This window comes from Fulmarus glacialis, unplaced genomic scaffold (assembly GCF_000690835.1).
Source record: "Fulmarus glacialis isolate BGI_N327 unplaced genomic scaffold, ASM69083v1 scaffold11651, whole genome shotgun sequence".
Taxonomy (NCBI): domain Eukaryota; kingdom Metazoa; phylum Chordata; class Aves; order Procellariiformes; family Procellariidae; genus Fulmarus; species Fulmarus glacialis.
Genome location: NW_009194717.1, coordinates 1 through 67,427, shown reverse-complemented (window position 1 = coordinate 67,427; position 67,427 = coordinate 1). Strand labels below are relative to the sequence as shown.

At 36.1% G+C, this 67,427-nt stretch overlaps 1 protein-coding gene across 1 annotated transcript; it reads right to left on the bottom strand.

Moving 5' to 3' along the window:
• Positions 1–29,357: 29,357 nt before the first annotated feature.
• Positions 29,358–65,039, bottom strand: LOC104084132 (vacuolar protein sorting-associated protein 13B-like; the record flags this gene model as incomplete). Its single annotated transcript, XM_009587861.1, has 7 exons — positions 64,896–65,039; positions 63,439–63,526; positions 57,810–58,001; positions 57,023–57,192; positions 52,363–52,557; positions 50,610–50,734; positions 29,358–29,542 (listed from the first exon to the last, which is right to left on the bottom strand). Coding segments are annotated over exons 1-7 (1,099 nt in total), but the record flags the coding sequence as incomplete, so codon positions are not given.
• Between the last annotated feature and the right edge of the window lie 2,388 nt (positions 65,040–67,427).

The following is a 67,427-nucleotide window of genomic DNA, read 5'->3' as shown; positions in this document are numbered from 1 at the left end:
GGCGGGGGGGGTGGGGGGGAGGCGGGAAATCTAGGCACACCACGATGCAAGTTTCCCTTAGCCCATTCCCATATCCTGAGGAATTGCATTCCAGCACAATTGAATCAAGCCATAGACACTCTGTCTAGAGAGCTCAGGCAAGTGAAGTACTTTCAACGAAAGGTCCTCTCCAGGAAGAAAAATGAACTTATTTGAGCTAACTGATAGGGAAACACAGTTCTTATTCCAATGATGAAGGATGTATCTATACAACTAGATGGCAGGGATGAGTCTATTTTTTTGCCTACGCAAGTCAAACAGTATTCAGAATTTCTTCAAAATCAAGTCATCTACACTTTTGTTTTCTTCTAATTTAAAATTCAAATTCAACAATTTGTCTGCCTTAGCTAGCTGGGATTTTAGGCACAGTTATATTATGTATATCTTAATCAGATTCTGCCAAAGACTGTATCAAACCCTTCTGGAAAAAGTCCAATCAAGAAATCTAGGAGAATAAAGGCATTGCTGAACTTCTACATTTTCTGCTGCAGATAGCATGGCACTTTTTTTATCAAATTAATAAAAGTTAAAGTATATAAGACCCCCACTTGGGAACTACTCAAGAATATTGATGAACAAGAGCACTGCTGAATAAGAGCATTTCATGTCTCCAAAGTTTGTATTCATTCATTGAGGCCTAACACTTAAGACATTCCTGTACAATGTTAAGCCAGCAGACCTTGATAATTATACTTGTGAAGTATATACACCTTGCCTACCACCGGAAAATGACAAGCAATTGCTGAAACAAAAAAAATGGCTTGCAGTTAAGTTAATCCATTGATACAACATATTAAAGAAGAGAATCCATAAACAATTACTGGAAGGATGCAATGGTTTCCTAAATTAAAGTTTGAGTCTCAGCAGTGACTTTTAAATTTTAGAACACACCATCACTAACATATTTAATGTTCTGTAAGAAACAAAAGAAAATACTGTCCCTGTTCAAAGAGCCTATCAACTGAAAAAGGGACAAAACCAAGGTAGGATACAAATGCAGAAGTAGTAAAAAAGATTTTGTGGTACAGAGAAATGGAAGGAAGAACTGCAAAACATTCTGTAATTTTCATCTTTATTCTAATTAAATCTTTTCCTGGTAAACATTACAATTAAAAAGCCATCCTACATCTTAAAATGCTTGAGAAATGCATACTGACTGTATCTCCACAACATTTTAAAAACCTGATAAAACTAAACTGATAAAGAACTTCCTATATTGAAAACTACACTGTTGCCCTAATAGCTGAAGCAACATTATCAAACTATAACCAATTCCAGACCCCTTGGGCATCACACAGACCATGCTTACTTCTCTCTCCATTCCTACCTCCACTTTTTTCCCATTTTTCTTAAAATACAAACTATTTTATAGGGTGACTGTAATATGATACTATGATCATTGCTGATTGCAGTTAGAAACAGACCCTTCTAATCCAGCTGCTCTCCACTTCAACAAATGCCATTTAAAAGCTACTTCATAAAAACATTATTGCTTCATACTTAAAAGACATTAAGTCAAGATTTTGGAAATTCCATTCACTTGATTATATCAGCAAGTGCACTATATGTTAGACTTATCATTAAAGCAAAATCCATGAGAACTGTTTTCCAGACTTTAGTTAATGCTCTTATGACACATTTGGCCAATGAAAAGGGATGAAAAACAGTAGTGCTTTGAAGCAATAGCCAGTAAATGCCGCTGTGGTTTACCAAGAGCGGGATGCACAACATATTAGACCACAGTTAATGAAATTAAACTTTTTAAATGTTTTTTAAATGTGTCCTGTATTACTTGCTTGGAAACTACACAACTGCTTCATCTTTGAGATTTTACTTTTTTCTGTAGTAAACTGTATCTCTTACATCTACTGGTAATTAAATCAGTAAGCAACTACCACTGTTTTGTATTTTATAATACTATTCAAGGCAAAATAACTCAATAAATAAACTGCATGTTCTTTTTTGTTTCCACATAAAAATGAAATTCTAACTTTATGTTCCTTATTCAAAGATCCGGGGAAAAGATTACTGTGAGAAAAACAGGATAAAGTATTTGCATACTACCTACTTGTATAAGATATGCATTGATAAGTAGTTTCCTTCCATAACATGCCCATGAAATGTGGATTTAATGTAATGCTTTCTTTACACAGTCTGACAGAAAAAATTCTCCTGGCAGCTATTTTGGTGCAGTACATTTTTAAAGCTTTAACTCCCGTCTTCATGTACAATTCCTTCAACAAAGGAATGAAGTGGCTTATTTACCAGAATAAAACACTATTTGTCCTCTACTCTTCTGAAGTCTTGAAGAACCAAACAGATAATTAATCTTCAAAACCCATTTACTTCTCTAGCTTTTTAAAATATTTACATACCAATTATGAATCTATGGTTACAGCCTAGCTAAATTAAATCCTTAAAGAGGACTACATGTCCCCATTATATAACAATACATTATATATTCTTCCATTGACATCAGTAAATCTATGAAAACGTAGTATTTTTTTCTCGGAATTTAAGACATAGAGCTCACAGGTGAAAATTAATTTCCTTCTAGCAGTCCAACCAGCTGTTGTCTCAAGCTAAGAACTCAATTCTCCTAAGTCCTTCAAGCTTTCCAAATGAAGTTCTTCACATGCTGTATTTTAACAAGTTAATTTATGACTAAGCCATGTTAACTAATAAACTTTTCCAATTACCACAGTTAGTTAACAGTAAACTGAGGGACGGTCAATAGTTCAGGTCATTTTTATATAGCCTTCACTGTAAGAAGCCACTACTATTCTCCCCCAGGCGCTATCAAGCCACAATTTTGCTAGTCACAGTCATCAACAGAGTGAGAAGATTTATATGTCAGAGTTTAGTCATGAAATTGCATCAAAAACAATCTGTAAGAGAAAAGGCAAATGGCAACAGCCCTTCTAGTACCCCAAATCAGAAGAGCTACTGTCTTCTGTTTCCTACTTAGAAAAATTTTACTAAATATTTGGAAGAACATTGATATAAAAATTAGAACTCTTCTTTGGGGGCAGGGGGGGCGGGGGGGGAAGGGATGGGGAATGAAGATATGGGACCTTCCAATTAACAGAACATATTTCCAGACAAATCACTTTTTCCAGATAAAAACATTAAAAAGTCAACAGAGGAGCTTTCAATGCAACTTCCGATATTGAGACTACAATTTCTGTATATATTAAACCAGAAGTCTCCTAAAGAGAAATAAAATGAGATAATTATAGTGCTTAACAGAAAACCGTCCTTATTAGCAGAAGTGTTGAATAACATGGTCTTTAACACAAGTTACACTGCACACCAAAGTGGCAGTGAAGCTCAGATCACATACCCTCATTTCCATAATCATTTTCACATGTCTAGAATGCATTAAATACAGTACCATCTTAAAAATGAAAAGCAGACATTCCTTTGGAAATTAATTCAATACTTAGCATGTCACACTCAGAAAAGGTCTCCTCCTTTTATAACGCAGAAAAATTGGAACATAATAACTAACTATAAGGATGTTTATTATTTCATTTGCCTTAATTTTGTTCTATAGGCACAAGCATACACTACAGTTGTGGAAAGATGGCATTCATGTCTAGAACACTGTATTCTAACAACGTAAGCCATAAGTCTTTGTCTGAAAATAAACATATACAGAACCTAAAAAAACCCAAACCAATACTGAACTTTCTTTACCATGCATTTCCACATACCTCACGTTAAATACTCCTGCTGACAGATTTTGATCTCAAAGGTCTCCAGTCACTTCCCAGAAAGAAACAAACACACACATCACAGAACATTTCTTCTTACCGGATTCCTTCCTCACAAACAAAAATTTAAGCCTACACTTAATGTATATACATATCTTGAATCCACATATGCTAGCATTGCAGAAGTTAGAGCTAAAGGGTCTATGCAAGAATGCTAATTAGGAATTGCTGTGAATATTGCTTCTCTTTATGCTGACTTTTGAAAAGGATCAAGTTCTTCTCTACAGTCTGTATCTGGGTTATCCATACACAAGTTAATTCTCATGTTAACTTAACTCTGAGGGCAATTGCTTATGGAACAAAACTAAAATTACCATGTCTGTTACAGTGGTATTGTTGCTCATTTGTAATTATTATTTCCAGAGGCAAGCCTGTGGTTCTTCTCACCATGGCAAATTGAACTCAACTATCAAACCTTTCACTGTGAAGAACTTGATTATCTCTTCTGGATAAACAGGATAACTTATTCAGAGAATTAGTAATAGGCAAGTAGAGCTAAGTGACATTCTCTCTGAAGATCACGCTACAAGATATGTTAAATTAAGCTTTAACTTGCATCTTCTCTCAGGACTTTTCATTATGCTACTACAACAAATTCAGAACTTTCACATATGGGAATGGAAATTAATTTTGCAGTGCTAAGAAGCCCCTACTCAGCAAATGGATAATAAACCACGATAATGAAACTTTTCAAATTACGTGCATGCTTTGAAGAACATGTATATAAGCAGGGGAGCAATGCAGAATTCCTCTTTAAGTTCAATTATATGATACAATAAATAAAATATTCTAACATCAGCTTCTCCATTTACATCACAATGCATTAGCTACTTCTTGTAGTGGTTACACAACATATGACAGTGTATTTCCCAAGACTGCAGACAATGTCAATATATACAGGAAAGAGATTTTTTCAAAACACTGACCAGAATGCATAATTAATAATCAGACATATGTTTCAAATGAATTCCCAGAGGAAACAGTTAACTAATAACCTTTTCACAGAGTACACAGAAGCAATGTGTAGACCTGCTATATGAAATGGCAACTGATGTTAAACACACTAACTTTCAATAGGCTTCATCCTATCATGGGAAACTATACATCTGCCAATACGTTCACAGGTGGAAAGATCTGGGTTGTTATCTTGCCAACGCAAAGTATTTCATTGCAACATGAGACAATACACAAAAGACAGACCATACAAACAGCATAAACTACTTACAACAGGAAATCAAGGAAAGAGAAGATGATGTTAACATGACTTGTGAAAGTCAATTTACCCCATAACAGTGACCCAAAAAAAAAAAAAAAAAAAAAAGATTTCTAACACTGCTGGAAAAGCTAAAATAGACATACTACCTTAATACTTAATATTCAAATGCCTTTTAAAGAAGAAAATATGCCCATACGGATATGGACACACATAAATGCAATGTGTAAAATATTAGAAAACAAGACAGAGATCTCATTTCATGTATAAGGAATGCATATTTTTTTATTTCCTCTGCTAAGTATGTCATCACTGTAGGGTAAGGCCAAAAATATCCAGATGTTTTAATAAGAAAGATTAAGAATAATCTTGCTGATGATCAAATTTTGTTTTTCTGAATACAGTTGTTAATGTTAAAAAAGGAGGCTGCTGACAGTTTTAGAAACCTACTCATTTAGAATTACTCCAACAACTTCCTTACAGATAATGCATTTGTTATATTTTTAAAAAAAGGGAACACAGCATTTTTACAATTCATTAAGCTGCTTTTCAGCCACACATAAGCTGACAATTCTCAGTTACATTCCCTAAAGAGATGCAGAAGTCTAAAATATTTCTGCTGCAATTGTATAAACTGAGTAATTTGAAAACCAAAAAAAAGTAATGATAAGTATCTTAGAAGAATGCCACCTAAAGAAATCTCACCTGTGTTGCTGACCAGTTACTTTGCTAGTATAGAAAATACCACACCTAAACAAACACATGACATTCTCAAGGGAAATATAAAGAAACAAAGATGAAAACAAAGGAAAACACTTGCTCTTGCTCCAATTGCACCCAGTAATCACAAAACACATAGACCATTTATGTATTAAGCAACTGAAGGACAGGCCATCCTTCCTTAGGGAATAAAAATCCCAAAGGAAATGCAAGTGGAAATGAAACCAAGGGAAAAAGGTATTTGACTTTACACCCTAAGAATTGCCTACAGCAGCGTATTACAGAGAGGTCCCTGGAGTCTGGCTGAGCTTCAACAGTGGCAGCATTACACCATAAGTATTGGGTCATCAGTGGCATAGTTGGCTGATTAAGAAATGAGGTAATGTATTTACTTATTTTAGTAAGAAACTGCACAAAATACAGCCATACGGCCTGACGTACAGAAAATTTTTGTACATATATCAAATAAAGCAAAACACTGAAATCAATCATTTAATTATAAGGAAACATAAGTGACTGAGAGACTTCAAGGAGATTACACCTTACCTATTTGCATAGAACACAGAGCAAACCAAACTAACCTCACCACCACCCCAAAAAACCCAAATCACAAACAAAATAAATTCATATTTGTTCCAATAATATAATACCACACGAGAAGGACTTTTCTTGTTAACTAAGAATTATCTACAGGCCAGGTGTGGTAGCTCTTACAAAAAACACTGTAACTGGGTTTATACTGTGGATAATATTAATGCTTAGAATAGTTCTGGATACAAATAGTAGTTTTCTTTGCACAGCATACCCATGCAGCTGTACAGAGGCTTGCTTCACAACTCTTTACAGTTGCAGGATCCCTTTGCAAACACAATCTTCATATGCACCTTCCTATAATCAAAAATTTCTATTCTCTTGACTCCTACTTTAAATTTCTCCTCTTACATCTCCAAACTAGATAAGACGATGACCTTTCAATGTTGACTTTTTTTTCTTCCTCTTTAAGGCCAGAGAAAAACAGTTGAATTTTTTATGGCAGTATATCTGCAGAAATCCCACCATACGAGACTGGCTAAATAGTGACAACTTCTGAAATGACCACCAAATAGTAGTAGTATATAAAGGAAACAAAAACTTTGCTTTACAGAAAGTTACTCACCACTTCAAAATTGAGGGACTGAATCCTACCTACACGCTGACTACAGATATCTGCTTTGTAAATTTTCAATGTAGGGATGTTACTAAAAGAAATTTCAGCTGTTTTACCTCTCAAGAGTAATGCACAAAGTATTTTGGCACAATGCTACAAGTATGTTACAGCATAGCAGAATATAGAATTTCACCAACTTTGACATCCTTTTGATTGAGGCAGTATGGACTTCAGCATTAATAGACGAGGCACAAATAATCCTATGCAATTTACGTAAGTCCAGTGTAAACAATAAGGGGGTATTAATAATTATTTTAAATACACAAAGAATGTAAACAATCTTAACCTGCAAGATTGTGCAACTTTCAGAAAGTAAAAGAAAATAAGCTGATGCATTAAAATAAGAGATTGAATTGCTGCAGAACATGATACCAAGACCAGCTTATAAATTAATTCAGCTCTGAGGTGCTCTCCCTTGGGACAATGCCATCATTCCCTCTGTCTTGAGTTGCCTCTAGTGCCCATGTGGGCACATTATAAGCCAGATAAAGGCTAAATTGACTGAAAAATAACCCCTAGAAGGAACAATTTCCAGCTGGATCTACAAACTAAACTAACTGCTCACTTATCTGCCTGATCATCAGAAGGTGTGGGAAAGCTGCTGTCAGGAGTGGAAAGGAGGACCACCCCTTTATACAGTAGTATGATCCTACATCAGCTAGAAATAATAGGAAATCACATCCTTTGTAAGACAGTACAGATGAGGTTTTAAAACCCTCTTATCGTTATGAAAATGCCTGCAATCAAAATCTGGCACCAAAACACTTCAATAGCGAATACAGGTGCCAGAAGTTTCAAAAAGACTATCTATGTCGTTGTACAAGCCAGATCCAATTTTTATGTGTTTATTCATTGAACCCCTAAAGCCTTAGGGGTTTGATTAGACGAAAAAATAGTTTAAAAAAAAAAAAAATAATCTGGCTCAAACACGCTATAACCATGGGGCTGAGGGAAGACAAAGCAAAACTCTGAATCCATGATAAATGATATATGATAATTACAAAGAAAGAACACAAACCACTGCTTTGTTTCTGGGTAATGTACTTCATATCCTTCCTTGCAAAGGCAAATATTATTTGTTTTGAGCTACTGCCTAGAAACCTCAGGCATCAGGGCCCTGTGCTAGATTAGTGATTCTGAAGAGCAGCTATGAATGCCACCACTACATTAATTTAATAAATTTAAGTAATAAAACCCACCATGGATTTGCCATCATAGATCCATAATGTAAGATACTATACACATATTACTAAAGGATGTTTCAAATTTAAAGCACGTAGAGAAATGAGGAGACAGATGTGTGGGCAGGACTGACAAACTTAGGATTTGCAGTTTCCACCTTGCATCCCTGCAAATAAATTAACTAGAAAAATATTACCAATTAGTGTTCAGGAATTTTGGATTTGATTTTTTTTTCCATAAAATGACAAAAATTAATAACGTGTATTTCTTCCACAGGGTCCCTGTAAGTAATTACAGATCACATATGCTCAGAAGAAGCTCAGATGCTTTGGATTCTCAATGGTAGCAACAAAAGAGAAAAGAACAGACTGTCAAACATTAAATGAAGAGGAAGAAAAGACGGAAGTTTAAGGCAACTTAAGACAAGCCCCTACAGAGTGAAGGAAAGCAAACAACAAGACACCAAAGATAAAGAAACTGTATAGAAGTCCCTCTACACAATCAATAAAAAAGAATAAAAAGACAAAACTAAGAGGCTCAGTAATAGGGCTTTGAGTAAAACTGTATAAACCACATTGGAATATGTCCTTCATTTTCTCAGAACAAGTCGAAACATCTAAAACAGTGTTGGTAATGTAAATCATATATATATAGCATGTGTGCAAGAGAGACAGCGAGAGATCGTTTCTTCTTATAACATGATCCAGCAGGCCTATCTTCAGCATCAAGTAACCAAGACAGCCACCTGTCCAAATGGTGAGTTACACAAGACAACAAAAAGTAAAATACTTATCACCTGCTAATAGTTTCCTATTAAAAGCCACACATTCTCAAAAGTCATTACTAACTTTCCTACAATTTCATTAGGCATTAAGAAGGAAATACTCATTAAGAAAGAAATGAGGGAGAGAAGTTCCTTGTACTGGATAATTTGAGTTTGCTGTACGTCATTTTAGACTAACATTTGAATTTTCAGTTCAGTTAAGACAAAAATGTTTCCTTCACAAAAACAGTTTGCATTCAAAATATTGTTGAAGAACATAAGAGTTAAACCAAAGGTCCACTTAGACCAACATCCCACCTGGAACCAATGCTGGATTCCTAAGGAACAGCAAAGCAAAACAATAGGGAAAGTCTGAATGACATTTCCTAGACGATCCTCCAACTATTAAGAACATATGACTCCTAAACCAGAAGGGTTGTCTTTGTTTCAATAGCCTTTCCATTATTTTGTTTTCTTCTCCATATTTATCCCGAGGTTGTTTTGTTTGTTTGTTTAATGTAAACCAACAGCAACCACATTGCCTTGTAACAGGGTATTTTACAGTGTGACTACTTCCCATGTGGAAATGACTCCTTTTGCTTGGCATCCTTTGGAACATGGTATCTACTGGATTTGTCTGATGACACCTAACTCATACTGGAGGAAGCAGTTACTCCTTAAGTCATAAAATTTTTTGAAGCTTCTACGCTTCTCTTGGTAGACTGGTCTAAATGTAACCATTCTCGCTATTGGAAATCTGTCCTTTATTTTTAATATACCAATTTCCATGGGTTTAACGGGGGAGGTTTTATCAAAGAAAAGGCAAAAAAGATGAAGGAATCCTTTGCTACCCAATTTACTATTCATTTGAAAGTACACAGGTGGCACAATCAGGTCATTTTTCAAATCTCAGAGGACAAAGATGCATTCTTTACTTATTTCAATTGAAGGTCTCTTTCTCCAATTCTCATATGAGCTTTACAGCTCATATGCTCCTCTGTGCCCTCTTCTAGTTTTCAATTTTCTTTTTCAGCTACAAAAAACTGGACATAAACATTATCTTCTGCCTTATAAACATTACATATAAAATGTATGTTTACATATTCATATTTTTACTCATTGTTCTGTTACCACACACACAAAATTCTCACTAGCTCCTATTGACATAGCATGACACAAAAAGTCCCTGTTGAGTTGTGGGCTGCTGTGATTCCTGCACATTTTCATTCATATCCATGCTTTTGAAGAGTGAGATCCTCTTTGTATAAATTTGGTCTACATTTCTTGTTCAGATTTACATAATCCTGGATTTTATTTCAGTGGATCCCAATAACCATGTAATTCAAATCATACTGTGCAACTGCCCTATTACTATCTTTTGACATTCTTCCTAAATCATATATTTTGCAATGTATAATGGTAAGGTTTTTTCCAACAGTTCTGTGAAAAGAAATATTTCACCTTTGAAATGATGAAAAGTTCTGGAATAATAAAATAGAAAAGTATATTTAGTGTGTTTTTAAATAAAATATTCATAACATTATACAAATGTCACTAAACCAAACAGATGCACAGGCAGTCTTGATTCAGGTAAATGACATATTAGCATGAACAATCATAAAAAATGCGTAAGGAGTAAGAAGCCTATTTAATGAAAAAACATAGAAATGTTTCCATATGTTTTATGAAGTATTCTTTACCCTTTAAATGAGCACATTCAGATTTAGTCACTGGCTTTGTTTCAGAGAAACCCCATCTGTACACTACATCGCTTACAGGCACATCTCAGTCATGCAATAGCTATGTCACAGCTCATATATCAAATAAAAATCACATTCAAGGCCACACAACCTTATATACCCAAAGTCTTCCATTCTATTTAAAGTAATCCTAAGAGAGCTCTTATTGCACCTCACTGCTGATGTCACATGACTTTTGTTGGGAAACAGAGTCTTACAACTGAAATATCAAACAGTTCTTACCACAGATGAGAATGATCTAAAGGACAACTCTATTGTACTTATATATTCTGGAAGTCTTTTTTTTTTAAAAAAAAAAAACAAAGAAACAGGTGTGGAACTAAAAGTATAAAAATAGTAGCACTGCACAACATTATGTTGTACTGTGAAAAGCAGGATAAACCACAGGCAACTCACAATAGGTTTAAGGAATTCATCTGACACATTTAGATTCCAAGGCTAATAAAGTTGATTGCCCACATCAAGGACAGAAAGTGAAGAAGTGGTTATTTTACCTTCCCGACATCAAAGGTTTTAGTGCCAGAACAATCGCATTTCAAACCCAACAGCAAGGATAACTGATAAGTCAAAAGGCTTCTATCCACATTATACGGCAGTCCATAAACCCATTAACTTTTGTAGGAAGTAAATAGTATGAACAGCCACGTTAGAAATCTTTGAAATTGTATAAACCCAAGCCATCTCCTCCACAGAACACCTTAAGCAAACAGAATGCTGCTGAAACATTTCTCTATTTACTCCCCCCACCACTTATTATCAGGAAGTTTCCTTTGCCAAAGAGAAATTGTGCAAAACAGAAAAAATATTTGAGGTAGTCAGCTAAATACAAATGCCTCACAATGACAACCAGCTATCTTCAGTTAAAAAGAGAGATTCATTCTTGCCAATGTCTAGAATTACAATAAATCTCTGAACTACTAGCAACGCAGATAAAGATGATTATTCAATAGCTGTTGCTTGATAACTTCCTAAGAAAGTAAAGAATGTTTCCAGTAGCATACGAAATAGCTGAGTCACTATAAAACAGAATGTGTCTGTTGCTTTGGGTTTTTTTTTTAATTTTAAAGATTACACTGATGAATGACATGGCAATCATCAGGAAATTATATCACATTATTTAACTTCAAACAGTCAGTTTCATGGGGTTTACCCTAACTGCATTTAATAACTTGTATTTAAAACAATTAGTAAAGCAAAAGAAAGACAAGCCAACTTCTATAACACGTCACAGTCAGCAAGCTTCGTAAACTTTTCTTATGATTTGGTATTGTAAGTCTGGATTCTCATAATACTGATGAAACATTTCATTTTTCAATCACCACTCACTACAGATAAACAGGTTATTATGCAACAGAATGAACAGAAGCCTCATATAAAGAAAACATATACACAACACGATACAAATTAAATATAAACCGATAGCAAAATACACAACTTCAGCTAGCACCAAAAGCTAACAAGGGTCAACTGCATTAAATAGACGAGAGGACAGTTCAGAAATCAGCTGGCTCCAGTTAGAGATCTGGGGGAAATAACATTTCAAACAGAAAATAATTTGCGAAGCATCAAGTAACACAGAATGAAAAGGAAAAGAAGGAAGCCTTGTGATCATCCAGCTCAGTTCTTTTAAAATACAGGCCACAGGTTTCCCCTCCTCTAGATCATTAATCTAGAAAAAAAGAAACCCTGCAGTCTTAGTAAGTTGTTGCAATCATTAACTATTGTCAACATAAAAAAGCATCTTCTAACTGGAACTTGTTACACCTCAATTTGCTAGACAGAAAAGTTTCATTTTGAATACATGATGCAGTTGCCTCAAATACCAGTAGATTCGCCTCTTACAAAGCAATTCTTCCAGGCTTGCAAGTAATTTCTGTTACGATTTTCATCTCCCACTCCAAAGTCCACATGAGACTTAAGAAGACCAGTGGTTTTTTGAATGCCAAAGTAATAACTTGAATAGCATTCGGAAGTCAAGCTGTTCTTTGAGGCTTCTCAAAGAAGGACAAGACAACGTACAGCGCTAATCTGATGTAGGACAACCATAGAGCCGTTTCTCAGCATTATGCTCTTTTTGTTTATATGCTTAAAATCAGTGAAAGCAAAGACAAAAAATGCAAATCAAAGAATGAAAAGGTACTCCCCAACTGAATACAAAGACTTAGCCAAAAGGGTATATAAGTATTTAATATAGGTAAAAGAAAAAGTGAATTACAGAAATTATAAATATTTTAATGCTTTTGTTTAAATAATAATTCAATAGCTTACAAAAAGAAGAAAGCATCCTGACACTATGGCCAGCAAGTTTCTGAGTTCCACCTAGTAAGTTGTGTCCAAACAGGGAAGCACCCATAAGAGTACTTTGGCTCTGAACTGTGATTTTAAGTGCAACTGCACTAAGAAGTAATTTTCTAATTGACGAAGACGAAAAAGCTCTGTACTACCTCAGTGAAACAGAACATGACTCCTAAGTATAGAAGAAAATTGAAGTGAGTTTTAAAGAAATGAAGGGGATATCTTTTCCCTTTAGGTTATGAGATGCTAGAAAGACCTATACTGACTACAACTTATTAAGCAACGTAGTATTAAAGTTTCAAAACAGCAATAAAGCAAAACCAGATTTGGTTAAAAAAATTTACACTGTAGTTCATGGCCTATTTTACCTATTGTATCTGCTCATTATTTTTCACTACCTTTTTGGACAGCAATTGCAAGTCATACTGCAGGATAGAAAAAGAGGGAAGTGAGCTTTTAGAGAAGAGTTGCTTAAAAGACTATTCCTCAAATTTCAGAAAGGTTAACGAACGAATTGCAACTCTGACCTTTTTGATACAATATCTTAAACTACCACACGAAGAAATCTGACACAATCACCATTCCATCATGGTTTCAAAGAGCACCTATCTCTGCTTGAGAAGAGCCAGTATTCATTCCCACATGTAAGTCACCAGCGACCGCAACTTCATCTCTTACCCTTGCTTCTACCACCGTAATCAAATTCAAGATTTTTAGCTCCAAGAGGAATAGCAGTCTACTAACAGCTGTAGTCCTGCTCATTGATGCAGAGAACATTCACGTATTAGGGCTCTCCTCCTTTATTATTCTCTGCATTTCATGCTCCTGGACCATAACATCAGTGTGGGCTGGGGCCAGCTCTGTCCTGGCTGTGACCCCCTGGCAATCTGGCAGTGGGGCCCAAGAGGACCCCCCTTTTACCTGCCCTGGTAAGGGCACCTGTCACAATGGGTGACAGTGCGGTGACACACAAAGCTCCTCAGGAGCTGCCCTAGAATAGTGAATCACACCCCCCTGCAGGTGCTGGCATTGGATCCCCCTTTGCCACCCCTTCCCCAGGCAGAAGAAACCCCAAACCCCAAATCTCCTCTTTGCACCATCAGGTCTTTTCCTGCCACCTCAAACAATTTCTTTTTTCTGTCATTCTTTGTGAAGTTTTCAAACTGACTTCTGTAGTATTTCTGTGATCTATCAGAAGCTTATACTTTCATAAATGAAGTGTGGACTGGCACTCCAAATAGATAACACTCAGGCATACACTGAGGCTGGCATATTAAAGCTTCACGTTTCCCCGTTCTTTGCAGCAGAAACTTTTAAAGTACTATAAATGCATCATAGGAAATAAACATGTTATCAGAATATGTTCAATTATATTCAAACAACAGAGTAAAACACTGAAAGAACAGACTGCAAAGAAGATTAAGGAATGTGATGTATACACATAGAAAAATTGTTATTCTACACACAGAGAAATCTTATTGCATTACAGCAAACAAGAATTTCAAAGGAAAATTAAAGAAAATCTCACAAAAAAATAATTAACATACAGATACTCATGCCATTTTGAAAGCCTAAGAACAAAGCCACCTGGTGCAATAAAACATTGTCTTATGTTCATTCTGGAAGCATTTGTACAGTTAGATGGGTTCCAGAAAAGATTGGGCAATATTATAGAAACCTAAATGACAATCTTCATAACTCAGACCAGCTTCAGAATGTAACGGGGAGGGAAATATGCAAATTTAGTTCTCCAGAAAATCATCCATTTTACTTGTACGTGTGCTTCAAGGTGTTCTGTTATAAAGTCTGCAGCTTCTTTTTCTGCAGCCCAATTTTCTCATCAAATGCTACCATACAGCATCGGACTGAATGCTTGATATACAAATATTAGGAAAAAAAAATTGTTTTCCAGTGAATGCTCTGAACCACCTTTCTTTCATCTCACAACCATACATGTGGACTTTTTAGTGCTTATTGCAATGCCCTAAAAACTGATCACCAGCTCTTTTCTGTTGACAATTTTCCCCTCCAGTTTTTAAGTTAGAACAGCTCTTTACTGACATCGTTAGAAAGAAACTCCCCTAAAGGTTTATATTCAAACTCAGACAAATCGTACAAATGAAGGTAGCAAAGGAATTGGGAGGGCATGAGATGGGAAGACTGAGATCATGACAATAGTTTGGTCCAGTACTATTCCCTTTTTCAGCTAGTTTTTTTCCTGTATTTAGGGAATATGCTGTACATGTAAAGAGAGTTTTTCAAGCCTTTGTGCAAATTTACAGAAGGCAAATTTTAAGAATTAAAGAAGTAGTTGTTCTTATTGCTGAATATGGTAGAGGTATTATCTTGGTGATAAGCAGAAATCTGCTGGCAAGCTGTGTTTCATTGATAACATATGGGATACTGCAACATACGAATGGATAGCAGCATAAAAGTGATCCCACTGGGAAAGTAGCCTGGACACGAAGTACACATCAAAGCAAGTTTTATAAAAAGCTCTCTTGAAAGACAGAAGATCAAGTGCTTAGCACTTTGGTGATCACAACCACCTCATCTAAGCTCAGTGGACTGAATACAGAGTTAGCTGATGAATCCAGGAGCTATGAGAACTATAGCAAGATGCAATCATATGAGCTTTCAACAGAACTGCAAACGCTGTTATGTCAGTGCCTTAAAGCTTTGCATTAAAGCTTACAGTCAGTCTAAAAAAAGCAGACATAAATATCTATGAACTCCTAATGTCTCTGAAGTGATCTGGTTTGCTGGCACAAACAGAATATTTTTAGGTGCAATTTCCTAAGATCATGCCCAGAATAGTGCAGTTCACCCTTCTGATCTGTACCTTATCTTAGTTATAACACAATTTCACAGCATTTGAAAAGCTGTTGAATACACACAGAAACTATGTTCTTTGGAAGCTAAGTGGGACTCTAAAAGAATCTGCAAAAAGATTAAGTATAATATATATATAACAGGTGTTTTACATTGTATACCCTACAATTCTAAACTTGCCAGTCAGACATTTACTGCTAAGAGCGTACCAAGCACACGGTCATAACTACTTACAACAGCAAATATTCACTGTCAAGCACTCATACAAAAATTGCGTTTAAATCCTGGGAAGCATGAATGACAGTACAACTGTTTTTTTAAAAAAAAGAAAAAAAAAAAATCATCCTCTCTGTTCCCGATTCCTTGGTTTGTAACAGACCATAACAAAAAACTCCTTTTACTTTAGTACATTTTGGAGGAAAGGGAAGGCAAGACTTTGTTCCCTTCTGGCAGGCAGGGCTGCCACTTGTTTCCATTCTACTGGGTAAAAATGGACTCACCTCTGACAGCAAAATCACAACAACAGACTCATACAATATCCAAAGTGTCTGTGAAAAACACCTGTTTTATTCCTAACTCTAGTTGTCCTTTGGAAGCGTAAGTTTGAAACCTTCTCTTTTACCAAGTAAACAACTAAACTAGGCTCTTATTAACTCCTTTTGCTGACACTCGCTGCAAATGGATGGCTGACATTCTTCACAGTGGTAACAAATCTGAAGGTACTCAGAAAAGAGTGTAATTCTGCATCCCAAAATTTAATTGGGGTCTGGATCTGAGATGACATGTTGGTATACACGTTAAAGGGGAGCAACAGAATTTAACATACTCCTTCGACAGCCAAATATCAGAAAATACGAAGTCAGAAAGCTGAATGGACCCAGCTATCAAACAGTGGGGTACAACCACATTTAGAGGATGTTTTTTTGCTATCTAAACTGAAACCAAAAGACACCAGATAGCTTCTGAGTACAATCCACTGAGCTCACACTAAATAGGCTGATACAGAGATACCAGAGAAGGGATTTTTCAGGAAAGATTTTCTTTGAGAAAACAGGAAAAAGATAAGAAAAACATTCCGGAAGATAGATGAAAATGGAAATATCAAGGACTCCTTGACTTCCTAAAATACTAAATTGGGACAGCTTGTTAAGTCAGCACAGAAACTCTTCTTAGTCAGCTTGTAGTAAAGCATATCACTAGTTTATTAGTATTTTTACTTGTTATTTCTTTTCTTTAGAAACTTTTCTCCAGTAATTCCAATTACTAAAACATCTAGTTTAAGATGACTTGGCTACATCACAAATCTGAGATTACATATAGAAGAATGAAAAATGCTAATATAAGAATAAAGTAGTTGGCTTAACAAAATTGTTATTATCCAGCTGTGGTGTGTCACACAAGCCAGGTAAAACCAGAGATCTAACATAAGAAGGGAACTCAAAGCCTCTGCAGAAGTGCTAGGATATATCACTAGCTTCTATAATGTTGGGATTCTTGCATCTTCTTCTGAATCATCCAATATTCACTTCTCTCAGAAAACAGGTAGAGTCAGACTACAATATACTCCTGTTAAGGTGACAATTAATATCAAAAAGAACTAAATGTAGTTTCTTAACAAGATCAGACCCCTTAGAGCAATAAAGCTTTTCTTCTTCCAACAGCAGGTTGAGAAAAAAACACGTCAATGTCTTAAACTGGAAAATTTGAAAAATTACTGGAATATTTTAAAAAAACCCTTTGCAACAGTCTAGATTTAAAACATTTCTATAACACTACCCAAGAGCTGCATTTCTTCTTAATTTCTGTATTTTCTACATAGTCACTCCCCATGCCCTGCAATAACTGAGGAAAAAAAAATGGTTCGGAAAAAGCGTCTTTAACAAGAAAAACAATATTTGAAGCTACCATGCAAGAGACAATTTTACCCCTCCATACCTAACTGATCAGATCCCCTGCTGTTTATTAAAGAAAAGCAGAAAAAGAGGCAAATCAAAAGGAGAAAGGAAAAGATAGAACAAAGATGTCCAATAAAGAAAAGGGTTGAATAGCCCGGGATCCGACATAAAAAACAGTAAAAGGAGGAAAAGATTGTGAATGAGATGCAGCAATAAAGCCAGGGTGTAAAGACAGGAGAAATCAGCATAAGTAGTTGTAATATCTGGATTTATCATGTTGCCCTCAAAACAAACAAAAAAAAAAAAAGCAAAAAATGAGGGTGAAAAGGAAAAAAAAAAAGATTAAAAAGTAAAACACACATTTGGTTTGATTCGTATCCATACCAGACTTATGATGTAATCGTAACAGAAAGAAACTAAGCTCAGACTGGGGACTATGCTTATTTAGATGATCATCAACTAAAAGGTATTTCTGGAAATAGCTCTGATTACTTTCTCTGAATTGACAGAAGCCCTGGTTCCAAAATATGTTTTGGAGGATGTTAAGCAGATGTAGGAGCTCTTATTTTGCATAAGACAAAGCTCCCAAAATTCAGGAGCTGTGGTTATACATAGAACTCTGACATCTTCTTGGAACCTGAGCTTTTAATTAACATATCGCATAGTGTGATATGTATCTTTATTCATGAAAAAAAAAAATCTACAACAATACTGCAAAGTAAGGAATACTTTCCTACAATAGCACAACACTTCAAAGCAAGATCAAAGCAGTTACATCTGCTATGCCATATTTAATTTTCCTATTACGCTTCACACAAACAGAAGGGACATTCACTGGATACCGTTAAATAACACTGTAACAGAACACCTCCCTTTCTTCATTTAGTCCTCAGTAATTCCTCTCCAAAAGCAAAATCAAAACTGTAAAATGTTAATTTAAAAATTTTCTTGCTTACTATAGTTTCCTGAGAATCTAACATTTCACTAACTTTATCTGCCTTATTGTTACTACCGTTTTATGTTACTGTGTATTTCTACCATTGGTAGAATTTTTCTCCAAAAAACCTGCCCACCTGTAGAGGCATAATACTAACCTAAACAATTCATGGTCAAAGCACTGCTCTAATTGTAGGATAGCATTTTCCAGTAAAAATACACTTACTTTCCTTACCATTAGCTTATTACATGTACCTTGCATTAATTTTATTCTATGACTATGAGGTGGACTAGACACATAGGAAAAACATTATTCTTTACTGAAAGGGTCACAATAATCACTCCTCATACAGTCTGCATTTCAACAGCTTAACAACTCTCCCGCAAGATATATTCTGGAGAAGAATATCTTTTTCTTGAATATCCATGCAATTACAAACTGGGATTTGGATCTATCATCTCTAGGTTTAAAATAATCACAACACATGTAGCTTTTTTAAAAGCCTGATTTAATATAATAATAAATCATGTGGGGCATCAGACTAGCAATTGCTGTTGCAGTACATAATACTCTGGTATCTTTCTATGGCAAGAATACCATTGGTATTTATCATCTTACCTTGTCACAAGAACCAAAATGCCCCCACAGATAGAAAGTCATTTTCCATATCATTCACTAGAGTTCATTACATGAAAGTAATTTTAGAGCATACCAGTATTTTGTAAACTATTAGTATTGTAGGCACTGTTATAATAAGTTTTAAGCAGCAGTCCAGTACTTGGAATCTGTCACATTACTTCAACTTAGTGCAACTTTTATTTGGTCAAGACTACACACATTACGTGAACTCACTACTCGAGATCAGCCTTCAATATTACATGTTTGCAAACAGAAAACACGCTTCTACCACGTTTAATAGTTTATAAAGGTGCCTATTCTTAAATCTATCTACTTCTGATTATGCCTTGGGTTTTTTTTCCTAAAGTAAAGATTACTACTACAGCAAACGTATTTTTACTACAGTAAGTTCCTCACAGGAACTTCAATTCTGTACTTACTATTATTTCATTTCATTCACATTCCCTAACAATAAATTCCATTCAAAATTTACTTGCTGATATTTCTTGCCTCATCAAGATCAAACCTTTTAATTAGCCTGCTACTTTCTTCCAAACTGCAAAATTTCTCATTCTGAATAACAAGAAGAAAGATATGCTATAAGATGTTCCAATTTCTTTTAAAGTGACCCAAGTTGTTTCAGGATCACAAAGCATTTTTATTAATTTTAACCCCACAATAGCAAAAAAATCCCATGTTGTTATTCAAGCAAAAATACTGTCCTGCACAGCATTACAAATTGAACAAACTATTTCACTCAGACTGAATGAAATGCATAACAGAGTGATACAAGACAATCTTTTCTCATTACCTTTTTTCTTTTTACATGCATAAAACTGAGGATAGCGGGTTTTGTTTTTCCAAGAAAAGATCTTCAGTGAGAGTATAACATCTATAAGTGACAATCTGCATGGGAAAACTTACCTGGAACATTTTCTTCTGGATCTACAGTAATTTGGAGAAGGGCTAAATACCTAATTTAGTCACTATCTTTGTGCTCTTTTAATGCTTACAATTCTTGGTATTTGCAGCTCACAAAAGTGGGGAACATCCCCACACACTTTCCAATCATGTCCATATAGAAATTTTAATACTTTTATTTACCCAAATGGAGAAAAAATGGAAGACATGGATGTATTATGGAGACATGAATGGCACAGAAAGGGATTCTTATACCAAACTCTAACTGGATGCTGAAATTTAATGCTGACGTATTATTTTAATGCACATACAGGGCATTCACCTGAACAGTACAGAACCATTAGAAGGGGGAAGATTGTGTGTATGAAAATATTATACCTCAGTTTTACAGTCCAAGGTAAGGATCTGCTATTATTTGTTTACTGGGAGTGTTTATTTGTTTGTTTTATGTTCACTCCAACAGTGGCATTTTGAAACAGCACTATAGAATGTGATAGCACATATTTGAGATTTTTAAATAGCAACTACTGAAGCCCAAGAAATGAAACCTGTGAACAAAACCCTGTACAGGCAGTTTTAGCAGCCCACAACATCTTTGTTTACATTTTAAGATGAAAGGAGGTCCCATGAAACCATAAACAGGAAAGATTATACAATTAGTAGACATAAACTATTGATCATTTGTTTGTGTTGTATCACCTGCATGCATTTTCATTTCCCTCTCAGAATATCTCGCTATATATCCTACAAAGTAGGATTCTTTAATCTGAAAGGGAAAAGGAGATATACTGACTTCTGAAATTTCCACAACTGTCAAACAGAGTGATGGTCTGAGCTGGAAGTATTCGATGTCATACACTAGTATACTTATTAATCAGACAACACTGTGACTGAGCATTGAAGCTCAGGTTAAATATAGTTGGCATGAGAGTTAGAACAGGAAACAGATTCCAGAGGCACCATCGCTGAGTTTTAGCACTAGCTAGGACTCCTCAGTTATGATTTTGCTTTAATGTTTAAAAAGGTGAAAACCAACACTAATACATTTCACATAATTAGCAGCCTTCCAATATGTACGAGAAGGTTGTCTTGAAGATGCAGCTAGGCTCTTCACAGCGGTGCACAGTAGGAGGATGAAAGACAATGGTCATATATTGAAACAAGAAAGGTTCTGCCTGGATAGGAGGAAAAGCTTTCTCACCATGAGAACAGTGGTACAGGTTGCGCAGAGAGGTAGGGCATTCTTGAAAATTGGAGATTTTCAAGGCCTGACTGGATAAAGCCCTGTAAAACTTGGTCTGACCCCATAGCTGACCATGATTGTAGCAGAAGATTGGACTAGAGACCCCCTGCAGTCCCTTCCAACTTGAATTTTCTGACGACTCTATTATTTTTTGCCAGAGGCAAAGAAATAGTTTCCTTTTGCTCTTCTAAAAAGCACTGCTCAGCAAATGGTAGCATGACTGGGGCCAATACTTCTGTTGCAAGACCTCTGCATGCACCTTTTTCTTAAAACACAGGCACCAAAAAAACACCATGGCCTTCTCGTTCATGCTTTGTTCTTATATCAGCAAGCGCTGATGACTTCCTTTTTCAGTCTAAATTTGACAACAACTTCTCACGGTCCTCCCCCAAAAAAGAATCTTTCCTTCTGTTACCTCTGAAGCTTTCTTTTGTGACTGCTCTGAGATCTTTTGAGAAATTTTCCAGTTCCTATTATGCAGCAGGTTCATGACTCATGTTCTTCCCAGTCTTGTCATAACACTGAATTCCAGTAGCTTAGTCTCAACATGCTCGATTGCTCTTAGAAAAGAAGCCACCACAAACTCTACTCCCTGTAGAGTTTTTCACCTGATGCAGTACATGGCAGCTAGAACAAGTGAAAAAGGCAGCCTACCTCCCTGCTGTCCAAACACACCTTTCTTAATAGAGCAAGAAATAACATAAAGCTAACAGCTGAACAAACAAAACAGGTGCTCTCAGTCACAGCTTCCATTGCTATTTGTGCAAATAAACAACAGACTCTGGAGGAAGGGCACTATTTATAGCTCTAAGCTTAGGTGTCTTGTTTTTGGTAGCCCACCAACATACCCAACAAGAGTTCGCTGTTAATTTCAACATACACACTGAACTGAGCTCTCCTGCAATTCTGAAACACAATTCAACTTAAGAAGCTTACATACATTTATGTATATCTATAGATTTCATGAATATATGTATTCCTTTCACAACCTATTGGTTTTTTAGCTTTTCTTTTTCTCCTTGACTGTGCTGTTGACACTACGTATACATTCACTTTCACCACAGCAGACATTTAAAAAGTCTAAAGTGGATTTTTAAGTACATTAGATTCTTTAGCACAATGTTACATATCAGAGTAAAGCTTGTAAGAATGTCTTAAGTATGCCTACCACCATCCTTTCATCAGAATGTTTCACCAGTATTTTTCAATTTCAAAGGTTATTACTGTATATTAATTAGACTGGAAAAAATAAAAAGGTAATTTTCATTACTGGTTTACATGCATACTTCACATGTTAGTTCCTCATTTCAGGCCACTACAGAATCATTGCTTCAGGCAGAGGATTTATTAAGAAGATACTCAACAAGCTAAACCCCAGTGATTACGTATTAAAGTGATAAAATGTCCCACCTATGCCATGTTCAGTGTCAGTTCATGACTTAAGAGTATCACTGAAAATGTCTACGATAAGAGGAAATAAAAGATTATACACAACTATATTAAGCTCAAATAATTACGATAAGAACAAATTGTGCTTAGGTTGCTTAACCACACTCTGTTTCCAACTGAAATTATAACTGATAATCTACCAGGCTTTCACAGAAATGTACAATGTATAAAACTATTTACACATTGCATTCAGAAGCCTACATGAAGGATGAGGACACATGTGGGTACAATCACCCATGCAAGACAGTAAACTGTTTATACTGTGCAAGTTTCATACAGCTGTGTCCTGCCACTCCCAAGCAATTACTTAAGAGAATACACTCTTACACTTTGATTTTAAACAGAAAGTTTAAGTCATACTCCTCAAAACGAACACCAAAACTGGCCACATTATGTGGAACAAACAGAGATTAAATGCCAATATGTTTCAAGGAAGTGATTAGAGCTTAACAACCTGCATTACCACTAAACTTCAAATTGTTGGGCTTTTGCTGGGTTTTGTGTTTCGGGGTTTGGTGGCAGGGGAGCAGGTAAGAGGAAAAAAGTAGTTTCAAAAACAGGGGTATTAGAAAGGCAAGTCACTTATTTCAGTCTTTTTCCTAAGTGGTTAAAAGAACTATGCAGCAGCTCCACAACCCTTTTTTATATGTACACCTGGGAAGAATACTGAATCCTGTTACTTTCCTCAGTGTTACCCTGATGTGCTTTAGACCAGATGTTTAAATGTTACAGTATGTACATTTTCTTCTCTTCTTCCAAGGCAAAAGCAAAATAAGAGGAATATTTGACTTCACTCCACAAGAGACCTATTTAATAGTTTGGCGGTTATGTAAGTAAAGGTAGCTTGGCTAAGTCAATGTTGACGACATACAGAACGACATGATCCTAATGAGTTGGAAAATATTGGCTCTCATGAGATTCAACCAGATGCTACTGCGCTGAGAAAGCTACTGTATTATTGAATTTCATTTTTATGAGGTAAAATTTATTATTCAACCATTAAGGTATCCCACATGAAATCTTGCATAAAATAGTTTTACAGTTACTTTCTGGAAAGTAGATTTTATTTAAACTTTAAGACATCATTTACATGAGGGATTCAAATGCCTATTTGATCACCTTCAATAGAGAAATGTAAGGTCTGCAAGCAATTTTCCCAAAAATACCAGATTAATGGAACAGAACTGTCAACAAAATAATGAACTACCTGAATAGGACAAGGAAAAAGTGGTAGCAAGTTCCAGTTTTCCAGAGTAAACTAAAGCCATGTGTGACTGTGTATATGTTTTCTTGGCAGGCTGAAATGGTTAGAAACTGAATGCTTCAGGTACTTACTAACAAATAATGAAAAAATACACAGTAAAATTACTCCATAAGATTAATTACGCTCAACCTTTGAAAGATCTTAACTGTCACTATTTTTCTACAATTTTGGTATTTTGTACACTTATTTTTGTAAAAAAAAAAGTACAATAATAATTGCAAAAGAATTTTATTAACATCAACACATCTACTTGCAAAAATGTAGAAAGCATGATGCATTTCAGATTCATGTTTGTTTCCACATTTATAGTGGATGAAATGCAAAATCGGGATGTTTCACAAGCATGGGCAAGCATAAGAACTAACATATTGTTTAACTGAAATGTAACATCCTTTTGTGCTTGTATACCAAAAGGATTATAAAATAAAACCAAAACACAAACACAAATTTCCAAAGAGCTATGTGTGGGCTGAAGACCGCTTTTGTTCTTTTTTACTATTTTAGATGTAATGCTTTTTCAAAAAGTTAATAATGCCTTTTTCTTGATCCATGAAAAAGAGCAAACAGTCGCTTGCAGCTGTTTTATTTATCCATTTCTTGTCTTGCATTTTTGTCACTTTGTATTCCCATCTACTATTTTAATTTTTTTTTTTTTTTTTGACCTTGCACATCTCCTATTTTAGGCATCATGAATGTTTCTTGTACTTTTTAATGGTAAAGACTATTCATTCAAGTAATAAGTTTCATTCTTTATATTTACCTCAAATTTTTAAATTGTCTTGGCTTCTCTGAACCCTAAAAATACCAGTTGACATTTGAAAAGAACCTTTGCCAAGTAGGCATTTAAAACTATGGATTACAAAAGCGCTAAGATGTCACTGCAATGAAGGGAACTAGGTGCTTTCAAAAATCCCATTAAGCCATTACCTGTATCTTTAAATTCCAAATCAGTCATAATTAAAAATCTGCTCTTAGCAGAATTAGTCTCAAGCTAATGCATAATATTTAAACATATTTACAACAAATATCTAGTGTAAAAACCATATATCCTTGAAATACTCATTCTACCTGTCCTCCACAAGTTCTGAGCTCACTTAGCTAGTCACAGTACCGTACATGTCTTTTTACTAGTAGTTTTAGGATTACAGACCTTACTAAAATGTATGACAAATACAAATTTGTAAGTATTACAGGCACTTCATTCTTAAATTCTGTCAGAAACCAAACACACACAACTTGCTTTTCAGACGCCAAAACTTATTTTTTCAGACAGCTTGCCTTTGGACAAGTTAATCAAAAGAGAAACTCTCAGACTATCTGATGAAGACAGCAAGTCTAATAACCAACAAACTACAAAATACTTGAGGAAAGTGTTTTTCTCCCAGTAGAAAAAGGTTTCTGGAGAGCAGGGGGAGGAAGATAGGTGGGGGACATACGAGTATTCATCTTCAAGCAATTTTCCCTTCCTGGTATTCCATGAATCTATTCCCAACAAGAATTTGCACAGGAAAGAGCTTGAGAGTTTGTTCCAAATCCCTGCACCACCTTCAGCCTAAATTACTTTTGAAGCAGAAAAACCGTAGGACAGAACCCCAAAAACTACCTATAAATTCTGTTCCTCTGTTTGTGGAAATATACAGTGCAGAGCTCCCTTTTTAAACTACATCCAGAGAAAGTCTTTCAGCAGTTACCCAGCAGACAGGTTCCCAAAGAGGCATTTACACCTTGTGAGACTCTCCACAGCTGTCAAAGGGCCAATAGTCATGCATTCTCTGCTGTTCTCTCCTCCTGCAACTCATGTATCTGTACTTGTCTTCCTATTAAATTTTGGCTTTCTTAACTTTTACTACTTTTCTACTCTTTCTTCCTGCTTCTTCTTGCTTTGTCTTTCCCTGCATCTCTCTTTCCTTTTTATTAGCTGATCCTCTTTTTCCTTCCTTTCCATTTTTTCTTTCTTTTTTCCCCTAATTCATCTGTTGCATGACTTAGCCCATATTGTAAGCACAGTTTCAGTGATGCAGTTTTAAAACTGGAGGAGATGGCTGTGGTGGAAAAAGCATACAACTAGGGACCATAATTCCTGCTAAAAAAAAGATCTATGCTGAGAGGATACAAAGGCTTGTGGTATCACTTTTGAGTTCAAGTAACACTGAATCAATATGTTATGGAGGCACATCACTCACTCACAAAAAGCACTCGGCACAAAGCCTCAATAAAGACATAATGTGTTCAGCAACAACTGTTTCAGCCCAATAACTCTCTTCAATCACCACACGAAAAGTGGTAAGACAGACATAGGCAGTTGTGAAAGATGTAGGCTATGTAAACAAATGGCAAACACATTTGAGCCTAGCTATGTGCAAGTAGTAAACTACAGAAGAAAAATGTGAAGTCTCAGTATATTTTCAAAACTGGCAGAACAGATCTGGAAAGGTAACGCATAAATAGAATGTTTCTATAGGGGGGCACAGTTTATTCACAAAGGACAAAAAAGCATGGTGTTGTACTGTGTATCAACAATGTGTAAAATCCTGTGATCCAGACTGTAGGCAGGCAGATTGCTGGAAATCTCTGGATAACAGCAGACCATTAAAAATAGGAAGACAAACTACATAAGCCCTTTCTTTTTTTGAGAATAATGTCATGTCTGGGCAGGGCTTTTTTATTTATTTTTAACAGGGGGATAAGAATGTAGATAGAGACATAGCTGCTTGTCCTGCTATATTTCTAATTAGTTAGAAAGATGGCTTTTAGAAGTTTGAAAATGTAAAGGTAGAAGATAATTTGGGCAACAGTACTCATGAAACACACAGTTTACAATTCTTGTAACAGCAGAATGAAAGCAATGAACTTCAAGAAAGACATCAGCTGGGAAATAGGATAAAGTGAAGGTAAGGAGGTCTTTAATCGTATTGTTAATTTTTCCTGCAAGAACACTACAATTTCGTAGAAACAAAATCAGAAAAAGCCAAGGAACAAAGGGAAAGAACTATAAAAGAAAATAAAGCAAATGTCTTCATACTTGCATTATTTGTACAAAATTGATCAAAGAAACAATTAATCCACAACACCACAAGCTATTTTCTTGAAGTACTTTTGTACTACTTCAGTGCATAGCTAAAAATGAGGTGTGATTAGATGGAAAAAACAATATCATTGACAAAAAGGCTGTTATTTCCATGAGATGTTAGGTTGTACAATAAAACTTATCTGTATACCCACGAAGATGCTCAGAGAGACAATGGCAGGAGGGGGAGCCCAAATAATACCCTGCGGGGCTACTCCCAGGTCCACCACAGGAGCCATCAGACCATCAAAAGCCAATCTGCACAAGCCCAGAGGAGCATAGGGGCATGCAATGGCAGGCGGGAATCCAAATCAAGGACTCCCAAGAACATTCATCAGCTGTTGCTTTATGTTGGAGAAACTAAGCTGAATGTTAGTAAAAGAGTATCAGTGATTAACAGACGTGCCTTGTTTACTGAAAAGTTCCTTATTGACTACATTATCCTCAGTTACTTCACTGGGAAAAAAAAAAAAGGAAAAAAACACCAAAAAAAAGCTGAAATTCCAACTTCCCTGTGCAATTACAGACAGGTTTTTTTAGAAGCTTACACACATACATGTTACTGTTAAAGTATGTGGAAGCTGACACTAAGTACAAGGATGATTTTCAACAAGGCATGATACTAAATTTTACACAAAGGTCTTCCAACAAAAGGTAGTAGACTTACAGAATCAACCAAGCCAAGAATTAGGGCAAAAGGGTAGACAGCAATCATTTCATAGCCTTGAACTCAAAGCTGCCTTCATCTAGTTAATGTGAAGTACAACAACAGAAGTATAAAATTTACCAGGTCAAGCATTAAGCCACAAACAAGAGAAGACCGAAACAAGAGTACTATACTGCTCATTTATTTATTGTAAGTACTTAAAATGTGTGCTCCAGATTTCTATTCTGCAGATACATTGTTAGCACGGTTGTATCACAGTTCATTGAACTGAAAGACTGAAACATGTCAAATGATGGAACAGGTTAGTTTGGAACTACCCCTGCAAACCCTAAGACCATCTGAAATGATCAAATGACTGTATTTTCACACTCCTCTGAGGTGTGGATTGTAAGACTACTACCTCCAGAAGTACCAGTACTTGAAAATAAAACCTCACAATCTCAACCTTAGGTGACCCACACAGAATCAAGGAATGAAGAGAATCAATGACTTTTGGGAAAGGGGGAAAAACTGAGCACTTAAAACAGTTATTCCAAGGGTTACACACCTGAAAATACAACAGTTCTTTTGCACCAACAGATCAACACAGCTTTAACTTTAAAGAGCAAGAGGACTGAAAAAGGAAAATAGGACTGAGAAAAACAGGACTGATAAAGACTTCCAGTGCTAGTCTAAACTACCATTTTGCTTCAAGTCATGATTTACTACATCTGAATCATTCTCCGAACACATTCTCCAAGACTGGTAATGACGGAGATTCCAAAAGATCTCAATTATTCTTGTTATGTGTTTATTCACAACAGATAAACAATAATGGGTCTAAACAATAGTGGGTCTAAATTATTCTAGCCTGCATGAAAATATAAAGAGGAAAATATATTATCTTCTTCTGGATGACCTTTATGCACTTGAAGACTGTGGTCTCCTCCATAAAATGGTCAAAATCCTTAATTTAATCCCCAAATCAATGGGTGTTTTGCAAAAGGATGACAGGTAAGCTGTTTCATTTTTTATATCATCATCTCTGAGACTTGCGTATCTTCAGCAATTTCACAATAGTTAAGTAACATTTATTTATGAAACTGAATGAGAAACATCTGCAGACCTTTAAAAAAAATTCAACGTTTGCCATTGATTAATAAAGCCCTTAATAATCCAGTATTTTTTATATCCTCCTACAGCTTCATCTCTGAATGATCTTAAATTACAACATTGCACCATATAAGGTAGCAAGGGTGGATGTTTCAGATGAGGGAGACATGGAAAAATTATCCTGTATGGGAAAATTAAATGCATCCAGAAATTGGTGCCAAGGAGTGAAGCTGGGTGGCTTAGCTTACATCCTGGATTTTAAGCATAAGCTATAAATACCCATATACACACAAAAAACATTCTGTCTGTTAACTACTGTAAGTAAAAACCTGGATTTAAAGAATATAGTTGTATGCACATTCACTAGCAGTGCTCTGTACCATAACAAATACTTAACCAAAAGCATCACATATTTACCTGAAGTTTGGAAAACCTCATTCAGTAAAGCTTCATTTACCACCACCGAACTGACGTTTCCAACAGCATGACACCAGCTCTGATAAATAGTTTGAAGCAGAAGAGTTTGAGCTCTAGTGGCTTGAACTGTCAAATTAGGAAGCTCAAATATGCATTCTGTTAGTGGGACATGAGCTCGCTTGGTCCTGTTTAAAATATTGAGAGAGAAAAAGGAAAATAATTATTTTGGTGCATAAAAATAACAATTTAAAAACTTACCAGACTATAAGCAGTTAGTTTGTAAGGTGGAGCTGTGTGCCTGTTAGATTTCTTCTTGTAAGAGCTGATTCTACTTATACTGAAATTCACCCTAAACAGGACTTCTGTTACATGATTTAACTTTGTATCTCCCTCCAAAACATGAGAGGAAAAATAATATATTTTCTTTTAATTATCTCTTGGTTTTAAAATATTTAATAAAAGCAATTCCAAGTGCTCCCACCAAAATAAGAGCTACTCATAAAATCGTGCAGTTATTAAAAACATAGAAGAAATCTGTTCAAAAATTGAATTTTCTGAAAAATTATTTAAAAGCTTACAGTGAATCACTAAATGAGATATGTCCAGTAATCCAAAAAAACATACAGATGATATCCATACAACAAAATACAAACAAAAAGACCCACATTCCATATTTCTCCTCATATTCCATATTTGGCTGACATAGAGCTCACTAAGTGATTCTAATATTTTTCAATGCCTTTTATCTTATAATTGGGGAGGAGGAACAAGTGGGGCAGGCATTGGGAGGGTAGTGCAAAGGTACAGGACATTCTATTTGGAAATAAATTCTTCTGTGACAATAGAGTCCACTATCAACAAGAAGGCTCTACCACAACTATAACAAAGTCAGTAAGTTACTTTTTCTTCCTAATATATACACTATTACCTGAAATTAAGCAACAGATTGATTTGCTACATTCAACAAAAACGGCAAAGGTTCTTTACAATTCTCATTTTGGAGCCTCTTCCTGCAGCATATTTACAATATTATTATTCTTGCCCTAATCACCTCCTGCTCCATCACCGAAACATACTTTTTGTGCTATTTAGCATTACTTTCTCTAGTGTCCCCAAAATATAATCACTGATGCACAGACTAGCTCATTCTTATTCTGGAGAATCTCCTCCATTAAAGATTTCAGGGACAAGCCTAAAGCCACATGAAAATTAACAATATTAGGTTAATGTTCCATTGGGAATCAGAACCTCAAATGAGGGAAAGCTGCTGAAGCTGCTCACACAATGCCTTAGCCCAGGAAAAAAGCATCCTTTACCAAAATGTTCAAGGGACTGAAAGTGTAAAGACATTCCCTTGCAGACACTGAATGGCTCTTTAGATCAGCAAAATCAAAACCTTCCAAGGAACTGTCACAGGCAGTCACAATACACTGTGTCTCCTATCTGGCTCCACAAGAAAATGCTTGCAACCGCATGACCTAACATACATGAGATCATACTAGCAGTAGAGACTCTGCAGGAGTCAGAAACAGGCTATTCCTCATGCTCAAACTCTAAGATCTGTACCAGCATGAAGTGACACAAAACTCTGGTAGTAAGCAGTAGACTTCCTTGCACATCTGCACCATGATTATTATCATCTAGATGAAGAAGTAGAATAGCAAAATATTCTGCTGCTAGCACTTTTGGCCCATAAGCTGCAGATAAGGCCTGCGTGACATATGAAACGTGGTTTGGAAACAAGCATTCTGAAAATCAGAAGACATGTATCTACTACCATGTTGACTCGGTGGTACAGCCAAAGGTAATGTCATCACTTTGAATTTGGACTTGAACATATAAGCATTCACTTTAAGTCACAAACAGATCTCCTCCCTCAATTCCTTGTCAATACAAGGAAACAGCGAACTGAAAACCATTTTCTCTTGAATAAGAGGACTTAATTTCATCAAGTGTTAGACACCTACAGTATAAACAAACATCCATATCTAAGATGGCTGTATAGACCCTTTTAAGGTAAAAGGAAAGAAAACAGCACTTATATATGTAACAGAGATCCATTCATTCTAAGCCTGAGGATTAAATGAACTGCTTTCTGCAGGTCACTATTTCTGCCCACTGCCCATAAAGGGAGATTAAGATAATTATCACAGCTATGGATGTCTACACCATAGATCAAGGTTTCATAGATAAAGCCCACCCACAAAAGCCAATTCCATTGCTCCTCACTAAAAATAAAAACAAGTGAATAAAAGAAAAATTGATTCTTATGAAAGAAGATACTCATGAAAGAGTCTCAGAAAACGGATGTAAATACAGATGGAGGACAAAGAACAAACAAGAAGAGATGTTGTAGCTTTCTATAATAGTAATCAGTATTCTTTAGACCAAGGTTTTTCAACCTCATAAAGCTTGGAATCAGGATTACCCGTCTCAAAATGTTGAGAAGAAGGGGGAGGAAACCAGCAACAAGACTGCCTCTGAGCTGCAACTCATTTGAAGCTAATGACACAACTCTGCTGCCAGCTTCAATGCCATTTGCAGAAAAAACATGGATGAAGGAAAAACATTTTATGATTATATGGGAGAACTTAGCCTTGTGTCCTGTACTATAAATTTCCTTCAGAATGAAAAATAAAAAAAGTAGTCTACTGTTTGAACGAAACTATCAGTGTTTGAAGTTTGGAACTACCGTATTTTGGATCGGTACAGCCTCTGTTGCTAGGAAAACTAAAACTCATCAGAGGCCTTTTCAGAAAATATCTTATATTAGCCTTGTTTGTTTATTGGGTTTTTTTTTTAACAGCAGTCACTGACACCGAACAGTGAATTAGAACAAGAAAAATTACATTTGTCCTGCTTGGGGGAACTAAGCATCTCCTACCCACCTTTTCTGCTGACAGCCATGTAAAGATCTTTCTAGAGTACATGAGCAGACCACATGCTGGCCTCGCTGCCTGAGACCACTACTCTATCAACTGCAGCACAATAGGTCACCAAAGGGGTAAGAAATATCTGTACAAAACTCCTGAAGCTCTTCCTGTCTCTCAATTTGAAGTTCAAACACACCACACCTTTCCTGAAAATGTTCTTCTCCCAAAAAGTACAAATACTACATGTGGCCATCTAAGAAAAGAATGCATCCAAACACATTTGAAATCTGTTGGTGCAAGAAAGCCATTTAAAAAAACATTTTTGTCTACACTTCAAAAAATAAGCTAGTCAGAAAATTAGAACTACTTTAAGGAGAGACAAAACAAAAGCTGAAAATAATACTAGTATTAAGTAGGGAAAGATGCTGCCTTGGTTAAAAAAAAACCTAAAGAAAAACACTTTGACTCAGATAGACAGCCAAAAGGAACTAACAGCCTGGAACATATTCTGACAATTTCTAACACACAACACGCACGAGAGGTGACGAAGATCACTCTTTTGTGGACACAGTTAGATAAAACCTATCACCCACTTCAGCTCCTCAGATACACATACATTCCTCCATATAAATGTACATATATCCATATAGTCACTAAAAGAAAAGCTCTGGATTCCATGAAAACCACAGGTGGAGACTGCAACACTGTGCCCTTTCTAATGCTGGTTCCAAGTTAGAATTTGAACTTGCTTTCCTAGAATTTCCTACAGTGTAAGTCCAAGCTCTGTAATTCATCAATTTAAGCAGAAAAGGTGTGCATAACTAAAGAAGTATATAAGGTGATTCTGTACTTAGGAAAATCCATCCTTGTAAAACAAAATGCTATATACACAATAAATTAAAAAATTATTTTAGAACTCAAGATTAAACAGACGGCACAAACCATTTACTTTTATGTAGAATTGAAGTTGGAAAACTAGATATGCGTGTTAGCAAAGCTTTTGCAGGCATTACATGGAAAGAAGTGTACTGCATAGTGATATCAATCAGAATGTTTCCTAGTATTCTTTTTTTTCAAGCCATGTATTGTGATCTTTTATTATTTATCTCATTGAAGAAGTGCACTGTAACATTTTTCCTTTCTGTCCTTTTCCTTTCTGTTCTTTTTCCTTTTGTTATCCTTTCAGATAACTTACATTTTCTACTTTTCCCTCTTATTTCTGAATATTACTTTGCAGGATTAAAACTGCAATAAATTTAAAAAAAAAATTTTTCAGAAAAAAGCATCTGAATATTTCAAAAGACGGGATCCCTAATGTAAAATTGGGAAGGAAGGTAGAAAACCTTTTTCAGCAAAATTCAGGACGAACATTCAGGACTCCGCAATAATTCCATCTAAAATAACACATTTGTCTGTGAAGAGCTGTGACAATCACAGCATAAAATATGACAGTGGAAAAGATTTTGCTTTAAAAGTTTGACTATTCATTTAATACATATTACAGCTACTGTACGGAACTATGCTAAATTTAAAACTTAAAAATTTCACATAAAATAGTCCCTTGTGGGTAATAACAGTGTATGAATTTTTTTTTAACAATATGCAAATTCTACGCTTATTATACTTAACAGTCCCATAGGAATAAAGTCTACTGGTCCTTCTCAGATAACTTTGGAGGAATGGGAAGTTGAAGAAAATAAATCCTTTTTTATAGAAAAAAAGTAAATCAAGGTGGGGGGGAAGTGTTGTACCATGTGTGCAGCAAATGTTGCTTAAAGGAAATTTTAACTAGACCTGGCTAGTGATGAAAGTACATTTATAATTCAGGATTTATTATAATAGTTTTGAAACACAAATAATGCATTTAAAAGAACTTAAAATACAAGTTTGCTACCAAACTGCACCTGTTAATACAGAAAATCCATCATTAATAAGGTAGTGAGCTATATTTAACCACGTTTTATGACCCAAGAGATATATTCAAGCAATAAGTGAAAATACAAGTACAAATAATTTTTTCAGTAAACCCAGTCAGATCTGTGTTTCTATACTGTATCATTAAATTCATATTAAGCAACTGAATGTGACTTCATATCAAAACTCATCACCATATTAAAACAGTTATGACACATAGTTGGAGTCTAAAACCACTATTTAAACTGCACTTTAAAACTGTAACAACAATAGAAATAATTATTTCTCAAATCTTTACACTCAAGAGTTAAGATGCAGTTCTGAACATATGTTCATTTAACTGAACAGGTTAAAAAACTACCAATTCAAACACTCTTCTCTAGGGGAAAATAAATCCTAATGTAACTAGCAGGATAGGCTACTCATTAAAGCTGAACTTGGACAAGTTCCAGAATAAATTTAAGGAAATATGAACAAGCAAGTCTTGCTGTGTAGTGGCATGGAGTGAAAATGAATCTGTCCTAATTAAATGATTTTTAAATACACTTTGGTTGTACCCAGTTTGCTGACAAACTGTAATACAGACCTGCTGAAATATTTGGATAAATCTGGCGTACCATTAAAGAAAATAGTTTTCTTCGCTGTTTTTGAATGAAAACATGAACTGGTCCTTATTATACACCGTGCATAGGCACCAATATAACCAATTCATGTAAGTTCACAGGCCTGCTATGAAATATTTTCAGTTTGTAGACTTTAGGAACAGCAACTTATTCTTTTAAAATCAACACCTCAGAGTGATTGAAAGAATATAGTGGTGAACAGCTGGCTCCAAAGGTTTATATAGAGTCCCCAACTGCAAAGCTGGAACCCGCAAAATGTTTCCAAAAATTTAATTTTTGTTATTACTCATATCCTGTACAGTAAAATACGATTAGTTCATTTTTTCCAAAATAACAAACCAGTAATCTGCTACTAGAACCCAGCAACGGTGCCTGAGAAGAACCTGAATGTAATTTAAATGCCTAAATAATTTCAGTCAGCATTTGCACGCCCTTCCTCTTAGGCAAACAGAAAATGTATGCTGGTTTTATATTTGACATGACAAAAGCTTTATCTACATACCTACAACAAATCCGTATTTCTACTTAATCTGATCTTTCATATCAATTTAAAGAAAATTATTATTTTGATCCTTTTTCTTAACACTTAAGCAACTGTTATTGGGTAAGGGAAACAATGTCTAGCTACTTAATGACAAATATCAAAACTCTGAAGGGAGTGCACAGGGGGAAGAAGAAAGGGAAAGGAAGTTAACCACTACAGTCTTGGAATTATTACTCGCAATAAAAACCAGTCATGTCACACATCTGCATATGCTAACACCATTTTTAGTCTTCAGACAGCAACATACAGTTATTTGTGCTAGAGGACCAAATTAATTATTTTCAAAAAATAATAATTAAACCCGCTTTGGAATACTTCATTCCAAAAACATCTCCAAGACTGATGTCTTCAAAACCTCTTCTGCTCTTCTGTAGGCTTCACTAAAGGCTGCCTGACATCTTATGTCATCTCTTACACAGGTGACTTTTCAGCAGCTGCAGCTGCCTTTGACTGTTATTTGTAGGAAACACTGCTAATCATACAATTTATTACAAGGGAGAAAACAATGAACTTCAAGATTCACCAACTTTTTTCCTTTTTCAATGAATAAAAAAATTAACTTTTTCTTTCTGAAAATTTTAGGTATGGATTAGAAGGGAACAACATGATCATTTCAAAACTGACTTCTATATAGTATTTTTTTTTTAGCATCAGTTCTGGAATTGAAACTGTCAGTGATGAAAAATGTTTGTAAAGTGTTAATTCACATGTGAACTTCAGAAAAAACACAGATTTCCTTGAAACAATTGTGAAAACAAAACAACGCAGGCAAAGTACAAGCTTCAACATGTCTTAGAAAATGAACAGAGATGTCCATTCTCAATTCTCAGTACAGTGTGTGTTTTAATGGAACAATAAAATTTAGCTTTATACAGCAAAGCAAAAATAAATGCATTATTACAAGAACAAAAATAATTACTAAAATCAAACAAATATCTAACAGGAAGAAACCTTGCAAAAAAAAAAATCCCTTTGAAGCAAGGAATGCAAGACTCTGGACATACATGTTAGGAGCTCTAAACTTTGATTGTTTTTAAAATAATTTAGTTTGGTTTGTTACATCTGGACATTAAAAATTATGATCATTAGATTAAAAATTATGATCGTTACATGCAAATAATAATACTGGTTTGTGAAGCAACAAGGAAGTGAGAAGCAGTGACCTCAGTGGGACGGTTATTGTAACTTTATCTGCTGTGAGACAGCAAGAGAAAATGTCGAAGGCTGCAAGAAAAAACAAAGACCTGGAATGTAAGAGTAGGAAACTTCCATCAGCTTAGATCAAATTCAGCTTACTGGCTTTGGGAAAGCTCATCAATGGGACAGACGCTAGGGATCTGAACTCCCACCAAATTGCAACTGGAGGTCAGTCACTAATTGCTATTTCTTCCTTTGAAGAAAACTCCTTTTCTAATCACTAGTTAATATTTGTCTCCAGAAAGAATCATTAAAGTGATATGAGCAATCTATAAAAGAATAACATTCCAAGTTCTCTGCTCTGAGATTACAGTATGAGCCCTCAGTCTTCTTTACGTCCTTTATATGGTCAGCTTTACACACATCATCAATCATCTGAATCTTATGCATAAAGTTGTATCTTTGAAGAACTACTTCTTCAGAACTCCACAAGGGGGGGGGGGGAACAGAAAAAAAGGGGTAAGAAACTCTCCTCATTGAATGTGATTAATGGCAATTTAGGACATTTTTTCTTACTTATACTTTAAACATCTATTCTTTCTTTACTTCTGCAAGGTGGTCTTTACCTTTTTTATGTGAATCTAGGAATCTTATCGTCATTGATTGTGGATATTAGTGGGGACAAGGGAAGGGATATGACATTTAGCTGCATTATGCCCAGCGAGATCCAAATATAAGGACCATGAGAAAAATCAGTACCCATTACAGTGACCAAAGAACAAAACATATTAAAAAAAAACAAAAACAAAAAATCAGAAAGAAGTCTGGAAAGAAGCAAGGACTTTCTATAGGGAACCACTGGCTTAATGAAGGTAGTACAGAGGGAATCATACCAGAAGCAGAGCACTTTTACATCTACTATTTGAGTAGCACTGTGTATCTTTTCAGGAGAACTAGCTCCTACTCGGAAAAGTAGCAAAGCCAAAATAAATACAATCATTATCATTTACCTCCTGGTAAATGATAGTTTCCCTGATGGGGGCGAAATTAGCTGGAACTTGGAGATGCTGTAACTAAATAACTGCAGATGACCAAGACCACCAAAACCACCAAAGGTAACCAGGTAAAAGTTGCTAGTGTCCATGAACCTCTAAACAGCAAACATCTGTGTTTATTAAAACAGAGCAAGTGTTACATTTTTTTGTAGCTTTTGTAAAGCTAGTATGATTGCTTTGGATACCACAGTGTAATGCAATCTTACTAGCCACAGGGGTGGAACAGGGTTTGGGGAACTGCCTTCCCACAGAGCAGCCTGCTTTACTGTCCAGAGAAGCAACCTCTCCCCCTCCCTCTCCCTGTCCCTCTCCTCCTTCCCCCTTCACACACTCCCAGAAGCAGCAGCAACAGCCATTAAATCAATCCTCTAAATCTGCCACACAGAGCCATTTGGTTGCCATTAGCAGGTAAAACAGGGAGCCGGTGCTCAGTGAAGAAATCTGCACAGACAAACGCAGTCATCTGCTGAACATGATGCCACAAAACAGGAACAGGACACAAAGGCTGCTGCCATTTGGCAAGGAGATCCACGCTTAACCTGATGTTATCAGAGGAGCAAGAGTCATGACTGTGGCAGCCCCGACAACAGCAACTACTTCCATCATCCTTTCATGCTGTCAGAAGTAAGAGCAGCAGCTCTCAGAAACCATCCCTTCAATCTGAGGGAAATCCACACAGTTAATTCAGCAACTAATAATACAGTCAGTTACAGGATATTTTTGTAGGATATAGGATATGATTTTTTAGGATAGAATTTTGCTGAAATACTAGGAACAAAAATAAGGATTTTTTGATACAGATTTATATCCACTATGATTTTTCAAAATTACACTCATTATTTTGTTTTTAAGTTACTGTCAAATTACCTTTCTTATTCCCAGCAGAGCTGCAAAATTTGGCATCTTAAATACAAATTAGTTATCTCCTAATAAATTTATTTCAAAATGTGCAGATATTTCATTTCTTAGTCTATTCCATTCTATTAATAATTCATATTTCAAACTCTCTTCCTACCCCAAGTTTGCAATGTGACTTTTCTTTCCTATTTCTTACAACACTTCGGAAATTATCAAACATGTTTGGAAATTACATATACATTATTTACAAGAAAACAGCCCAGCTCATGGGCCTGTCTATGGTGAGGACCTTTCCATTTGCCAGAGCCAGCACAGCTGACCAGACATGACCTTATCCTGTAGAAGGAAAAACTTTGAGTGTAGAGCTGCATTTTATGCAGAGGAAAGGTTGCTATCCCAGAAGTCTGACCCTTCTCCAGACAACACAGATGTGACAAACTCTCAAGAATGCAGATATGGTGAACAGAGGGTTTGCTTTCTTCTCATCTGAAGACACCTGAAGTAAGGATATTAGCAAGTCTTGCAAGCTAGGGACAGTAGCTTGTGAGAGTTAACTGAGATAGAAGATGGCTCGTCTTTCTGGGGAGCAAGGAAGAGGAACTGCTTTGAGCAGCAACAGTCACAAGGACAGATCCACAGATTTTGCTGTCTCACAAAAAGCCAAGTAACTTGTAAAGCATTATTCCAACCCTTTTAGAAACCCTTGTAGGCAAGACAGAAAGTGGCAGAAGACGACAGTGACATTTAAGAAGGAAAGAGGCACAAAAAAGCCCACAGAATTATCTTCCTCTCACAGGTTTCAAATAGTAAGAGGAAAAAGAAAAAAAAAACAATACAGTGGGATTAATAGATTTGGGATTAAGGCACAAGGATGGAGAACAGACACAAAGAAAAAAGAAACAAATAAGAAAACGCAAAGGAAAAGCATAATCTTTAGAGTATTTCCAATAAAATGCCTGGAAGACACAAAGAAGAACATAAGAATAGAAAAAACTCAAAGCACATGTGAAGAGAACAAGCTGTATGACTGAATCTTCTTTGAAAGTGCTTGGAAACTGAAAGTAGGGATCAGGAAAAATAAAATAATGTTTAGAGCATTAAGAGGAAGATAGTTGTGGAACGAAATGCTAACAATGGGAACAGAAAGAAAATACTCACATCTAACCCATACACACACTAACACACACACACACCCTTTCCTGCCCTCCCTTGCAAATTTCTCACATACACCATTTTTGAATACATGGTCTTCACTCTCCTCTAAGTACACCCATGAAAATTGTGTGAAAGAAAAAAAGCGACCAAATGTAGATAAATTTGCCTAAGTATTCTCTTTCTTGAAGATTATTAACAGCTGCAAAGTTGTTAGAAGATGGACCACAACTCACTGAAAGAAGCACAGAACTCCCATTTTGTTTCCTCTCTGAAAAGTTCAAAGATCTTCTTGGGAACTAACAGAGTTTCAAATTCCCTGCTAAAGATTCAAGAGCTGAACATAACCCCAACTTAAAGTAAACACTAACAACGGATCTAAATAAGAAACTTTGTCCAAAAAGGTAAGTTGGTTAGGATTTGAGGTTTTCTGTGAACTTCCTCTACTAAATACTTTTGCATATTGCTTATTTTGTTTCACAAATGGATAAAATCTTTTGGTGGAAAAAGACGCATTTACAGTGAGAGAAAAAGGTTGTTTGAAATTCTGGGAAATTTTTTATAGCTACACCGTAAGGGTCAGAGAGGTAAGAAGGTGCATGTCTGCATTAGCTAAAACAAAACAAATATTTGAACTAAAATATTGGACTGAATTGAGATGCCACAAACAGAAAGTACACAGGACTAAAAGAAACGAAGCCATGTTTCTGTATTTACAGGCAACTACCGAATTCCATTAAATCCAGAAAGGTAAATAAAAGCACCTAACTCCAGTCTTCCTTGCCTGAAAGTACCCCAAAAGCCAATTCTAGTATCCTTTAAGATAGAAGTTACAGCATCAAAAGGAAGTTGCTGGGCGGGGAAGGGTGTTTGTTTTTCCCATTACCAGAAAACCCTTTAATATAGCAATGGATGGATCAAGGGTATCATCAACAGCAAGGACACGAACGGACAAGGTGTGCTAATGATTCGCATGTATATCATAGAATCATAGAATCATAGAATCATTAAGGCTGGAAAAGACCTCTAAGATCAAGTCCAACCGTCAACCCAACACCACCATGCCCTCTAAACCATGTCCATAAGCTCCTCATCTACATGTCTTTTAAATACTTCCAGGGATGGTGAGTCAACCACTTCCCTGGGCAGCCTGGGGATATGCTGTGTAATAGCAGAAAGAGAATAAAGGCTGTTAAAATTATTATATTGTGGCCTCATTAATTAGCAACCTCAAAAAAATTTTAAAGGATGTCAGAAGCTGTTTAAAGCAAAACATTAAATCTCAGTAAATCCATCATACTTTTTACTTCAAAGATTATAATTACTGTTAAATCTGAATTTATGATCTTAAGCACTGACTCCAGCATTGACTTTACACCATTCTTTCCTCAAAAATATTACAAACCTTGAAGCAGATTCTATGGATATAGTTTTTCTGTGTCCAGTTTTGGTCTATTCACTGTGAGAGTCTCATTATGTCTATTTCATTACTTAAAAACTCCACAAATCCTAGTGAGTCTTCAAGACCATCAAAATTATCACATACACACATACTGAAGAAAAGATGCTGTCAGTAAAACACAACGTCAGAAAAATATTTTCTTGCTGTAATGCATGTACACAGCCAAATCCAAGATGTATGCAAAATAAAAATTAAAGAGTATAATACACGTACTTTCAGAGCAAGAGACTAAGTCAGTGCCAGCATTATAACAATTCCATTTCCATTTTCCCTTCTTTTAAAAATTAAACATACAAAAACCAGATTCTTAATTCTGTCATTCTGCATGTATATGCACATTTCTTGACTATCAAAGGAATATTCTAATCATCCTTACCAAATGTATTTCCTTCTGTTCAATTGTTCATTTTGGGATCAGTTATTAAACTCAAAGGAAATGCTAGTTAAACATCAGCAAAGAAAACTAATTAAAAATTTACTTTAAAATCCTGTAGGCTTTTGTTTAAAAAACATACATGTTATAATGGATAAAAATTCTGATTAATTGAAAAATGAATCCACAATTCTTGTATTAGTGCCTTAACCAACACAATCCTTTCCATTTCTTGCATCAATATCAGAAGCAACAGGTAAGTGATTTCCAAATCTGTTCCGATAAACAGATTTTATTCTCATAGTTTACTGTTTAAGGGCCTCATCCCACATGAGCCTGACTTCAGTTGTTCTCTTGTTCTTTCTTTCAAATTGCTCTTTGACATTCTCATCCAAAACATGTCACACTAAAAAATCTAGTTCAGAAAGTGGGAGCTGATATTCTTTAGATTAAAATCTAATGAAAATCAGACAGTGCCTACGGAATATACAGGCCCAATGGACGTCCAAACATTAGCATGTGTTCAATACAGTACCTGTTCCTCAGTACATACAGCTGACAGGTTACTTTAACTTATTTTGAAAGGCATTGCTAAAGAAATAATAAAAAAAACCCCAAAGCTATAAAAACAACTAGGATAAAAGTGCTTGAGGAAAAACGGTGAGGAAGCTTCCTCGTACACAAACAATACACAAACACTTAGCCTAGAACCAAAGACAGATCCTCATCTATGAGAAGGACTATTCCCATAGAAAAGAAAAAGAACATCTGGGTCCCAGAGGGAACAAGCATGAGGACAATACAGCAAACAAATGATACTGGACCCAGGACAGTATGCTTCTCCTACCTAGAGATGAACACAGATGCAGTAAAGCTGCTAAGGTATTCTGGACAGCTGAACAGATGAACATGCACATAAACCTTTATATTTCGTTTATTTGTTGCTCCGAGTAAAGATAAATACAGCTGGTTTTTTTTTAATAAAATGTTTTTAGTTACCATTTATCATGGTTATCAAATTCAACTGTCACATTAATATGCTTGTAAAAATAAGTGCATAACTTAAGACTACAGAGTTTCTGGTACCTCACTCCAGGTGGAAATGAAGCCTATCACTTGAGAGTGAAACTCTGCAGAGTCAAAAAAGGATATGCTACAGCTTGTCCAGCAACATAATAATCCTCCATAAGAATAATGAAGGTAACCATAAAAAGATAAACAAAATCAGCAATTCTATACAGCTTATTCAATAAGCATATAGCTTATTCAAGAAGCCTTTAAACATACTACTTTGGTGAAGGAGGATTATTTAGTATACAAGGTGAATAATATATTATCAGAAACATAATTCTATAGGGAACTATACCAGAAGTCCTAACGCAAGAAAGACAACCTAATTTTTTCTTCAAGTTATTGTATTTAACAACTACAATTTTTAAAACAGTGCTTTCAATCCTATCAACTCCCATGGTATTTTCTTAAAAAGAAGTTGCAAAGAAAAAGAAAGAGAGCAACTGTAACACTAAGGTACACTACTTCAAAATCATATGTAATAATCAACATTTGAATGGGAATGGCTAGCAGGATGACACCACAGTTGAACTCCATGCTCTTCAGATTCAGGGTGCAAGTTTCAAGCAGGTTACATCCTTATTTGCCAACTAAGGAAGGCCAAGTAAAGGCTCCAGTAGTGGTCTGTGGCTGTGCATACTGTTTACCTGTTAGCTTGCTGCCTGCCAGTTTCAGGCCACAGCAGCTAGCACTTTCTCAAACAATGCTGAAGGGACCAAGCATGCCAGAAGCTGTTCCCAGCCTGAAACCTGACCATATCCTTCTTAGCTTTAACTTTTTTTTTTTTTCCCCTCCTGTTGGGAGTGGAAGGGAAAGCTACAGGTAGGCATGTGGATCTGAACTGAGCCATGAGAGCCTACCAGGATTCAGGGCCATAGATTGGTTTCTGGAATGTTTTGTTTATAAGTATAGATGCTAGCTCAGACACTGTATTTCTCTGTGATTCACAGATACACAAGGGGGAGGGGGGCGGGAAGCCACCAAATTGCAGGCAAAGTTCTGAGGAAATAAAGGACAAACACTGTATGTGAAGAATTGCCACCAGTGGATCCTTCTGGCCAGAGTTTACATGGGTAAAGCCTCATAAACTGAGAATATCACTGAAAATCCTAACCAGATATTTTCTACAGATAGTGGTAACACTAAGTAAGAGAAACAGAATTTCCAAATACATCCAATACAAAAGGAATATATATTAGGGATTCAAATTTTGTTTAGTATTTATGCTGCATAACAGCACTTCAGCTTTAAGGCAGTAAGTTTTTCATACCTTTCACCAGTCTCAAGCAAAGCAAAATGCGGCTTTAATCCTGAAAATCCTACACATTTTGAAATAAATACCATTTGATTGTTGCTAGTACAATAGCCAGCAAATACTGATGGCAACAGTTACAACAACCAGGATAAAGTATTCACCATGTGCAATCACTTTCCCTGGACAGATACTAGTTAATAGGCTTAACTTACTTTCACTGAAGAGCCTTGACAATTAATTAGTCTCAATAACTACACTGGAAACACTACAGATGACCACCCTTTACTGTCAACTCTGCTGAATTTCCTCCTCATGGACAACACTAAAAAATACAACTGCTTCCAATTTACATTGATTAAAAGTGCACTTTTAACAGATTTGCTGAATGCTGCCTGCCACATCTGCTGAGAAGCAGTAACATTAGATCTGGACTTGATTTAAAAAAAAAAAATTAAACTAGAGATTTCCAACTGAAGTTAATTTGTAGTCACACTAATCAAGCTGCAAGTCATGTACTCAGAATGCAAAACCCCTCCTGGACAGAGGGTTGTTCTTGGTAACGAACAACAGCTCCTTCCAGAAGAGTGCAATTGAAAAGTGCCCCAAAATGTTCCTGTTGAAACTTGATACGTTAGTATCACTGCAGATTAGAAAATGTTCCACTCAAGTTCCTTAAGCATCTTCATCCTTATACACAAGCATGGCCTACTTCAACTTTTATAATAAGAGATATGTTAAACCGTGTTATCAATGAAAAAGCATTCTCCGGACAAAACTGTTAAATCACCCTATATTATTGTTCACTGTTTGCTATGATATATTGACATACCTACTCCTCAAACAAACACAAAGATGCACAGTAAACCAAACTTCTGAAAGTGTCAAATGCATTGCTCACAAAGCCATACTGAAAAGAGCTACCAATAAATTTAAAAAAAAAAAAAAAATCTGATTTAGTATTATGTTCTTTGGTGCATTTTCTAGGCAATGGCAGAGAAGTACGCAATGCTGAAGCAATCCAGCGTACTCCTTAGACTGATTGTTCACATCTGAGACATTTCTACACAACCACCTCTGCAGAACCCAAGAGAATGACTGTTTCTGTCTGGTTTTGCACTATCCATATCACTGGCATATCTCAATAGCTCAAACAGGTTTTTACACGTGCAAGCTCTAACTCACATGATGCTGATGTGGCTGAAACTCTCTCCTGTCCCATACACTGATGGCATCTGTTCAGGCATGCAATCTTGGACCTTTTCTGTTTCGAAGGATACCCTGAATTTTCATCTGGCAGTTATATCCAATTACTGACATAACTAGTCGCAACTCAATGCTACAAAATGAGTTTCATGTGTTTTCAAGCTGTTTCTGCTTCTGACCCAGGAACCGAGCATGCCCCTCAACTGCCCATGTGAAACACTATCCACATCCAATCTAAATTGACATTACTCTTGATTTACTGTGACTAGTCAATAAAACAGGCTGCCAAAATCAAGACCCAAGTGTCAATTTATTGGAAAACTTCCTAGATTTATGATCTAATGTTCATAGTCTCTGAATATCTGGCTCTGTGTTTCCTGCCAGCAGGGTCCACTTGCCTCTTACTAGCACAACTGCACTGAATGGCATGACGGCTACGTCTCATGACTCTCAAGCTCACAAATCTACTGTGATTTCTAGTTCTAAGCAGCATTACTCCACTGGATATGCCCTGCGAAGATGTTTCAACCAGAAAAGTGAAAAAGACAGATAGTTCACCTGATCCCCCATTATACACTTTTAATCCTCTCTTCAGTGAGCAGCAAATCCTAAAATTTCCTAGTGTCATCACAGTAGTACCTTGTTGGTAAAGGCCATGTCAGCAAGAGCTAATTTCCTTGCTAAAGAACTTCTTACTGTGCAAGAAGCCAGATCTTCATTCTACCACACTGGTTGTGGATCAACATGAATTGCTCTCACTCTGGTCAATTCATTGTGATACCATTAAATGCACACAGGATTTTCAAGATGACCTACAAAGCAGGCATGAGCAGGTGTACTTCATGACTCATACGGGAGCTTATAATGATCTTACTGGATCGTGTAAGGAGTCTAACGATGAATTCTGTCAGTAAGAATACAGTTATATGGCATACTACTACGTGGCTTTGATTAAGAGAGGGTTGTTTGCCTTGTAAGGGATACATGATGGAAGAAAATGGAAGTAAAGCTATACAAAAATACAAATAGAGTAACAAAGGTTTGAGCACAAATCTAAACAGTCATAACACAAGGTCTTTAGAATCCTCAGTTTTTCTAATGTTAATATTAAAGCTATAAATTAAAAAAGTTAAACTAAATTATGTGTACAAAGGAACCATTTGGCAACTACATAGTGACAAAGTCAAACTAAAAGCTAGGAAGTCAGGTAAGAAAATACAAAATGCTGATGTTCAGATCGCTGGCAAAGTATGTTTCTCAATATCCTTGTATAACAGTTAGCCAAAAGGAGGTTACGACCTAAGGTGCCAATCTAATGTAAACGTAACAGATTCTAGAGACATAGTAAATATTTACCTTTACAGTTAAACCTGTGTTGAAACATTAAGAACAGCTATATTATATAAATGTTCTTAAGGGTTCATAAAAACAAAGCCTACAGAAACTGCACATATATATTCCATGTGAGGATCTCTATCCAGATTTCTATAGTGATCTTTCAGTACTGTGAGGGCACATATTAATAAAATAACTATGTCAGGACTGTAATTCATAGCTTTCACAAGTGAAACAAGTGACATTGTACGTCTGGGCAGCTGAGGTGCCCAGCATATCATACATGTTACTTTCTTTAACAGCAGAGCAAATTTTAAACTTTTGTCAGCTTTTGTCAATAATGGATATCTCTTCAATAAAAACACTGAAGGAAAGAGATACAATGCCAACACAAATCAAATCTCATGTTGTCAAGAATTCTTCCTCATCAGAAACTGCTTGCCCAAGATTGGCACACTGCCTATGTTTAAGCTGAAATTTATTTCCTAAGACAGTATCTGCAGAAAACAGTTCAAAAGAAAGAATCTTTGCAAAAATTATATCCATTTAGTCTCTCAAAGACTTTTTTTGTTTGTTTACCAGTAATTATCTACATCTACTTGCAAGTTTCTTTCCAGATTTTTGTTCTAATAGAATAACAATTCAAGAACAATCTATTAACTGCTCTGTACTCTCCAATAATTAAAGTACAGGCCATGAAATCCTAGATACTAATTTACCCAGCAAGTCCTCAACTTGTTCACAAAAAGTTCATTCACACACTCAAATTTAACATGACCATCTATTAGTCAAGTCTGTACTGGTGCTTCCTTGCAGACTGCAAACCAGCAGCTATTGCTCTGGTCTCAAAATGAGAAAGAAGAGACTCACTATGAAGGAAACAGACCCCTTGAAAATAAGACTGCTGGACCAAGAAGCTGAGTAGAAAGGATGCAGGGATAGATCATGTCATCCCCATTTATAACATTCCACCAGTGTTTAGAGTCCCAAAGGCTGTCACAGGTGGAGACAGTAAGTGAGAACCTTCCCACAGACCTGACAAAGGAAAACGAGAGTCTGGAACACTTGTCACAGAAAAGGAATTTAGAGAAGACAGGTCAAGAAAAGAAGAAAAGCAATAATATAACACACATAACTGGACCAATATCTAGCTCAAAACATACAGATGACACACTTCATTATCAATCCAGATATCAGAAAAATAAAGGAAGGCTATTCAGAATCTATATTCTTTAACGTTACTTCAATATTCTTCAGAAGTACAATGAAGTGATCTTGTGTAAGTGATAGAGGGTTATAACACTAGTGTCTTACACTTAATTACCTCATCTATTACCACAGACATTGTAGCCAAAAGAAAAAAAGAAAAAGAAATCAGCTAATTCCTCTCAAGATTTCTGGTTGGCAATAAACATTCTTGTCCTTCATTCTACGCTTTTGACCATATTCTGCTAATTCTCAGTTGTTTTTAGACATCCTCCCGAAAGCTTTGAAAGCTGCTTTACAATCTGGCATGCAATACTACATAAAGTAGTTGTAAAACATTGACATTAACATTGTATTTTGCATCTTATTATGCTTGACAAAAACAAAAGACCAGATGTTTTTACTTTAATATAAAAATAGATTAGCTATACAATTTAAAAGATGTCAAAGACTTAGTTAACTAGTGAGCTTGAGCATATTTCTTTTAGAAGAAGAAAGTGTATTAATTGAAATTAAAACAGACATCAATCTAGTAGGTAAAACAAAATAGCACTTTTGTAACTTTTATGGTTATTTACTGGAATTTTGGGCTGATGTTGCTGAAATTTTATCTGTTAAAACATGCTACCAATGTTTATCAACTAGTTCTAAAAAATAAATATTAATTACTACAGCATTTAATACACCGAATACATTTTGAGATTATTATATTGAAACTAGAAAAGTAAGCTATTCTATTGATTTATGTCAGAAATAAAGTTGAGATTTTCACTGCTAACTAAAAACATACTACCTGAGGGATTCCATAACAGTTCATAAAATGTCTTTGTTTTTAAAAGGTATGGTCTGTGGTATATATTTTCTACGAAGAAACAGAAGAACACATGTAGCATCAGACGCGTGTACTTTAAGAAACTCTGGAATGTGAAATCTAAAAATCCAAATAAAGCAGGTGGTATAATTTGGGGGGGAGGACTGAATTTAAGTTTAATGACATTACCAGGTTATCCTACAAGACTAATTCTCACTCACTGCATGACTTCAATGAAGCTCTCAGTCCTCATGCTGATTTCGATTTAGTTCAAGTGCTATTTGATGTGTTTCATCTGGAGTTTTATTCACTTCAAACTACACTTCATTTAACCAGGCTGCTGCTGTACTCATTTGTTTTTCTACTTTATTACCCGCAAATTGGTGTTGCTTAGTTTAGATAAATTGTTGGAATAAGTTAATTTTATATAATTATTTCACACTGTTAATAAATATATAAGTTTTAGAAAGATATCATATCACAAAATGAGAAAGCTATTAAAATTATTTTAAAATACACCAGACCACAAGTGTTGGTCTTACAAGATCTACTAATAAATGCTGATAGATGATTTGCTATTTTAAGGCAGAACCATTCCCCTGCCTCCACTCCCCAAAACTACTGCTCGTTTTTATTTTTCTATGTTATTAGTCTACCATACTCTATTTTCCAGCTGGGCACGCACTGTAATACAATGTATTTTTGAAAGAGAGAGAGAACGAAAGTGAGTAAGATAGAAAGCATGACAGAGAGCGCATAGAGCAAGAGAGAATGCAAGTGTGAGACCGTGCACACATGAGACAGAGAGTGACAGCAAGCGTGCAATAGCGCATGGGGAAAAGCACAAGAGATCGAGCACCTTGAGCACAAGCACACACAAAAGAGAGCACAAGTGCACTCATGAGAAAGCACTAGCACTTGAATACCATGAACTTGTCAGATGACAGATTTTTTCAACCATTTTTCAGCTCTAAAATATTTATTTTGTTTCGCACAACTAACCATGGGTTTTATAATGTACTAAATAAATTTAAGTTTACCATTAAATGCTACTTTATTTCCACAGTTTACTAACAAGGATCACTAACCAGAACTTAGTGTTAAATGTCAGGTCATGTCAGGAAAGACTGTCAATCCTACCAGAGTACTGAAGCACTCTGATTAGTGCCGATCATGGGTTATCCTGGTAACATTTATTATTTTTTAGCAAAACGCCGCAACAGAACAGCAATTCACTTGAAGTGGTTAGTACTTTTGTACATTATTGATGGAAAATATGAGAAAGTCAATTAGGCTGCTACCACCTGGTGGTGTGCTGATTGTGCTAAAAACCTCTTATATTTAACATGGTATCACAGCTTGAGAGAAAAATCAGTATATTCTCTATGTAGTGCTATGAACAATCATAGATGTAGTCTCTTTTTTTTTTATAATTCATTAAACTTTCACAAAGAAATGACTGTTACAAATTAGCTATACATCACAGCATGTTTGAAGCCCAAGTATTTAACACATTAACCTGTTTTCCTGTTATCTTGTCATTTTATGTAAGATTCTTTTTATGGATTTAGTCATAAAGTAGTATTACAGACAGTTACTGCTCAAAATGAGGGACAAAGAAAACTAATGTCCTGCCCAAAGTATTGCCAAAACTATTCTTGAAAATAGTTTTTATAAATACAATTTATTAATAATAACTATTACACACTGACATTCATGATCACAAGATTTAACCTCTAGAGCTAAATTTAAATACTGAATTTCCATGGCATTAAGTTGAAAAAAATTTTTTTTATATAGCTCATTTTATAATAAAGCACAGAATTGTTTTCAGAACAAGAGTGTTTTCATTTAAAATCTGAACTACTACAAACAGCTTAATACCTGATCACAATGTTAAAACACTTCCAACTGTAATGAGTAACAGAAATAAAAGTCCAGTAGAGACTATCTTTTTCTGGGGCTGGGGTGTTTGGTTTCCCCCCCATTTGTTGCTTTTTATTTGATTGAGTTTAAAACAGAAAGAGCTGACCTGTTCAGTTAAACACATCAAGCTTGCCATCAGTAAATAATTTCAGCTTTTCTATCCACTCAAGGAAGAATGGGAACTGGTTCACAGAATTCTACAAGGTCTAGAAGAAAGCCATTTACTACAGGGCTTGCGTAGCCTGTTCTCTCAACCAAACAAGGGTCTAAAATGTTTATTAACAGCTATCCTTACAAAGAAATTTATTAATGATAACAGACTTAATAGAATATGACAGAAGAGACAGAGAAGTTTAGGGATATACATGGAGCTTGGCATTTTTAAATCATTCATTAGAAACGCAAAAGTAGTTGTATACACTACTTAAATACACTGTACATGCTTAATGCTCACCAATATTTTGGAAACTTGATCAGCTTGCCATAAACAGCGGTACTGAATGAAGGGATAACTGGAACAGGGAAACAGTACAATCCTTTACTGTCCAAAGAAGTCAGTGCTGCTTGAAAACCAAATATCTGAAACGAATCAAGCTGGTCAAAGGGTATACTGTCACATGATTAGATCACTTTCAAGTTACTTTTATAACATAATATACAAATTTTTAAATATATTCAATAAATATGAAATAAATTGTGTATTATTTTTAGATAATTCCTTTTCCCCCAAACACAAATATAACTAGAAAAATCTACCTAAAATAATGTCCCAATAGGAATACATATAAAAATATTTTCTTCGCTCAAAAAATAAGTGTTAACTATGCTCTACTGAATTTAAAAAAAATGCTGAATTATAATTTATCAACTAAAATACAGTATTCTATATCCTTTAAATTTGCAGATTGCACATTGCCTTTCATATAAAATAAATAAAATCACTTTTTGTAATTATAATAACATTGGTCTAAAAAAAGTGGTATTTAAGGAAATTCAAAGCTTTTTTTCTTAATAAGAGCATCTAAAGAAAGGTTCATCATAACTATCCTTCATGATTTTTTCCCCGTTCAATACGGAAAACAAATGGTTGTAGAGTTGACTTTTTAACATACTGTACAACCATTCACATAAGAACAGAACACTTTGGCCTATATTAAAGCTAGCAAATAAACCCTATAAAACTCAAAATTGCAGTCCACATTTTTCAAACACTGATCAAACAGCTGCTAAAAACCTTTTGAATAGAAAAAAATCCCCTCAAACTGAAAAACATACAGATGACTTGCAATATTACCATTCCAATCACTTTAAACGTGACAGAAGGTAAACACGTCACCCAGAAACGAGAAAGCTTTCCATGCAATTCTGGCACAAACTTTCTATTAAGCAGAAAGTAAGAATTTCATTGTTTTAATCTCTATTAAGATATCAGCATGGAAGTGAATGGATAACTGAAAAATTTAGCAAAATTAACACTACTAGTAGTAGCTATTTACATTTTAGTAGCACCCAGAAGGTTTTAAACTGCCTGAGCACATCACAACCTTCCTAAAGATGGAAGGCCTGTTTTAAAACCGCTCATTTCACTTTTTCACTCTACTAAAATTTCAGCAGATGGCAATTGAATAATCTCAAAGCAGTTTTTCAGTAGCTTCTTAAACTTCCCCCAACCTCACAGTAAGAAATCCTCTCATGTAATGGATCTCTAACTGAGAACATTCAGAGGTTTTTCCTCTTATAATGACAACAAATGAAATTGATTGGCAACAGTTTTTGATTGCATACCTTCACTATCATGGTTTTGCTCTATCAATAATACTAGAAGTGATGGTTTTTCCTCACAACATCCCATCAGGTTTCTAAGTGTAATGCACTGCGATCTACATATTCTGTGAGCATTATCCTAGAAGGGGGGAAAGGTTTCTCTCCAAATTATTTTAACTCGGTCTTGCCACAAAGACCTTGGGGCTTCAGTCTGTGTAGTTTCCTCATGTGAAGTTCTCTGTTCATATTACAAAACATTTGGCTCAGGTCAGAAGCAACAATCCCAAACGACAACGTTCTGTGAAATGTGTTTACTCTACATCCTTTCAGATAAGCTGAAAACTTTGTCCCAAGAAACCTGCTAACACTTATGATTATCTATACTTATGTTAACTTTTTCTCAGCATATTGCAATAAGAAACAGATCTCAAGCCTTCTTTTACCTTCAGATAGCAGTGTGAGTAACAGTAATGAAGCAGGTTGTCGGACGGCTGGCTGAGGCTGCTGACTATGTGCACCAGTTGCTCGGCATACATTGGCACCGAGTGCTCCAGGTTAACCTTATCCACCAAAATTCGGATGGAAGGCAAAGGCCGCAGGGGTTGGAAGCTTGCAGCATTTAACAGTCCACTTAAGTTCTAAGGGAGGGGGGAAAAAACTATGCAATTATTACACTACAGATGTATTATCTACCATATTTACATATTCTTACCTCCACACACACACAAGCAAATCTACATGTAATAAACTGTTTACAGATACCATGGCCTTATGGTCATTGTAATACGAATCCTCAAATCTTTTCAAAGCAAGTTCTTAAAAGTTTAAAATTTATGTATAAACTTTTTATACATAATTGTCTTGGGTGTAGGTGCCCAGGTGCTGGCAGCGGGGGGCTGCAGGGGTGGCCTCTGTGAGGGGACACCAGGGGCTGCCCCATGTTGGATACAGCTGGTTCCAGCCAGTGCTGCAACAGCCCCACTGCAGGACAAGGCTGAGCTCATTGGCCAAGCTGTGACACCTCTGTGGAAACATATTTAAGAAAGGGCAAAAACGCCACACAGGCTGAGAGGACTGAGGGAAAAAAAGTGAGAAATAGCAATACGAACAGCAAGGTCAGAGAAGAAAGAGGGGGAGGAGGTGGTGCTCCAGGCACCGGAGCAGATGTTCCCCTGCAGCCCATGGAGGAGATCACGGTGGAGCAGGTATTTCCCTGAAGCCTGTGGAAAAGACCATATCAGAGCAGATATCCACACTGCAGCCCATGGAGGACCCCACACTGGAGTGGGTGGATATGCCTGGAAGGACACTGCAGCCTTCTGGAGAGCCCACACTGGAGCAGATTTTTCCTCAAGGACTGTGGAAAGGACTCCCACTGGAGCAGGGGAAAAGTGTGAGGAAGAGGGAATGGCAGAGATGAACTGTTATGGACTGACCGCAACCCCCATTCCCCACCCCGCTGTGTTGCTGGGTGGAAGGCAGAAGAGTCAGGGAATGAAGGAGTGAAGTTGAGCCTTGGAAAAATAACACCTTCCCCCCTCCTTGCCCCAGGAAAAAAGGGGGGATGGGGGAAAGGTGTTATTTTGATTCTTGTCTTTGTTTCTCACTATCCAAATATATCTTAATTGGCAATAATTTAAATTAATTTTCCCCAAGTCGAGTCTGTTTTGCTCATAATGGTAAGTGATCTCCCCTTCTTTATCTCAACCCATCCTATTCTCTCCCCCATGTCCTGTTGAGGAAGGGGAGTGAGAGAGTGGTTGGGTGAGCATCTGGCAGCTGGCCAAGGTCCACCCATTACAAGAATATGCAAATTCAAGATATTTTGTTCTGTAAAATATTTGCTTACATTTTTATCACTCCAAAGTGCTATCACCATACTAAACTCATGCTGATCTAACCTTTACACTGTCATACATTATTACGTATTTACAGTCATGCCAGACATCTCAGCAAAAAAAGATGCCATTCCAAAAAAAAAAAAATGGCAATTTTACACATCCAACTATATTTTTCATAGTATCCATTAAAGTGAAGTACTGTATCCAGTACAAGAAAGACATGGACATACCAGAACAAGTTTGTTGGAGGGCTGCTGAAGTGGTTAGGGGGTTGGAGCACGTGAGCTCTCTCTCGGTAAAGACTGAGACAACTGGAGTTTTTCAGCCTGGAGAAGGTCAAAGGGAGATCCTACTGCTGCCTACAGCTACCTACTGGGAGGGTACAGAGAAGAGGGAGCCAGACTCTTGTCAAAGGTGTACCATGAGGGGACAAGTGGCAACGGACAGAAGCTGAAACACAGGCAATTCCAAGCAGGTCTATGGGAAAGCTTTTTATGGAATCTCTATCCTTGGAACTAATTCAGCATTTGACTGGACAACCTCTGGAGCAATCTGCTTGGGCTTGCTTTGAGTGGGATGTTGGACTCCTGGATATCATCTCCAGAGATATCTTCCAATCCAAATTACTCTATGAATCTAAAAATTTTATTAAACTTGTATCAAAACAGGACAATAAGTTGATGCACATATGACTTTCAATCTAAAAGTCAAATTATTTTAAATAGACTTGGCTTCACTCAGGAAACATAAATTGAACCTCCAAGTAAAACAAACAAACAAACAAACAAAAAAACCATCAAAAAGTTCATTTGAATTCAACTTGTTTGCCTCACACCTAAAATAAATATGGGGCTGTTCTCCCATTATAAAAATACCATTTGTGCATGCCCACAAGGTGAAAAGCACCACAATCCATTGGGCTATTCCGGGCTGAAAGGAAATAATGCTTCCCATTAGGCACCTGGTAATGTCCCATTTTCTAATATTAGAAGCTTCTGAATGTATCCTAATACATCAAGAGGTAACAGAATTGTCACCAGTTCACTCACTCCAGCCAGCTTAGATAAGATAAGCAGTCCAGAAAAGATAAGCAGTCTAAATTTAAGAAAAAGATACACACCCTCTAAGCACACTCACCGAATAAATGGCATGTACTTGAAATTTTATGTATGTTGCAGTCTAGAGACTAGTGATCCAAGTGAAGTATTAACGTGTATGTTACTGTGTGTATTTCACTTCACCAACGAAAATGGTTATACAAGCACACTATAAGAAATGTCGTAAGTTAAGACTTTCAGTACTCTGTCCTCTTGTGCATATACGTACAATCTTAAACCACATAAACATGCGGTAAATAAGCACATTCTATAAGAAAATACAGCACAAGTTAGACACTGCTCCCCTAGTCAGCAGGTATCTATTATGTTATAAAGATAATTTAATGTCATTGTGCCTTCCATCATGTAATACCACTCAAATCCATCTTGGGGAGGCAGGGGGAGGTAATAAACTTTTTCAAATGGTTTTTACCTTTCTTACATATAAATACTTCACAAATACTAATACAGTAACTTTCACAACACCTTCAGAATACACAACTTCATCTCCATTTTAGACAAGCGTCCTGGTTTCAGCTGGGATAGAGTTAATTTTCTTCCTCGTAGTTGGTATCGTGCTGTGTTTTGGATTTAGTATGAGAATAATATTCATAACACATCGATGTTTTAAGCAGTGCTTACACTAGTCAAGGACTTTTCAGCTTCCCACGCTCTGCCAGGTGCACAAAAAGCTGGGAGGGAGCATAGCCAGGACAGCTAACCTAAACTGGCCAGCGGGGTGTTCCATACCATATGACACCATGCTCAATGTATAAACTGGGGGAGGGGGCTGGGGAGCACCGATCGCTGCTCGGGGACTGGGTCAGCATCAGTCGGCTGGTGGTGGGCAATTGTATTGTGCATCACTTGCTTTGTATATTCTATTATTATTATTATTGTTATTACTACTACTATTTTACTTTATTTTATTTCAATTATTAAACTGTCTTTATCTCAACCCAAGAGTTTTCTCACTTTTACCCTCCTGATTCTCTCCCCCATCCCACCGGAGGTCGGGGGGAGTGAGCAAGCGGCTGTGTGGTGTTTAGTTACTGGCTGGGGGTAAAACACGGCAAAAATGAAATTATCATTGAAAATGGGTTAAACCACGGCAACAAGAAATTATCATTGAAAAGAAAGGCTGATACAAAAATAATTCACTAATTCTGGAAGTCAGTTTGAATGCCAATTTTTGAATGTTTAGCATAGCAAAGTACTTCACAAATAAAAGCCTAACTCCCATTGCTTTAATTGGAACCACAGATACAGAGAACTTCTACAAAATACATCCCACTAAAAAAGCTTGTCCTCAAGTACAAGCAACACATATTTAGTGTCCACTTGTGAAAAACACATTGGAAGTGTTTAATATCAGATGAAAATTCCTAGAAATTGAACTCAATCAAGAACTGATTTTTTTTTTTGCCTCTTCTTCCCATCCCTTCCCTTACCCATAAAATATCTTCCAGCCTCTGCCGCAAGAGGTAAACCTATTGCAAGTCTTCACTATAAAACACTGATTCATTCCTACAGTACCTCAGCTTTGTGCACTGAGGAAGGAGTCCTGTAGGAATAAAACCAGTACAGGTTTCTTTAGCTGGAGTTAAACTACGTGTATCCAGAAGATAAAACAAATTAAGGCTGTTAGGAAATTTCATTTCTGGCTCTCTGAGCTAGTTACTCAGCAGTTAAATGCTCAGTAATGGCCAAAGTCCCGCTGGCATCCTGGCTGGAACTAGCACACGCAGAGCTGGCTGTTAACATCTATGAAGTCTCTACTGAGCCTATGTATTCAAAGATTTCAGACTTGACCAAGTTTGGGAAGACCTGCATGGCAAAATGACAACAGGTACTCTTCTGATCGAAAGGTTTCTATAAAAAACTTCAAGTCAGAGCTACTTCTTTCTAATCTGCTTGATGATTTGAAATCTTTTTTCTTCCAAATTCTTTTTTCCTACCAGTACATGACACCTTCAGTTTACAAGCCTAGCTAGTCACTGCACACACCACTCATCTTAGGTATCTGAAGGAAACACTCATGGACATCAAACTCATTTGCAACTCAGTAATACATCCGGCACATGGAATAACAGCCCAGTGAGAAAATTTATATGAAACAGCGCATGCTGATATAAAAAAATGAATAAATATCTGTGTGGACATACCTTCTCGCCCATGATTATGGGCATCAGGTGGTCTAGTAAATTGAATTCTGCCACAGGGATTATAATTGTACACTTAAGAACAGTGAACGTCGTAAGTCGAGTGGGAATGTACTCCTCCAATAGTGCTACTTCTTCTGAGCTTGGCATAGTCCTATTTCCATCCATAATATCTACAATAAATCAAGATTACGTATGTTTTGACTAAAATATATAAAATAACTCCTACAGTCGCTGTTTCAGAAATGGTTAGGGACTAGCAAAAAACGGAAAGCATTTCCACCACCCCCTTCATAGTTAATAATTTTATTCCACACTCGTTCTACCCAAGGCTAAATGCAATCATAACTGGATTTTCCTTACTTTGTAATCTGTATAGCTCTTTCTCAGAAACTCTCCTTTCTCAGAAACTCTTCTTGACAGTTTCCATGTATTTTTATCCTGTATAACTATTATTTCAAACTAATAAATACATACCAAGAGGGATACTTTCTTCTGTAAGACTCAAAAATTAAGCTAGAGTTGTCAATAAAATAAGCCCTCCTCACTCAACAAGAGGCTTGTGATTGAAACAAATGGCCTCCAAAGTGTCTGAAATTATCTCAGAGGTATATCCAACACTGATGAGGATATTGTGATTCATTTTATCTTTGTTTTAAATTTTTCTGTTTGGACTCATAAAATCCCCTGACAGATTTGGAGTTTAACTATTTAGAATTTGCACCTTCGAGAACACTGAATTTGGTCTGGTTTAATTCTGTATATTTGCATATATGCAATAGGAGCAAACCTGGCTTAGTTCTGCTGTATGGCTCATATTCATGTTCCAGAGCACAAACTATCATTTTCATTATCCGGTGTACTGCACTGCTATCCAATCGAAGATTGAGTGGGCCGACAATGAGGCTTTTTGTAGACATTTCTTGAACATTTCCAAAATCTTCACTCTTTACTGAAGAAAGGTCTTGCTGATTCCCAGAAACTACAAGAAGTTTTATAAATAACAACAAATTACACCAAACAACTGAACATAATAAATTTTTTTATCAGCTACTTTTGTTTCAAATCCTGTGATCACAGACTTATAAGCATACAGGAAATATAACAATGCAAATCGAACACATAAATATACCACGACTGGTTTAACATGTTTAAACAAACATTATTCCTGTTTAATGCAGAGCAAACAGGGTAATATTCTGCCTTGCCTCCAAGCACAGCACAACGTAGGAACCTTTCCATTAACTTTGTATCTCTCGAGCCTGGGACTCTCTGAAGGTGTCCAGACTACCTCCAAACTTCTGTGGCAACTTAACCCCAGGTGCCAATGGCAGCTGTGCTGTTCTAAACTTTCTACAGTTTATCACAAAGATATCCATCCCAAACCATCAAGGAAAAGGTGTGCTGTGAAGAAAATACAGATATGGGCCCTTGAAATGCTAGCTGCTGGTACACGGGCTAGAACAGCGATGAGAATCACACTCACTTGTATTGTCATAAACTAGACTGACCCTTCCTTCCATTCACTGATGAGGTAAAGCATGGGCAGCGAGAATGAAAACTTCTTTAATCATTATGTCTCAGACCATTTTTAGAAGGACCACCACAGAGATAAAAGAGTGGTTTAGTCTCTGCATCCAAAAGATCTATAACCTTTGTGCTCAGAATGGCAACTAGTGTACCAATTAAAGTACAGTTATCGTTTCTCTGATATAGATGTAGGGTAATGAGGTAGACCGAAATCACACATTCACTGTATACAGGCTACTCATCAGCTATCAAACAGTATGACTACATTTCTCTAAACATACTTCATGGAAATTCTTCAGTTAAATTATGCAAATTTCAGAAGCTTAAGTTTTCCTGTTACATATGACTTGTAAAAAATACCCTCACCCCTTTAACATATTTAGTTTGCAGAATTTAACTCTTTTTTCTAACAAATCATTCACTTTGACAGTGTCGTCATTGCTTTGACACAAGCACTAAACATTATACATCTTGCTAACCATTATACAAATGAACAGTCTGACAAAATAAGCATCAAGATTAAATGGATTCTGAGACCACTTAACCTACAAAAATGAAGAAGTTCCAAGATAAAATTGTAGGATTACAGTTTAATTCATTCGGTGAATCTGGACAGCACATACTTCTTAGACAGCACAGTACTCCATAACCCACCTGGTTAAAACTGTGACAAATAGGAAAGCCAGGAAATGCACAGCCATTGCCATCAGTTTTACCTTGGTTTTACACAATTTAACACATCTGCAATTGCAGAGCTGTCCATTTGATATGTTGTCCTTGTATTCATGATCAAGTTATGCCACAGAAACCAAAATCTGTGTAAGCAGTGGACTGACTTCTTCCACGACGATCCTTCTCAATGGTATTATTTTTCAAGTGGTTTCAAGCTCTTATCCAATGCAGATCATACACCTACTCAATGCAAGATAAATCCCATCCCTTTCTCTTTTAACTCATCTGCCTGGATGCAAATCAACCTATTTCCTTGCATAAATCTAATAAACTCCTACCTTTCTGTTACAGTAACAAACTACACACACCTGTAGAGAACTATGACCCAAAACCACAGGAAAATCTGACAATTCCAAATTCTTGTTATACCATCTTCCTCAGTGACACAATCTGTCCGTACTAACATAAATGACAAGACAAGCTCAGCCCGTCAGGCTGGGCAGTGGGAGCTGCAGCTGCTGCAGAGTTGACCTACCCACTTTGTCAAAGAGATGTAAGATATGTCAGCTTCTGAATAGCTGAGGCTTTGTGGTTAAGCAGCCTCGCATAGTGTGCTTCACAACTTCAAGGCAAATCTTACTTTTAAACCAACCAGAAGAAAGCATGTTTTATTTCTGGTTGCCTGAGGGGAACCTAGTCATCTTTCAACCTCCAGGGGAACAATCCCTTTTCCCTCCCTCCTTTACCGTACTCATTCAAAACAGTCTTTTAAATAGGGGAAGTGAGCTTCAGGGAAAAGGAAGGCAAGATAGCGGGGTTTTCCCTTATGTTTAAATCATACTCTATAAAATGTTCTTGCTCGTAAGCACTGGTGAAGAAAAGGTCCCCGAATAAACCAAGACTATGCTGAATTTGACACAGAGCTGGCCTAATGCTCTGCAGGCCTTTATAGGCCCATATACTCAGCAGAAGAACTAACTCTGTCCCTAAAAGGCCAACAGAAGTCGATGGTGAGAGCATTTATAGCCTCTGCTTCCCTTGGTGTTTTGTTTAACATTTCTGAGAAGGAAAAAAAAAAAAAAAAAAAGGAAAATAAAAGTACAGAAAGATACTAGCTTATAAAATCTACTCAAATCTTCAGATGGAACTGAAGTTACAACCTTTTTAATAAATCCTGAAAAAGACTTTTTTTCTTCCAAAAAGCCAGCATACAGCCTGCTGTCAGGGTATGTTTTATTTAATACGCAGTTAACACGCTTTTTTGTCCTTTCAATTCTACACTATCCAGTTCAGATGAACACTATTAAGAAGTGTAAAAAACCATGACCTCAGATAAAAAATATCAAGACCAAAAACCTTTAGAAGTAACAACAGCCTACCTTTTCAAAAAGGAAAAAAAAACAAACTCATTTGTATATATTGTATGTATATGAATAATATACTGAAGTGACAGCATTTATATGAACCACTTTCTGGAACAGTTCCATTTAATTCTAACTAAGTGCAAAGAGAATGTCATAGAAAATCTATTGGTTCTACAGAAGTAGGTGATCACAGCTTACTTTTGAAACTTCGCAGATACATAGAGGTAAATAATTTCTGATCACTGAGTATTCAGCTCTCTGTGAACCATATGTCTAATTCTAACTGACAAAAAAAAAAAAATCTTAAAACGAGAGTGCTGTGTAATAAACTTGCCACCAAAATAGACAGGTACACATTATAAACAAAACATAACTTCAAAAGTACACACCGTTAGGTCTGTAGATCATACAAATCAGTGATCAGGGAACTGATAGGTTACACAGTGTTTCAGGGAAATTACTATTTTGTATTGAAATACAAAACAAAAAAAAGAAAAATAAAGTTGGAAGGGAAGGACAGGCAGAATTTCAAAATAAGACTACTGTGCATGACTATCTATCTTGTTTTCATTCAAAATACTAGAAGTAATTAATGCACTTCTACAAGTGACAGATGAAACTCCTGAGGTTAATGCTATCCATGAGGCACTTGCGGTTTAATCAGTAATCGTATGCTTCGGGAAAGGTTAAAGGGGCAAAGAAGGTGTCAAACCAAAATTGCGTTGACAGATAAAAATCTTATAATCACAGTAACTGCCTCCTATAACTTAAGCTGAGTTAGGTTTTTTAGGGGAAGGTGGTGTGCACGGATTGTAACTAAAAACATAGTTAATGTCAAAACAAGAAATAGTAAAATGTAAACTTTTACATAAATACTTTCATATAAACACCACATATTAAAAATGTAGCGAGACTTACATTGTTTTCAAAATCTTGAGGTATTTATACCTTCATTTCAAATGAAATAATTTATACCTATTTGTTCACATTCTATTTAATAATTACATACTTGACTCGCAATACAGAAAAATTAGCTAGAAAATAACCAGCAGAAAATCTCCCATTTGTTTTTCTGAGGAACAAAACTATTTAAAAATTTAAGGTTTTAAGTTCTTGATTCTAGAGCTGTAACAATCATTTAAACCATTAATTTAAAAACTAATTACTCTATTCATTCTTTTATGTAGTCAGGTAGCTGAAATTAGAGGAGTAGTACTGAAATAAAAGCACACAGCAAGGCTTGACAGGAAGCCAAGCTACATTTTGTGATGTGTTTTCCTGGTGACTGGTGCAGGAAATGAAAGCCAAGGCCCTGAGAAGGCAAACTGAAAGAAATAGAAGAGAAGCTGAGGAGGGGAAAAGGTAGTCAGAGAATACCAGTAGGCTGGCTTGAGAAAAAAAAAACAACAGTGTTTCCGAGTTCAGCAATTTCTGAAAAGGGTTAGTTACAGTCAGAAAAAGGTATGTCATTAAATTCTTCGTGCATTCAGAGAAACAAGACAAAGTATTTCACAAAAATCAATTTTTCCTCATAATCAAATAATTCGTGCATATTCAAACTTCTATACCAAAATTCAAAAAGGAGATAACACTTACCCTAGGTCTTCAACTTCTCTACGTAAAAGTTCTGCATGCAATTAAACAGTTATTTCTTTATTAAAACCAGAAGTAGACTGCAGTAGAAGCTTGACTTGATGTACATTTTTTCAGCTTCACATCACACTCACAGTACAGAGAGGAAAGCCTCAGAGCCAGGAAAGAACTGTTGAATTACCTAGTGTATCCCTCTACTATCGAAGGCAATAGAATCATTTATTTCTTTTTATAAGCTTTGCATGATCCATCCTCTAACCAAACTAGAAGTTTTTCTTTCCTACTCCTTTTATTATACCACTCCTACTCATTATACTTAATGTCCAACAAGTCCAGAAAACAAAAACATTAGGAGTCGAGACTTCTCTCTTACATAGACACAAAAACGCGCAAAAAAACCCCAGATGAGTTCCCAATAGATGTCCACAGAAATAGTGTTCATGATAATAAATACACAGGTAGGGAAGAATTATTTAGGCAATAAAACTGCAGAACAGCAGCTGTAGATGACAATCTTCCCAGGGATGGGGGGAAATCACATCGCTGTTCATGATAAGAATATCTGTATAAAAATATATACCTATTACTTGCTGATATATTAACTCCTTTGTCCTGGCTTTTGTGATACTCTCAAAAGTAGATATACTTACTGCACTGAATCCACTGTATTGTTTCAGATGTAGAAAAGAATTGCTAGGAATCTCAAAAATTACTTAGAATTAGCCAATATCTATGTGTGCATGGTTTAGGCTATTATTTGCTCACAAAATTGATCGGATAGGTATATTTAAAGATTAATTTTCCACACTATCTCTCATCCTTGCATTTTTCTTCATAGGATAAAACGACAGCCCTTTTCATCTTCTGCACCAAGTGGATGATCAACTTCATTCTTCAACCAGCATTTCTCAAAAGATTTTTTTTTCCCCCCAAAGTCAATAAAGAAAACTTTAAAACAAAAAGACATCATACTTTATGAACTTCACCACTGCTACAAGAGAATTATTTTCAGTTTAGCAACAGACTATAAAAGATATCATAGTGATTACTTATGCAGGGAAAAAAAAAAGGAAGAAAAACAACAATCAACAGCTAACCAAAACAGATAATCTCAAACACATCAGTGAAGATGAAACTATTTTAACGATGAACCTGATGGTAAGCCTAAGGTAAGTTAGAGGACAGTTGGTCAAGGAACAGCTGGGCATGAAAAGTCTTTGTTTCTATTATTTAGAAGAGTAAACAAAGAAAAAAAGGTACCTTTGCCACTGGTGCTTTCCATTGTGTACAAGTAATCCATGTAGAAAGCCCCAAACCTCTGCATTCCAGCTATCTCTGTGTATGTCTCCTACCAACAAAGCAAAGCAAACAAAGAAAACGTTGTATAAGGAAAGAATCTTAAGATTACCAACTGATAGGTTGGTATGAGAGAGATATATTCATGTTTGGATTTGTGCATCACCACATGGAAAGGCTTATCAAAACAAAGGACAGAGGTTATCCCAAAGAATTCACCTTTCTGATAGGTAATGTAACTTCTATTTGAGGCCACACAAAGGCACATCCATAATTCCAGTGGACATGCTGACCAACTCATCAATAACATCTAGTTAATTAGTAGCTTTAATGGAGTAAATATTCTTTGCTTAACCTCTTGCATCCAACAGATCTGCCTAATTAAATACACTGAAAACTGAAGCTCATTAATTCTGGCTTTTTTATTTAAGGAATATTGTGGTTTTATCTTTAAACAGTAAGACACTTACTAAGACTTTATGCCATCATTGGGATTTATACATAATATAATCCACTATTACACAGCAAGTTTGCTTCCCCTTTTGCCAAAAAATCGGCAAATCGTAAAAGCACAGGCCAAGGAAAAAGTAAAGCTTAAAACCAAAACACTCTATGGGAAGTGTTTGAATATATATAAATACTTGTGATTTCACTAATTAATTTCATTTTTAATGGGATTCTTCAGGGTTACACTTCTTCATCAGTAGTACTAAAATGGTGAAAATAGTAAAATTTAAATTTAAAAGAAAGTAGATACATTCGAAATTGTAAATGGCTTACCTGTAGAATAACACAAAGCCTAGAACTCCACCTATGAACACAGCTGGAAGGGACCACCTTGGTCATCGCATCCAGTCTTTAGTAATTGCAGACAATCAGGGAATAAAGTTTTACTGCACAATTTACCACAACAGGGACTATCGGCGACTGAAAATTTGTCTCTGCCAAAGGCAGAATTAGCAAGACTTCCTCTAAGTAGACAAATATAGCGCGCAGACAATAAAATTAACATTGCCCAAGATCTGGTTCCCAAGAGAAGCACTTCTTAGTTTGAAGACCATGAACTACTTACTGGCTGGGTTTAAAGAAGTATGTATTCGACCTTTTGCTAGCATTCTCTCATATCTCTGTTTCTCTCTGCAGGTGTTCTGTAGTTAGTGTTTTTGGAAACTATGGCATTAGTTCAGCTTTTGGGGCAGGAGGGGAGTTTGAGGTTTCTTTTGGACATGTTTTTGTTTTGGTTTTGATTTTAAAACACAAACAGGTTTACTTTTTCTTTGGCCATTGCAAAGTAAGATTCAATTAAACATGACAAAGTAATGAAAATCAGTCCTTTAATAGTACACAGATCTGAATAATCACTAGAAATCCATTAGAAAGCATTAGAAAATTTTTTTCTAAGAAAAATTTAATTCTCTGACCTTATGATGAGCTGCATCCAATATAAATTCTGCACGAATACTATTATTTTCTGGACTTCTGTAATCAAATAGTGAATTCGTAAGGTATGTCATCCCTTTTGCACTCAAATTTTCTCCGCAATTAAAGAAGTAGGCCTCCTTCATGAGGTAGTAGAAAATAATAATAAGGCAAGGGAGAAAAAAAATACAGTCAAATTAACAGAGCAGTTTCAATTATGTCATAACATACTAATAACATGGTAGCATCCCTCAAAAGCATATTTCATTATGAATGAAAATAAGACAATTAAAATAACTTCATTCAAATAACGCTGAAGTTCCTGTCCACTCCCTCCCCATTTTCAAATTAATAAAAACGGCCTGAGCTAGTGAATATTATACAACCCATGATACACAACATACCAGTTTCATTTTAACCGAAAATAACCTCAGACCATTGTTAGTCTGAATTCTGCCCCATCCTATACATTATCTTGTCACTACATACTACATTTCTCGAAGTGACCAATGTCTTTCAGATGCTTTAACTATCCTCTTCATGATAAGCAGTTATTTCAATGTATGACCTGCTTGCTACCATATCAGTCTTCTTTATTCATCTAGATTTTTACATGCCTTCTCCATATCCCAAACGCTCTATCCTTCTGAAATAAACACAACTTTTCCACCACCTTCCAAAAAGGTTATTTATTTGAGATGGAGTTTTTTCCAACCATCTACTCTCAATCACATAAAACAAAGCTGGAACCTTCATGAAAGGCACAGTCCCAACTATAGCAGTACAGAAAGAGAACAGGTGAGGCAGTATCAACATCACCACCATTCTCACAAAAGCAGGTATTTTCTTAAACAGAGGGTGGTAGAAAAACGAAGAAGAGCAAAAACCCAAATGTCCCTTATCAACTAACCTACAAGAAACTCATTCGCTCACTCACCCACCCCAATCCAATCCAAAAATCACTGCTCTCATGATTTTATACCTCACAATCTCATAGTTGCTGCAGACAAGGCTGCTGTCCACCCCCACATCCCCAACCATGTCTCCCTTGTACCTAACAAGGCCAGCAGAGCATCTTTTACAGTTGGCTCATGCTGGCCTCCCCAGTCTGTCTCGAAATGCCTATGTCTATCCATTGCAGCACACCAGTCATGTAGTACATCCCACCAGACCTCTATAATCCCAATAATGTCATAGTCTACAGCTGTGTAAGGATATCTAATTCTTCTTGTTTGTTTTCTGTGCTGCATGCATTTGTATACAAATGCTTGAGATGGATGCCAAGCCATGCTGCTCTCACAGGGGAAGTATAAGAACCTGTCCCATCATACCTATCATAATACAGTATATGATCATTTTCCAAATAGGGAGATACTTGACATTAATATACAGTCACTTTATATTTTCTTCCACATACTTAATTTTTGTCCTTAAAATACTTTCTAAGACTTCACAGAGCACTAACATCAAGTTAACAGGTCTGTTGTTGGCTGCATTATTTGTTTTTATTTAAACATAGATAATAATTGCTGTTCTTCAATACTTTAGGGCACTATTCTATCTATAGTTCAACCAAAAATCCTCATTATTGAATTTAGGATTTCATGCACCACTTCATTAAATATTTTAAGAGTAGTCTATATGGATACCTGATTTTGTCTTATTAAGCAATTCAAGCTTTGCTTCTATTTAAAATACAGACATTAATACCATTTTACTCCTTCACTTGATGCTGCTCTCATCAACCTTATTGAAAAATGAGACAAAACACTCATTCAATATTTGAGCCACACTTCTATCATATTTATCGTACAGTGTTCTCATTTCTCCCCTTCCAATCTTCTGTTGATTTCAGTACTTTCAAAGGTTTTCAACTGTGTTTTAATTTGTTATATAAGGTCAATGTATGTAGACATACATAATGATGGGGGGTAGTGCAGTTGTCAAAAAAAAACCTTATGCTTTGCAGCTTCTCACCCTTAGATATTTGTCTTTCCAACTGTACGGAATAGACATTGAGTTCTATATTCCAGTGACACATTCAAAAAACGTAAATCACAATTGGTAACAGCAGCCTTTCTAAATTCTTGCAATCAAATCTTTTAATAAATAAATTGGCTTCTATGATGGAGTGACTACATCAGTGGACATGGGAAGGGCTACTGATGTCGTCTATCTGGACCTCTGTAAGGCCTTTGACACAGTCCCCCACAACATCCTTCTCTCAAAACTGGAGAGGTCCGGATTTGATGGATGGACTGTTCAGTGGGTGAGGAATTGGTTGGATGGTCGCATCCAGAGGGTAGTGGTCAACGGCTTAATGTCCAGATGGAGATGGGTGACAAGTGGTGTCCCTCAGGGGTCTGTACTGGGACCAGTACTGTTTAATGTCTTCATCAATGACATAGGCAATGGGATTGAGCGCACCCTCAGCAAGTTTGCAGATGACACCAAGCTGAGGGGTGCAGTTGACACGCCTGAGGAACGGGATGCCATCCAAAGGGTCCTGGACAAGCTCGAGAAGTGTGAGAACC